Source organism: Eucalyptus grandis, chromosome 2, assembly GCF_016545825.1.
Source record: "Eucalyptus grandis isolate ANBG69807.140 chromosome 2, ASM1654582v1, whole genome shotgun sequence".
NCBI classification, from domain to species: Eukaryota; Viridiplantae; Streptophyta; class Magnoliopsida; order Myrtales; family Myrtaceae; genus Eucalyptus; species Eucalyptus grandis.
Window position 1 is genome coordinate 30,476,773 of NC_052613.1, and position 70,349 is coordinate 30,547,121.

The window sequence follows — 70,349 nt, forward strand, 5'->3', positions numbered from 1 at the left end:
CACATATCACCAACCCAATAATAACAAATAAATGCATCTAAAATTATATGCTATGCATTCTAACATTATTTTTTAATGATAAAATTAATCTATAATTTTTATGTAATAAATAAACAATCGAGTCACCAAAATTTAGGTATCAACACTCTCAAGTACCAACCATGATCTTCCTCCTACAACAACAGCAAATCTACAAACGTTGGTTGTCGGGCCTAAAAAAAACCTTACTCATTCAACATTCAAGATCGGTCACATTCACATTCAGATCCCCATATCGAGAAACAGGGAATGTAAAGATCAGTCACATTCACATCCCTAGATCCCCATTTCTCCCCCGATGTATTTTTCATTAAACTGCATCATAATATTAGTGAGATACCAACTTTATGATCCGATTCATTGTCGTGCTGATGAAAGCAAACAACCGAAAGGAAAAGAGCCAATACTGAAAGATCAGATCGCTATTTTAGTCCATGAAGTAGACTCATACACATTTACACGGACGGGAATAGAAAAACACATCCCGATAGCTCTCGATATGAAAACATTACGGGAGACAGCAACGGAAGGAAGACGGAAAAACAATGAAAAACTGTGTTTTACACATCGAAACCACCACTGGTTCCGGCCTGGTCCATGACGCCCGCCAACGTGTCCCACACATTGCATCCTGCTGAAATCGCCGCGGATTCAGGTAACCCTCCAGCGGAGGACCGTGTCCCTGGGGTGGGGGAGCATATCCTTGGGGCGGGTAGTAGACTTGCGGCGGGTAGTAGACCTGCGGCGAAGGACCGTGTCCTTGGGGGTGGGGAGCATATCCTTGGGGTGGGTAGTAAACCTGCGACGGAGGACCGTGTCCCTGGGGGTGGGGAGCATATACTTGGGGTGGGTAGTAGACCTGCGGCGAAGAAGCATATCCTTGGGGTGGGTAGTAGACCTGCGGCGGAGGACCGTGTCCATGGGGGTGGGGAGCATATCCTTGGGGTGGGGAATAGACCTGCGGCGGAGGACCTTGTCCCAGGGGGTGGGGAGCATATCCTTGGGGTGGGGAGTAGACCTGCGGCGGAGGACCTTGTCCCTGGGGGTGGGAGCATATCCTTGGGGTGGGGAGTAGACCTGCGGCGGAGGGCCGTGTGCCTGGGGGTGGGGAGCATATCCTTGGGGTGGGTAGTAGACCTGCGGCGGAGGACCGTGTCCCTGGGGGTGGGGAGCATATCCTTGGGGTGGGGAATAGACCTGCGGCGGAGGACCTTGTCCCTGGGGGTGGGGAGCATATCCTTGGGGTGGGGAGTAGACCTGCGGCGGAGGGCCGTGTGCCTGGGGGTGGGGAGCATATCCTTGGGGTGGGTAGTAGACCTGCGGCGGAGGACCGTGTCCCTGGGGTGGGGAGCATATCCTTGGGGTGGGAGTAGACCTGCGGCGGAGGGCCGTGTGCCTGGGGGTGGGGAGCATATCCTTGGGGTGGGTAGTAGACCTGCGGCGGAGGGCCGTGTGCCTGGGGGTGGGGAGCATATCCTTGGGGTGGGTAGTAGACCTGCGGCGGAGGACCGTGTCCCTGGGGGTGGGGAGCATATCCTTGGGGTGGGGAGTAGACCTGCGGCGGAGGGCCGTGTGCCTGGGGGTGGGGAGCATATCCTTGGGGTGGGTAGTAAACCTGCGGCGGAGGACCCAGGGGAGCATATCCTTGGGGTGGGTAGGGAGCATATCCTTGGGGTGGGTAGTAGACCTGCGGCGAAGGACCGTGTCCCTTGGGCTGGGTAGCATATCCTTGGGATGGATAGGGAGCATATTCTTGAGGTGGGGAGTAGACCTGCGGTGGAGGACTGTGTCCCTGGGGGTGGGAGCATATTCTTGGGGTGGGTAGTAGACCTGCGGCGAAGGACCGTGTCCCTGGGGCTGGGGAGCATATCCTTGGGGTGGGTAGGGAGCATATTCTTGAGGTGGGGAGTAGACCTGCGGTGGAGGACCGTGTCCCTGGGGCTGGGGAGCACATCCTTGGGGTGGGTAGTAGACCTGCGGCGAAGGACCGTGTCCCTGGGGCTGGGGAGCATATCCTTGGGGTGGATAGTAGCCCTGGGGTGGGAAACCCTGCAGCGGAGAGTACGCCGCCGCCGAGTGCATCGGCAGCGGCGGGCGCTCAGCCTTTAGGTCGCCGAACTTGTAAGAAAACTTCAGGACGCCCTTGATCTCGTCGCCGGACGGCAACCGCACGCGGTAGGCCGCCACCTCCGGCATCCCGTCACCGCCGGGCTGATCGAGCAGCTGCTTCACTGGCACCTTGACGACCACGACCTCCCCGTGGCTCCGGCCAGTCTTCTCGGCCTTGATCTTGAACTTGAGTGTCAGGTGTCCAGCGCGGGCCGCGGCCTCGTCGAAGGTGAAGCAGAAGGGGTGTTCCCACCTGGGATCGGTGCCGCCATCCTTGTGGACGGGGCTATGCTGCTTCTCCTCGTGGCGCTTGACGCCATCACAGAGGGAGACGATGACGTAGGGGTTCATGCTGCGGAGAATGCGGAAGAAGTTGGCGTCCTCGAGGTCCTCGGCCCAGATCGACGTCACCCTCAGGCAGCTCCACGCCATGTCTGCGCTCGAAACCTTGAAGAAGATCTAAAACAAAAACCTTGAAGAAGATCTAAAACAAACTCACGACAGGTGAAGAAGAAGATCAAGATGGAAACTGACGATTTGATCTGAGAGGTGCAGACCGAGGTTTGCAGACGGGTGTATATATAGATCTCGAAAGGATTTTTTATGTATATATATTATTTCTTGAGGGGATTAGAATAAGTGACCGATGACTACGACCTGCAATTCTTTTTTCCCATTGGAACATGCACCGGTCGCGATAACAACCAAAATCCCAACACCTGTACGTTAGGTTTTTCTAATCTCCCATTAGTCGCCTCTGACCTTGACCATACGAAGAGGGGCAGCCGCCGCATGCTTCAGACCAGGAAAAGTCTGAGAAATTTGGTCGATTGCTTCAATGATATCGACACTCACTGGATGCTTTTATTATTAAGTGCCCATATCGTCTTCTCTATCTGAAATCTCAGTGCTTCATGTTGTCGTTCATGATTTTGGTTGATGCTGGTTTCATGGACTACTGTAAGAACCATGAAGCTAATCACTTGATTCTTTTTCATTACCGTGCTGGAATTGTGGCTGGCTGCAGAAAATTGATTATCATTTGCTGTGCCTTGCTCTTCTTTTTTAAGTTTGATAGTCGACAACATTGATTTGTTACTTACCAAAAAAAAAACACATTGACTTGTTCTGTCCGCAGAAAATAAATAATCATGGTTTTCTCTCTGGGTGAACAATTTTCTGGACAGTTCCTCTAGATCCTCGTCGATAGCATTCTGAGAATCACAGCGGAGGCTGCAAACAATTGCTTCAAACCAGGATCTTTTGATTCGCACGTCTAAACTCTTTCATACTTGGGAAAATATAGGATGCTAGCTGCATTAATACTAGCATATCTAAGCTCAATCTGTTTCTTCATGCTAACAGGTATTTGAGGTCATGGGGAAGTACTCTTGCCCTCGCATACAGCCACTCGCGCCCTGAGAAGGTTTTTCCTCTGCATTGCATTTACTCTGTCGAGATTACACTCCCAGGCGATTTCTTCTCGTTGCCCTGATCTTCGTGTCACTTGGAGATTACTGGATTGGTACTTAGTAGATCTTTCTATTGTTGAAGAAAGAGATTGATTGGTTTTACGAAGGTGTTGCCTTTGTCATATACCCAGACCGTACGTCGGAGAAACTTTTTTCATGCCACTATCAATGACTTATGTGTCATAGTTACCTTGAACTTCGACCGGGCAAATGGTAGTTGCTTAAGCAGTGAGCTGTGAATGCAGTTTGCCATAATATGATCATGGCAAATTTGTCAACAGTGGAATTTCAATGAGAAAATAGTCTCATTTAGTTAGCAAAGTGTTATCAGTCTCCTCAAATTTATGATCAAGATAATTTGCTAAATATGTTTAGGATGATCATAGTCTTAAGCCTTATTCCGAAAGCATAAATGTTGGAAATTGCAGAAGCACGTGTGTGCAAGTGTATGTGAAATATGGCTAGGGAATAAACGATGAAAAAGACTTCTATTATGATAGTTGGTAGTATAAAAAGAGGAGACTTTCTAGTTTTCTACATCATAGAACAAACATCCACAACTCCTATTTAATATAAAATTTCAGCTTGCTTCTCTGTCTTCTGCTCGTTGTGGCTAGTCAAAGTCCAAGTTGGACTTTGCCACTTTTGTTGACTTTTGTTTACTTTTCTTTTGCCAACTTGGACAATTGTCGGTGCCAACTACAAAAGAGTACGACTTCTTCTTCTTTTCCTCCTCATTGGACTTTGCTTTCCTTTTCTTCTTTTTCCAATCCGCTCGTTCCTTCTTCCTTATTTCTCTGCGGGTTGTTGGCGCCAACTACAAAAAGAGTACAAAACTTTTTCTTTTCGTCCTCATTTGCCGACTTGAAGCAAGTTGTTGCCCCGACTTTTTCCTTCTCCGTTAAGCATGCGTAATTCTTAAGCATGTGTAGGCTAGTGTGTTCTAGGGCTTTCCAAAAATGGATCACTTTTTAACAATAAATAATAGTCCCGCTACAATCATCACAATTAATAGAGATATCAACGAATTTGTCTCAATCAATAATATCGGTTTCCTCTAATCAACAACGATACCTATGTGCTTTGCTATTGTGGCTTGAAATGTCCTCTACAAACATCAAAGACGAAGAAGAATCAAGGAAGAAGTTATCACGATTGCTCGAAATACAAGATTGGGGAAAGTTGCACTTTTTTTTTGGGTTGATATAGAAATTAGTCAATCGACAAGAAATGTGTCAAAAAATTTTAACCAGAGCAATGTAAAAAAAAAAAAATCATTTTGTTGAGCCATAAGGGGGATGATGTCAATTCATGGCTACTGAAGTCAGAGCCCTCAACGCACTATTGAATGTGTCAAACAAGGCATGACAAAGTTAAAGAAACAAAATCCAACAATTAAGATAATGTTGGTGGTTGCATCGTTGGTTTTTATAGTAACTCTAGGAAACATGTTATTTGATAATTTTGAAGATGAATGATGTAATGAGCTTGTTGAAAAGTGTGTCGGTATAAATTTTGTTATGTAAGCTGCTTTAGTAGATGTTTTGTAATTGTCCACATGGATTATGAATATAAATGAAGTGCAAGTTATACAAATAGCCATCCAAAAAAAGTTCAAATTTGATCAGTATCTTGCACAACAACATTTTCAAGCAATAGACAAAGACTCGTAATAGGCATTAGCACCAAGCCAGTCTAGTCCACATTTACACTAGTCCGATAGACAAACAAATGTAACTAAGCAAGCATAGTACCCAAAGCCTCTGATATCTCGGCAGTGATCAAAACATACAACACAACTCATGTTGGAAGTTTATTTGTGAAACAAACTAAGTGTGTGTTTCCTTATCCGACATGGGAAAAGTGAGAGAAAGTGGGTCAGTTAAGTGTGTTTAAAGAAAATATTAGGTGTGGGTTAGACCTCACCATACATGTGCGTAAATAATTATGCACTTAGCACTAACCCTTTTGTTTTTTATTTTATTTCATACGGTTATGTTATTAATCTTTATTAGTTCAAAGGTTGTTTTTGTTTATACTCGTTCAGTTTCCCACTTTTCCCAAAGAGTTGCATTTGTTCATTATGCAATTTCGTCCGAACGGATACATTTGTTCATTTTACAATTTTTTTTTTTCGAAGAGATACATTTGTTTACTAAACCTTTCGCAAAAAGTTGCATTTGTTCTTTAAGACTGATATATATGTCAGTTTTTTTTTAGATTAATGAGTATGAGATCATTTTTTAGTCTTCTTTCCAAAACTACAGTCTTCTTTTCAATTGTTTTCTAGAGAGACCTTGAGGAAATACTAAAATTGCTACTAGTAATCTCATTTGAGATTTTGTTGTATCATGGAGAAAATATACCTATGATCATTAGCAACTTTATAGGGTAATTAAATTCTTAAAGAAAGTGATATCATGCCTTAAAAGTCCGATTTGATTGCTCTATTGATTCGAAATTATATTTTTCCAACAAGTCATACCTCGTATAGGTGAGTGTTGCGAGTCCCGGCTTCTGAGATTTCTTGCTTTAATTGAAGAGACAACAGCTTCTCCTTGTTGAGCAAAGATTCTAGTTCTTATTTCTCTGCCTTACGGTTGCCAAGAGATTTTCTGCAGTTCCTTCGTTTCTTGATTTCTGTCCAGAACATAAATGAGATACACGAGGAAATACAAAAGGCAGAATACATTGCTTAAGAAACAAACGCAACAAACTGGGCAATCCAAGGGAAAGATAGTGCACATGGTAGGAATTCTCAATGGATCAGAAGGTAGTGGACCTATACATACCTTGAGATACAAATTTCTATCATACATGTATAAGAATTTATCAAGAATACAGATCAAGTGAACAATCAATAACTTAAACGACTTGACAAACTTGGAAATCAAAGGGCCAAAAGGATGCACGTATACGACATCTGAATGCATCATAATGCAGTCAAACTACTCAGCCTTAGAAAGCAAATGCCTCGAGTCACAAAGGACTTTCGATTGCTTTTGCTGGTAATGTCGATTTGTGGCTCGGTTTATGAACATTAACCTGGAAAGCTAATCGCGTTAGAATGAAAGAGGAAAATCCATATCAAACACATAAAACACATAAAATATAACCAACCTCACTGTTGTAACGCCCATTATATCCTCTAAAAGATACGATGAGACCTTCACCATTATAGGAGCTTACAACCAAACTCAAACCCTGCCATCAAAGAGCCAGACAATGATTTCATAATTGCAGTGCTAAAGACTTTTTTTTTTTTTTGGGGGGTTTTTTGCGCTAAAAAAGTGCTACAAACTTGAAAGTGTGTATATCCCCGAGAATTCCATAAGAAAAAAGTACACTCGTCGTCTTCGGTAAGCATACATATGACCACACAGACGAGGAAAAAATGTCGGTAGGGTGAAACGTACCTCACTAGCAACTGAAACGCGCCCTTCAACAGTGGTCACAACAGAGCAAACTAGTGTAGACATGTTCAGGACAATGGTTTCTGACACCCCTGCAAGAAGTTCAAAGAAAGAGGTGAAATTTCAGGCAAGAATAAAGCATACAGACGCAAATAATACCGGCATCGGAAAAACTCTCAAACAAGCAATTACAACTTCTAATGCAACAAAATTGGTAAAAAGAATTAGTATTCCTGTCCTTAAACTATAAGGTTTGTCAATGTACTGTTTTCTGCGGCAAACGAGTTACCTCATGCAGAGTCTGTCATCAACCTTGCTTCACAAAAATGAAAGGTTCTTGTGTCACCTAAAGACATCCATGTAACATTCCATAAGCACTCTGACCCAAAGCATGAGCGTATCTTCAATGAAACTGTCGTACGATGTGATTGGTCACCTAATTCTCTTCATCCCAACATTGCCCAACGTGGAAGAGCACTTTCGAAATTTTCCTAATCTTGAACCGACAAGTCCTAATCTCAATCGCATGGATCACGCCCATTCTCTTCGTTAAAAATTTTGAATGTGTGTGTGGAAGCATGGTTTTGGTATTAATTATAGTTTTTGGTTGGTGATGTGTACAAGTATATGATATAATTTATAGAGGATGAATAAGAGATAAACTAGGATAATTTGAGGATATAGGATATGGGATATGAAAAATGAAACAAACTAGTATGATGGAGGTGTTGGTGCTCACTCTCCATATGGTCATGGTGGAAGTCTAAGACCTCTCACGGTGGAGTGTTTTCCGGTGGAGGGTTCACCTCTCAGACAAGGTAGAGATTTCACCTCACATAGCCAAATGATTAACTTTTATTCTACCGACTTAAGAGTACAAAAATTAATATAAAATTTAAGTTTGCTTCTTTGTCTTCTGCTTGTTGCGGTCAATCAAAGTTCTCGTTAGACTTTGCGTTCCTTTTCATCTTTCTTCCAATCTTCTCATCGCTTCTTCCTTACTCTCCATTTTCTATTCTCTGCGGCTCCTTTTGTTGACTTTAGTTTACTTCTTTAACTTGACTTCTTGCAGCCCACGTAGTCTTGTTGCCCACGTAGTCTTGATCTTTCTTTCTTCATGGTTAAGCAGTCTCTGTTGACTTATTTTCAACATTTCTCTTTTTCACCGCCTCAGCCTCTCTCGGACTTCTTTTTATCTTTCTTCACATGTTTCCCATACACGCAGACTTCTCTAGCTTATTCTAGAATTTTCTTTTTCAACTTGGTTTTAGCTTGCTTGCATCTGTGAATCTTCTAGGTTAGCTAGCAACCTCCATTCTCAACAATTCTAGATAATCTTCAACATGGATGTTGCTACGAAGGTTCTTACCTTCATGATTAAGTTATAATTTCTAGATAGTTTTAAAAAATGAATCACAATTTCCAACACTCTTTTTCTTCGACTCGTGAAAAAAGGAAATCCGCAACACTATTTTACTTGAAATGTCAGTACCAAAAGTTAAGTAATCAACAAGTCTTGCAGATTCTTACCACTCTTATTGTCGTCACCATCACCAACTATAAACCAATTCTCTCCAATAGTTACACCTGCATGTCCAGGCCTCGGAGTAGGCATATCACCTTGCTGTGTGGGTCTTGACCATTCCATCTAGTAAAACCCCTCCGCCTAACGTTATGAGATATATTCTAAAATGAAGCAAGATGCCGTCTAGACAGAGAGAAGTGATCTTACAGTTTGCAAATCGGGGACATGCAGATCATTAAAACAAGTAGCGTGTGAATCCCACCGGGAATGAGGAGATAACGCTCTGCATCACCGCAGCAGCATGATCAGACCTTGGGGAGGGAGGAACACCCCCGTGTCCTCGTCCTTTTCTTATAGAAAAGAAATTCCCGTTACGTGATTTACTTTTGTCTATTCAATGATGTTTTAATAATTTGCGGCGTATATCGGGAAAAAGAAAAATAAAAAGAGCGATGGAAATGAAAAGAGAAGAGGTCGGAAAGCGTGGGGGCGCTGGATGGAGGATGCGCGTACATTCCGCTTTTTCTTCTCCTTGTCGCATAAGAATAAAAGGCGATCGAGACGTGCTATTTATGACGTCACGCCCAAAAGCAATCTCTCTCTTTTTACTTCGGTGCTCCTCTGGAAATTCCCAGAAAAAGTCAATTACTCCTTTCTTTCCCTCTTTTTTAAACTTATCTGTGCTTGGTCATGTATGATAAATTCAACTCCAAATCAATCTTTAATTGAATAGAGAGATAGATATATCATTGCCATTTATCCCAAATTTCAAATATGCTTGTTATGAAACTTTTTGTTAAGAGCATGTCTAGTAACTATCTTGTTTTTGTATTTTTTTTGTTTTTTTATCTTCCGAAATAGCAATATGACAGAAATCCGTTTGGTAACATTAACTAATTTTTCTATTCTTTGAAATAGAAAAATGTTTAGAGAATAGATTGAGTCTATATGAATAGTTTCTTATTTTCTGCGAATTTCATAAAAAAGTAAAGAAAAAAAGATTTTGCTGATTTTTTCTGCCTTCTTCACAAAAATTTTGCGATATAATCCGGCGCTTCCTTGCCCACTTTTTTCAGGAAAGAAATTCCTTTTGTCTATCCAGTGATTATATATCAAATCTTTTTTTTTCTTTTTTCTTATGTCATTCGAGTTAATACGAGTTTGTTCCGGATTGCTTCAAAGGCGCGGGGGAATTGTTCCGATATTCCGTGAAGTTTTTAAGCATTCGATTAGGCTGGGCATCGTCAGTGGGAAGAACCGATTTGTAGACAGATTTATAGCGGTGAGGCAGAAACGACGGCGCATCTTCGGGATTTTATTTATTTATTTTATTGCTTTTGAGGTAACTATTTAGCCGATTTAATTTATTTGCCTTTGGACGCGGAAACGTAGGCGCTGTTTCCTTTTTTCTGAAGGGTTATATACGCGGTCAACGCGTCGTATTAAGTGACTAAAATATAATCTATACGCGTAGAGGACGAAGTTTCCTATTTTCTGCGAATTTCACCCAAAAAAAGGAAGGAAAAAAAAGAGGTTTGCTGATTTTTTCTGCCTTTTTTGCAAACACTTTGCGAGATATAATAATTCTGGCGCTTCCCCTTCTTCTTTTATTTCAAAAAAGAAATCCCTGTTTCTTGATTTCCTTTTATCAATCCAATGATTATATATCAAATCATATATATATATTGTCGATACAAGATTTTAACTTTCACATCAATTGATGGTGATCGCACAAAATTTAACATGGCATCAGAATACAGGTTGGTTCGGATTCTTTCAAAAGTGCATGGGAATTATTTCACACGCCGCGGAGTTTTTCAAGTATTAAATTAGGTATTTATTTTGTGAATTTCCGCGTTTTTAAACACGAGGAGGAATACATCTCGACGTGTGAGTAGAATATTCGATTTTGTCGTTACTTAATATAATAAATGATTTTTTTAATAATTTGCAGCGAATATCGGGGGGGAAAAAAAAAGAGCGATGCAAATGAAAAGATGGGGTCAGAAAGCGTGGAGGGCTGGACGGAGGATCCGCGTACATTCCGCTTCTTCTTCTTCTTCTTTTCTCTCTCCTTATCGCATAATAATAAAGGCCATCGTGACGTCCTATTTATGACGTCACACCCAAAAGCAATCTCTCCCTCTTTTTACTTCGGTGCTCTTCTGGAAATTCCCAGAAAAAGTCAATTACTCCTTTTTCTTTTTTTCTCTTTTCAATGCTTGGTCGCGTATGATAAATTCAACTCCAGTTTAATTTTTTTTTAAATCAGTCTTTAATTGAATAGAGATAGATAAATCAGTGCCACTTATCCCTAATTTCATGTCATCTATTAAACCGTTTGCTCATCAATTAACTAATGAAAATCTACTAAAACATAGCATAACATGTAATGTCTAACTAAATAAATATCAAAGAGCAGAGCCTAGCGATTTGACGGCAAACTTAAAAAGCCACCCACAGACATTGATTTCTTAAATATTAGCTTAAAATGGAAAAAAAAAAAAAAAAAAAACTCTAATTTTCTAGATTCAAGGCTTCCCGCGTTGTGCTTAAGGAAAATTAGGGTTGAATTCCTTTCTTCAAGTCATAGTTAAGTAGTATTTTGGTTTTGAATGATTCTATGTCTCTCTTTGTGAGCCTGGTAGGTTTATTGTACAGATAATGCAGTGGGCAAAAACAATCATAATCCATAAATTACGTGAAAAAAGTTATAATCGGATAACGTATGCTTGGCATGGTTTATTAGATTAAAGCCGCCCCGATAACCCACGCCCGCTTTATTCCGGTGTCCCAATGAAGATTAGTTGCTTTCTGGGAGCTCTTTAGCTGGACATCCGAAGCCTCCTTTATTCTAAAATTCCAACTGATGATCGATACCCGCTGCTACTTCAATTGCTAGCTGACATGTTCTCCAATCAATTCGATGATTAAATGAAATTTGGCTTAGTTGATAAATTTCTACTGAAAATTTAATAATAAATGAGGAAATCAATCAACATATTACATGAAAAGAGATGTCGAACTTTGTTTATCAAGGTATAATTCACTCCTTGTGTAGAATAATTCTACACCAATTGCATCATTGATTATGCTAATATACCTCGATTACTCACCGACCTCTGGTCCATAACACCATGTGCTTAGCGACCTTTTAGCCACGCCTCGAATTCTAAACGAAGAAAGATTGGGACGAAGCAAAGTGCTTGCCCGGCCTTAGCGGCGAAGTAACAGCCGGCCCCAACTTCCAATTTGCTCACTGCATCCTTCCTGAATGTGCATGGGAACTCCTGGACGCCACAGACCTCGGGCAGGTCGTCTCGATGCTAGCCTGAATGGCCAGCTTTCCTCTCGACAAAGAATAAGATTGACGATGTACCGACACCATGCGCACCTTTTCCTTCCCCGGAGGGAGACTTGATCAGCATTCGGCAAGAAACATTCGGTCGGTCGATACGAGAAAGTTCAATCACAATTAAACAGAACCAAATCCAATGCTAAGGAAAAATGCCAGCATAGATTTGTATTATAGTGAAGTCACAAAGATGAATGTCAAAAAGGGAAAAAAAAAAAAGTAATTGACACTGTAGATGCCTGATAGCTATAATATTTTTAACTTAATATACTCAATAATAGCTAAAGAGGCAACGACAAGCTATATTTCTCTCTCTCTCTCTGTTCACATTACATAGCCCCGACTCAACCCAAATTTAGCAAAAAAACTAAATCTACAACAAATTCATGCAAAAATCTTAGGCATCGCCTTTTTATTCTCTTAATATAAAGAACAGGGTTATAAATGGGCGAAAAAGAAGAAAAAAATCTTTGGTAAAACCCGTCGATGCTGTGGACGACTACAAAAGTTTCAGACATCATCGACTTTTGGGCTTGGAGGTGCTCCAGTGATCCAAGTCCACACTCCGCCAGAGTTCTGCCTCTGCTTTGCCATTAGCGCGGCTTGTTCAGAAGCGGCCTTCTGTCGCTGGAGGAGTTCGAGCTCCTTCTGCAATGTCTCCATCATTTGTAGCTTCTGCCTTAATTCTGCCACATCGACCTGCCAGAACATATTGAGCGCTACATAAGTGAATAACATAGTAGCCTTATGAATTTCGACTGTAAATCAAAAGCCTATTTCTCATGCAGCAGCCACAACTCTGATTGGCTTAAGTGCCTATGTCAGTGTCAATGCGGAGTTCAGCCTACAAGGTGAAAACCAAATCCTATTCCACGCCCCCTCTCCTGCAATGCCTGTTCTACATTCAGGGTCAATTTATATCTATAAAGAAGCATAGTTAACACAAGTTGGGGAATTCTTGGGAACCATTGCGATGAACAACGCAAGGTGAAACCGCATTCGGATATTGTAATAAATGTACAGCAGAGGCATCAAATCGCCTGTCAGAACTTTACTATTAGTTCTAAAGCCAAGAAGAACTAATCCCGTGCAGAACAAGGAAAGTGGAGTTTCTAAGAACCAGCAAGCACCTCAAGTTTGAAACACCTCGACTGCTCTGTGGCAAGTTGACCCCGCACGGACTGAAGCTCCTGCATGTGCAGTTGAAATATGTTAAGCCCTGGAGCTCTTCTATTTTCAAGGCAGAGGGCATTCTTAAACATTAAACCTGAAGATTCTCCGAGATGTTCGAGTTGGTAAACAAAGCCTGTGATATCTCAGCCGTGATCAAAACATACAAAGCAAGTCATACCTTGTATAGATCGGTGTTGCGAGTCTCAGCTTCTGAGATTTCCTGCTTTAATTGAAGAGACAACAACTTCTCCTTGTTGAGTGAAGATTCTAATTCTTCTTTCTCCGCCTTGAGGGTTGCCAAAAGATGTTCTGCAGTTCCCCCATTTCTTGATTTCTGTCCAGAATATAAATGAGTAACACAAAGAAATACAAAAGGCAGAATGCATTGCTTAAGAACAAAGCAACAAACTTGGAAATCCAAGGGAAAAACAGTGCACATGGTAGGACTTCTCAATAGATCAGAAGGTAGTGGACCTCTACATATCTCAAGATACAAATTCCTATTGCAGAATTATTTCAAATCAAAATGATATCATACATGTATAAGAACTTATCAAGAATACAGATCAGTTGTACAATCAATAACTTAAACAACTTGACAAGCTTGGAAATCAAAGGGCCAAAAGGATGCACACATAGGACATCCGAATGCATCAGAAGGAAGTCAACCTCTAATGCCTTAGAAAGCAAATTTCTCGAGTCACTTTAAATAACAAGGATTTCCTATATGTATAAGAGCTTGTCAGGCATTTGATCAAATAGGATTGACATCACTAATACATAAAAATAATAGATAGATTAGTATGATGCGCTGTCACATGCTCAGTTTACAACTTATTCCTGCTAGCTTATATGATACTAACAAAAACGCAATATAAAGATGAAATTTCATATAAAAGAGATAGTCAACGTCAATTACCCTGGGATCTTTCTCAATATTGTCCACAACAAATTCTCTTCTTCCATCTTGGACCGCTTCAACCTCTGACTCCAAGTCTCTGGTAGCATTTGTTGCATTGTGCACAGCAGAAACACTATCAGGCAAAGGACTTTCAATTGCTTTTGCTGGTAATGTAGATTTGTGGCTTGGTTTAAGAACATTAACCTGAAAAACTGATCTCGTTAAAATGAAAGAGGAAAATCCACATCAAACACATTAAACACATAAAATATGGCAGACCTCATTGTTGTAACGCCCATTATATCCTCCAAAAGATACAATGACATCTTCACCATTATAGGTGCTCACAACCAAACTCAAACCCTGTTGTCAAAGAGCCAGACAATGATTTCATTATTGAAGTGCTAAAGACTTTTTCTTTTGGTCAAAGAAAGTGCTAAAAACTTAAAAATATGTATATCCCAAGAATTCCAGAAGAAAAAGTACGCTAGTCGTCTTCGGTAAGCGAACATGTAACCGCACAGATGATGAAAAAAAGTCAGGAAAGTGAAATGTACCTCACTAGCAACTGGAATGCGCCCTTCAACAGTGGTCACAACAGACCAAACTAATGTAGACATGTTCAGAACAATGGTTTCTGATACCCCTGCAAAAAGTTTATAGAAAGAGGTAAAATTCCAGACAAGAATGAAGCATACAAAAGCAAATAATACTGGCATTGGGAATGCTCTTAAACAAGCAAATATAATTTATAATGCGACAGATTTAGTAAAAAGAATTACTAATCATGTCCTTAGACTAGAAAGTTTGTTAATGTACTGTTTTCTGCAGCAAACAAGTCACTTCATGGAGGGTGTGTCATCAATCTTTTCTCAAAATTGAAAGGTTCTCATGTCACCTAAACACTTCCATGTAACAATCCATATGCACTCTGACCTAAAGCATAAGCATATCTTCAATGAAATTGTTGCCCGATATGATTGGTCACCTCATTCTCTTCAATCAAACACTGTCCACCGTGGAAGAGCACTTTCTAAATTTTCCTAATCTTGAACCGACAAGTCCTGATCTCAAACGCAATCATCAGGCCTATTCTCTATTCCTTCAACTCATGGAAAAAGGAAATCTGCGGCACTATTTTACTTTCAACATCAGTACCAGAAGTCACATAATCAACAAAAGTGTTGCAGATCCTTACCACTCTTATTGTCACCACCACCAACTATAAACCAATTTTCTCCAATAGTTACACCAGCATGTCCTGCCCTTGGAGTAGGTATATCACCTTGCTGGGTGGGTCTTGACCATTCCATCTAGTGATACCCCAATGCTTAACATTAGAAAATATATTCTAACATGAAGCAAGATGCCATTTAGACTGAAAGAAGTAATCTTACGGTTTGCAGATCAAGGACATGTAGATCATTAAAACAAGTAGCGTGTGAACCCCCACCGAAAATGAGGAGATAACGCTCTGCATGTACCGCAGCAGTATGATCAGACCTTGGAGAAGGAGGAACACCCCTGTGTCCATCATATTCAGTCAAAATTTATGTAAACTTAAAAGCTGCTTCTGAAGCCAATGCTACATGAATACCAGGAAGTTTCAATATTTAAATTATCAGTATGACTACACTAATCTAGTCAGGAAAAAAGAATTGTTTGCAAGGAAGTTTGTACATTTGTAAGCAAAGCTGGTTCATGAAGAGAATCACTGTATCCTTTTACATGACCTTCAGAATATAAGCAACACATGCAAAGAGGCCCACTAGGAGAAGCAGGAAAATTAATCTAAATGTCTGTGGAGGCATGATAGCTAAAATCTCATCGCTCCCACAGACACACTGAAGAGTAAGGTTTCTCAGCAAATCAGCTGAATAAAATAATCAACTTACGCAGCATCAAATTCATCCCAAGTCATTGTTTCAAGGTCAAGTATATGAAGATCATTCAACAGAGATCTTTTTGCATCTTGCCCACCAAATATCACTAAGCTAGTGCCAACCAGAGTTACCGATTGACCTCCCCGGGACACCTGAAAATGATTGTTTCGGATGTGAGACAACACCAGCAATAGGAACAAAAGGGCATGAAACATAACAAAATAGACACAGAAGTAACCTTCATATTGTCACTCGACAATAGAGGAAACATAAGCCAAAAAGATAACTTGTTGCATAATGCTTTTGCGCATGAGATGAGACATTGATAAAAAATAGGATATTCATACCGGTGGTTTCCCATAAGTCTTCAAGAATGACCAAGTATTAGTTTGTAGATCAAATGCTCTCACTGTCAACCAGAGAGTAGGTAATTTATTAAAAAAGAGAGAAAGAACTTAGAAAAGTTAACTGCAAGATTACGTCAGAAAGTAAACACTATCATGCACTGATCATCCCAATGGTCATTAACAGAAAAACATGCAGAGCAGGAGACAATATCCGGTTTACCCAGAAGTGTGGATCAATCTGATATGTAAGGAAAATGAAACTCGGTAATTACCAGTCCCAGCATGATATAAGGTAGGGAAGGCCTCTATGGAATGTATAGAGTTGGAACAAGATATGTTCATTTGGTCATGTTCTCCACAATATGGTCTAATATGCAGATGCTTAGGTCATATGGGTCATATTCCATGCTAAGTAGAAATGCTCTGAGATGTCATCTAATAAAGTAAGAAACACATATTTCGAAAGTATGAGTCTAGTTGCTATAATGGAACATTGTGAACAGTGATTCTTGGGATCCAAATTGCTACGGTACCACAAAACCTAATTTTGTGTTCCAAATCACGCGATGCCGAGGGACTAGTATACTACAAAGTCAGAGATATGTACTTCTTTCCAATTTACCAAAATGAATTAAATTTGATACCTGAAGAAAACTGTGTATGGATGTAAATATATCGCATAATGTCTTTTGGACAGTAAATGTATCTCAAAGTTGTGCTAGGCTGGTACTATCCTTTATGACCATAAAACAAGATACATACAAATCTAGACTCTAATAGGCACAATGTTTCATTCGAGATTCACACGAGAATGATAGTGGCAGTCTGGAAAACACTACAAGTTCCAGTTTATCAGAATTTCAATAATTTCCTTCTTCCTCTCACTCTTTAGAATTTCTTTAACAATTTTGTCAGTGAATAAATCTAGATGCCTGTACCTTGTATGGTCTCGGTAGGATCTTTTGTGTGTCCAGCAACTGAAATAAGCTTATTTTCCCAAGGTATCTACAAGGACAAGGAACAAAAAGTCATCATCAAAAAAGAATCTACAAGGGCCACAAATATTTGGTCCACCCAGATTTATAAAAGAGTTACATTTTTTGGTCCAAAACATTTAAATACTTCAAAATTTCCTTAGTATTCTCCATTTGGGAGTGGATATTGCTATTCACTTACCAGTGAATGACCAGCACATGGAGCTAAAGGTCTGGAAGGTTGCGACTCTGCTGAATCAACCTCGAACCCTGCCTCTACTCTTGACCAAGCCCAGCTCCTCAAATCCAGAACCTGCATTCATTGTGTCATAGGAAACAAGCTGTAAGGGAAGCTGTGGATGTACACATCCATGGTCTTACATTCACACCAGCAGGTTAGCTTGATAAGACAAAAGGAATCTGTAACACTGAAAAATTCAGGATGTACACTGTGAGATGCGCAAAGCATGTATCGTTAATAATCAATGGATACCACTAGTCCAATCAATTGACTATTAAGGTTACCAGTAAACGAAAAGAAAGAATCTATTCATATGTGCATATAATTTGCTTACATGAAGATCATTTAGGTATCGTCCATTGTGGTTTCCACCATATATGTACATCTTGTCTTCAACGATTGCTGCTCCATGCTGCAGATGGCATAATGATCATGTTCACTATAATTTATTTGTACAGAAGAGATCATCACCATGTCTCACAGAGAGAGAGAGAGAGAGAGAGAGATGTCAACACCTCATAGCGTGCTTTCGGACGTTGACCAGATGTTGGAGGTACAATCCATTGATCATAGACAGCAACTGATCCTAGACTATCAGAAACGGCGTCTTTATCCTGAGTTTCACTCAGGATTCCATTTTCAGTGGATGTAATTTTTGGCTCAGTAGTATAGATCCCATTCTCAACCACCGGGTCAACTTTTTCAGTATGCTGCAAGATATACAAAACAAAACAAATGACGGGCCAATGCAGAGTCATTGGTTTAAAACCAACAAATTAAAAAAAGCTAGCCATATCCATATGCCACATAAACTCTGTCATGTGAAAAGTGAATACATACATACGGGGGATCTGACCCTACTATCTCGAGTGGGGATTGTAAATTTAATTGTTGGTAAGATCAGTCCATATGAGGTGGTCAGATGATGTAGAGTTTAATGCTGGCAGTTACGTAAAAGAGAGACACTGTGATGTAAGTAGAAGAGCAAGCGGTCATGCTGAAGGGTCAAAGTTATGCCTCAAATACTCTGCTGAAAGTTGTAAAAAAGAACACATAATGGTGGCAATACCATGGCCTATCTAGTGCAACATCACATTTATCTAGTCACATAGACTCCCAAATGCCAAACTATCTGGTTGTCCAAATCCCATATTAATGATACTTCAGTTAAAAGATGGTAGAAATGTAAGATGTATGGGATGCTATATCTTCTGAGTTCTACATCACTAATAACAGTCTCCATCCTCAAAAAACCAGCCTATTCTTTCTGTTTAAAGTAAAACTCCTTCAATTTTGCTCATCCACATTATGCAACATGTAAGTGAGAAGCTTGTGGATCATGGAAGGACCATTACGTCGGGATATTATAGTGCGAAATTCAGAAAGGAAGAGTATACTGACATTCGTTTCCACATTAACAACAGGTTCCAAAACAGGTTCAGAAACGTAATTAGATGCTCTTGAGTACCAACCAGGATCTTCCTCCTACAACAACAGCAAATCAACAAACGTTGGCTGTCAAGTCTAAAAAACACCTTACTCATTCAACATTAAAGACAACTAATACTTACTAACCTCCAATATTTTCACAAATAGTCGCATTGCCTCTGTAGATGCCATGTTTCCTAGGCCATTCCAACTGCATAAACATATTGCACTCATCAGAAATCATAGTTTAACCAAAACTAAGTCTACACTCTGCAATCACTTATACAATAGAACTATCAATTGTCACAAGTAGTCCTTGTCCTTATCCTTCTGCGCAAAATTGAAAGTGAAATTCTGTTCTAAACATATAGAACAAATATCGGGTCTGAACAACACTACGATGTCATATATGAAATCTTATAGTTCACAGGATAAAATAAGAAAAGCAAGTGAAGTTATTTTCTTTCTGAAACAGAGGAAAAGAGGAATGACATGAACGCACACAAAATGTGGAAAATTGAGCATTCACCCGAGCTACTTGAAGTTGATTCACTAGTTTTGAGTTTTAATAGTTGAGATCCAAATTAATTAATTTCAGTTACAGCTCTCAAGCTTTCAAGTTTGAGAAGCTTTCCAGCACAAATGCATTATAAACCAAAGTGCAAAAGTAGATAGAAGAACATTCTGGCACTATCCATTACCACATGCGCACTACATCCGACTCAACCACAAATATCACTCTCAAGACATGAACTTAATCGCTGCTTGATTCAACTCATCAAATTGAGAGGGATCAGTATCTCATATAATGAGCACAACGTCAATAATAAGTCCAATCAAGCTAAGGTCATGAATTCCAAAAACAAAATAAATAAATAAATAAATAAAAGTGAATCAGATGAGTTTGCATTAATACATGCTACAGCTCTTGCCTTTACAATAACAATCATATGCAACAAGGGGAGTGATCATGCTTGTATGTGTTTTGAAGAGATAGGAAGGCTGGGGTTGCAGCACAATACAAACCTAGTCCATTTACTTTGCTCGACAGGGTTCCACCCTCTGGGTTTTGGTACAGTACAAGGTCCAATGGTTGCCTGTATCAGATGCATAATCAACGAGGTGTCAACTTGACAAGTTAATTCTGGGCAAAGTATTATCAGGATGTACTGGCAGGAAAGAAAAAATCTAGAAAGTACAAGAAAGTACAAACTTGTGGTAAATAAAACAACTTTTAATTGGACAAATACATTACAGAGACCATCAGAATTTCCCACTCTGCTCACCCGAGGTACCAGAGGCTTAACAACAACTACAAGGCACTTCCTCTTTCATAATTCCAACCTCGTACAAATGAAGGAAACATAAAGGACCATTATTTCCAATTTAAGCCTCTATACCGCCGATATCAGGCAAATCCTCACTACTCTGATATTGATTTCAGGACAGATCGATCTTGACTGCACATGCCTCATCACAAGCTAAGCGCAATCAAAGCATGAACCTATCAGCCCACCCCCCTAACAGTTCACTTCCCAGTGAAGCCATTATGCCATTATAACAGACGGATCAAGGGCTTTCGAATTAGCATCAGCTCAGAAGTTCCAACCAGACGATCGAGAACACATCACGACATACAACTCAATTCTATAGTACAACCGACAACCGAACGACGCGCCGCATTACTCGATTTGCAGAGATCAACTCGAACACCGAATCACGCAAGAACCAAATCACCACGAATTCGAATTTCTACTCCCACAAACGAGCAACCGGCGAAGAGCCGCGACGCGATCTCAATCCCGACGAACGCCCGCGGACTCGAAAACGGCTCGCCCGCACGACATTGGATCCGGGAACCGCGATCGAGACGGGACGCGAATCCGAGACCATGCAGAATTCGAGCACGCGCATCGGGCGGGGCCCCGAGAGAATCGCCGGAATCCGCGCGGGGCGCATCGGATCCGGGCGACGGAAACAAGCGGCATTCGCGGAGGGCGCGCACCTGCTGGTAGAGGCCGTAGAGGAGGAGGGCGGAGTCGTTGGAGAACTTGGAGGTGACGCCCTTGGCGGCGGCGGCGGCGTCGGGAGATCCGTCGAGGCCGGCGTAGGAGGCGGCGGCGTAGAAGCGCTCCGGGTACGCGAGCCCCGAGCTCGCTCGAGCCATCGCCGCCATGGAGGAGCGTCGCGTCGCGTCTCGTCTCCCTCTCGATCGCTCGGATCGGAGCTCTGTCGACGGGGTTCGACGAGAGAGATTTTGAAAGCTTCTGAAGAGCTTTCTCTGTCCGCGATGGAGGAATCGGAAATTTTGCGAAACTGCTTATTATTATTGGAAAATGGGGGCCTTCTTTTTATTTTATTTTTTTTTTTTTTTATTTTTTTTACTTTTCATTATCGGGGAAAATATAAAGAAGTTTTAAAGAAAAATAAAATAATAAAAGTAAAAAAAGTCTAGTGTCGACTGTCGGCTAGGATGTTGAAAGAGGTACGAGGTTTGTCTTCGAGGCGTGGAAGACGTGCTTGCCAATAAGCTGAGTGGAATAAATTTAGCCGATTTTGACTTTTACATCATTTTTTTCTTGATAAAATGATACTCGACTCAATAATTATTACGATAATATCATTTTTAGTTTAATTCGTTAAAATTATGGGAATCACCCATAAAAAATGTGATTTTTGATACATTTGGCATTTAATTTGGATTGAACATTGAAATGCATAAATTAAAAGTAAAAAGAAGATATTTTATATCTCAGTTTCACTTATGACTTAATTATTAAGGCATTAAGATGAAATATATTTTTGACAAATAGACCGACAAATTCATGAATGACTTCCAAGTGAAAATAATTTCCACATTTCCTTCCTGCTCCCTAGGAAAAAGAAAAAGGAAGCTCGAATAATTAATTTGCGACCAATTAACCTCTATTTTTAATGTGTCGTTTTGCTCAATAACAGGAACAGCCATTTAATTATATACAACAAATATTGCAAAACTGAAAAAAGAAGAAGTTAAAACACAGTTTGGTTTTTTGCGAGTTTTGTTATTAGCGTCATGGCGAGTTGCAATTTTGCTTGGACCTTGGCCAGGCGTGCCATGAGTTGACTTTTTGAGTTCGAGCTTGCAAGTGACTCAAAGCCCAGGATCGAGAAACCGCATCTTTTCCCTGTTTTTTTGAAAAAATAAATACGCATAAATATATAACATTTTTCTTATATCGACTTTTTAATTCGACTAATCTCCATGAACATACATGAATCATGTCATTCATTGGTATAAGATGATACTCCATCCAAAGTTTTAGGGCGCGACTTTCAAAATTATTTTTGAGTAGGAGGCAACCCGACTCGAACACGAAGTTAAACTCTTCCCCCTTTTTTTTAACGACCCAAATATTTTGATGGTATAATTGATACCTTCGATTAATCAAAATCTCCAATCTTCTCAATTGGGTAAGTCATATGGTTCGAGAGCACTAGAAGTGGTATGAAGACCGTTTTCTTCACCGGTTTTCATACTCAATAACTGGGTTTCTTTTATATAATCTGACATTGACTCTCAACTTGACTTGATCTGCTTAAAGCCAAAGTTCATATTAGGTTCTTTTTTTCTTATATTTTTCAGTTTAAACTACAAGAGTTTTCTAAGTTTTTTGTTAATCTTTTCTCTTTTTATTTTGGAAAAATGATACAAATGATTCTTGAACTTTACTTAAAATACAATGTGATTCATAAATTTTAATCTAATGTGTAATGTTGTCCTTGAATTTTCAATTTTATTCAATATAGTCACTAAACTTTTGATACGTATTCAATCTAATTTTTGAATTATATGAAAATGATTAATAATATCCCTAAACTTGAATTAATGAAATGATGACGCTGAAAATTATCTAATTTGCAAAGAACTCGAACATGTACTAAAAGTTAAGGGACCATATTGTACACTATCTTAAAGTTCAAGGATTATTTGTATTTTTATTCCTTTTATCCTCCATAGATTGGTGTCATTTCTTTATTGTGTAACAATATCCATTTGGGTGTTCCAAAATATATAATTAGGGAGGTAAATATGTATTCTAAAAGTAATGAAATAACTCGAGATTTCCTAATAAGATGTGGGACTTTATGAGACCATTGTCAACTATGTAAAAAATTTAAATTATTAGTTAAAGATAGGGGTGTGCATGGTCCGGGTGGGCGGTTCCTGACCTAGAATCGGGAATCACCCGCTAAGGATTGATTTCAAAAAATTAGAATCGGGATCTACCTATTTGTTGCATGGATCCATCCGGAAACCAATTCGCAAAGTGCAGTATCCCATCCCCTCAAATACACAACTCACCACCTTCAACTTTAGCATTACCCTCTCTCTCCCTCTCTCCTTCTCCCCCATAGATATTGGCAGAGCTTTCAGATTCATCCCCTAAAGCTTGGCAAAAGCTTCTGGTTTTTCAGCTCGGTATTATAGTTTTGACATCCATTCCTGGTCTCTTTCTTCTCTTTTCCTTGTTGCCCAGTCTTCAAGGGAAAGGAAGAAAGAAACCCATCATTTCCCCCCTGCCTATCTCTCTCTCTCTCTCTTTGGTATCTTCTCGTTTCGCATGAATTTAGAGGACCCTGCCCGCGAGGCTCTTTGGCTTTTGCTCTCCGAGCTTTCCCTTTTGCTACAAGTTCGTTCGTGAGTTCGTTGACGTCTGATAGGGCCGCTTTGCATAGTTTTTTGTTGGTTTCGTTTTCGTTTCAGGGTCTCTGCTTCTTGCTTCTTCTTCTTTTGATACGTTGCATTCTTGTTTCTAGTTGCGTTGGGTGGTTTGTTGGGTTTGGATCTCGAGGGTCGTTGCAATTCACGTTGGTGTTTTCGGATCATATTGTGATTTATTGCTTATGTTTTGAGAGGCTTGTATTTGTTATATTGGGATAAAAAGTCGGTTCTTTATGGGATATCTAAGGCTATGGTTGCATAGAGGAAGGAGGGGGGCAGAAGCCAATTCCCCGCAGAGATTGTTGAAGCTCATAGAAAAATTAATTGGTTAGGTTTGGGTGAGCGAGTGGATGGCTTCACCCATGGAACCGAGAACTAGACCGGTACCCATCGGTTCCCATAAATTGGAACAGGAAACCGGACCGGTTCCCTCAAGAACCGCCAGTTTCTGGCGGTTTCGGGCGGATTCCGATTCTTTTGCACACCCCTAATTAAAGACACGGCTTAATATTTAATTATTATCAAATAACATTCCTAACACTTTGGAAATTGTTATGAAATCCCTCACCGTAAAATGATTACATATGAGGTCCTTTTGGCAATATCCTCCATCGAAATTTTACTTTGTTACCGTATGATATTTGTAAAATGATTAAACGTTAGGCCTTTTTTTTTGGCAATATAATCCCTTCGCAATTTTACAAGTAAAAGGGATGACAAGTAAAACTTTGATGAATTAATTTAAGTTTTCTAATTGAAAGTCATGAACTAAGAAACCCATCAATATTATTGATTAACAAACATATTTATGAAAGGGTAAACTTATCACTGCAAAATCTTTGTCTTAAACGAAGTAAATTTCGTGCTGGTATTAATTAAATCGATAGACTTATGGATTTTATTAAATAAAAGGAAGCCAGAATCCCACTTTTTAGGTCATTTATTTCCCTTTAATGCACCTAAAATACCATTGTTTCATGTTTTAGCTTTATAGTTTTTGCGGAAAAGGATGTAAGAATTCTTCGAAAATAAATCAAAATCTGATAATTCACATATGTATGTACAACAATTCTCCAATTGGGTAAAAAAAAAAAAAAACAAATCCTTAGTCTCTTATGGTAATTTATGTTGCATTTATTTTGCAATAAATAAATGATTTGATTTTTTTAAAGAAAATGATCGCTTGTATCACTTAAAAAAATGGACGAAAAATATATTCATCGCTCATATATATATTTAAACATATATTGTTGTAGATAATGAAAATGTTTCTAATTAATTAATTGTTATAATCGATTATTATTAGAAAAATATATTTTAAATTACTTATGTTCTGTGAAACATACATATCCTTGGCTTGTAAATGCAATGTCTACACCAAAAGGGCATGCGCAAATTTTAGGATTCATTATCTACCTCATAGGCGTGTCCATTAATGTCTTAGCTTCAAATAATTAATCCACAAGACTAAGGCCCTATTTATTTCCATAAAAATGTTATCCAATTTTTTTCCGTATTTCGGGGTGAAAACCCCGAGCGGTCCAGTAAATTTTTTTCAATCTGACCAAAAAAAAAAAAAAGAGCGAAATGTTTTCGATCAACAAAAAATAGGAAAATGCTTTCTCTTTATGAGAAAAGGAATTCATTTTCCCCAATCTTTTCTCACACAACTTAGGGCTTTTTTTGTTCTCGTCCCCCTCAGCGCCTCCAGAGCTGCCCCCTCCTCCTCTATTGCATAGTGCTTTTCTTCTGGATAGTAAAGCAAAGAGGGTGACGTTCGCTAGGCCAATCTCGTCGAGTTTCCCCACCCAATGACAAGTGCCGGTGGCTCCTCGTTTCCCCCCTTCTCCATCGCACTCCATCGATTCCGGCATCCAAGGTATCTCTCTTTGTCGGTTTGGATTATGAGTGAACATGTCTCTCTTCGTTTATCATCATTGATTATGAGGATGTATAGATTTATCCATTGATATACTCAGCTCCCCTTCAATTTGATGCAAAGATTAGATGATGTTTTTCCAATAAATATGAGATTCAGGGCCTATAAGTTAATTGTAATGACAGTAACGAAAAGATTCATTGGTAGATATTGGTTGAGTGGAGGTGATTTGGAGCATTTAGATGTGCCTGAATATTGTCGGCCAATATAGCTCCCTTGGCTCATGGACAAAAAGAATTTTGGTGGACCGTGTTTGATACAATAAACAAGAATTGTTTAAAAAGATGTAATAGATTTATGATAGGGTAGTTGTGAAATTGACAAATAAATATATCGACATGAACTCAGTAGCACCGATTGAATTAGAGAATCCTTGCCACGGATAATCAAATCTTAATATTGATATTAATAAAATCGACATAATTATTCAAGAAGAGCATTTGGTCGTCTAAGGATTTCATTAATTAAATTTTATATGACACAAGGCATGTCAAGCCCGATGAAATATATAAAACCTAAAACTCACAACATTTTCTTTTATTTTTTTCTAATCAAATTTTTGAATGGGAAGTTAGATAAAAAAGAAGAAAAGAAGTGAGCGTTATGGGATATTGACTAAACTTTTCTTGCAAAAATCATCAAAATTACATATTCAACACCCTCCGCCGCTAGCCGGTGCTCCGGCGGACGGTGAGCCGCCGGGTCTCGCCGGCCGGAGTTTCTGGTCAACTCAACTTCCCGGACCTCTAGTTTGCACAGGAAAATAATAAAATAAAAAACACAAAATAAAATTCTTAAAAAAAAAGAAATAAAAAAAAGAAATTTTTACACGCCTGGAGCGCTAGTTTGCAGAGCAGAAGGCACGAAAGAGAGAGAGAGAGAGCTGTGAGCTCTGCGAAGAAGACGACTCTCTCTCTCTCTACCCCCCCTCTCTCTCTCTAGAATCTCGTCTCGAGTCTCGAGTAATCCTCCATCGCTGTCCAGGCCGAAGCTCGATCAATCGAAGCAGCGGCAGCGTGCTCGCGCTTCGCTCGGCTCGAGCTGTGTCTCGCACAGTACAGTAGGTCGTCGAGCATTGCCCGTCGCGGCCTGTCCGGAAACCCTAGACCGAGGTCGCCTTCCGCTGTTCCGCCGCCGTCGCCGCCGCCGCCGCCGCGATTTTTGGTGAGAGTTTTGATCTGTTCTGGTTCGATGACTGTGCCCCTTCCTTGTGCTCGCGATCTTTAGGGTGCGACGAATTGAGGATTCGGAGGCTCGAGTGGTGGCGAATCTGGGATTTGTTCCGCTCTCCTCTTTGGCTCCGAGTAGAGAGTTTTGAGTCGAGGCCGCGCGCGAGCAAATTTGTGGCTTTTCCGTCTTGCCCGCGAGTGGAGGGAGGATGAACTGACGAGGTGTGCTGTTTCGAGTGTTCCGTGGTAGTTTAGGGCAGTGTAGAGTGATCGAGGAACATGCTGTGAAGTTGTTGTTGCGTGGATTGTTGCTGGTTTTGCCTTTTTCTGTGTTGGTTATCTTGTGCTGGTTTCGCCTGGTTAATTAGTTACATTTAACATTGTAGTTTAGATATACTTATGTGCTGTGTCTTTCTGTTTTTAATCTGAAGATTGCTTGTCGTAATCTCATTTTCAGATGTCCGAATCGTGTCCCCTCTGTTCCCTCTTGTTCTGGGATTTGCTTGTCCATGATACTCTCCTCCTGAGATGAGTGAAAGGCGAGCTATGCAGCCCTGTGGATTGATCTCATAAGCAGTGGGTTTTTGCAAGTTTATTTGGGGTTTAAGATCATCAGAAAGTTTTAATGGATCATTCACGTTTAGCCTCCGGCAATGCGGAGGACAATGTTGGTATCCCTGATGACATGCGATGCAAGAGGTCTGATGGGAAGCAATGGAGATGCAACGCAATGTGCATGCCAGATAAAACAGTGTGTGAGAAGCATTATTATCAGGCAAAGAAGAGGGCTGCTAATTCCGCTTTAAGAGCTAGTATGAAGAAGGCCAAAAGGAAATCAATAGCTGAAAGTGATATATACTTGGAAAGCAAGAATGATGATTTTGACATGCCATTGATAAACATGAAAACTGCAGATCATCCTCTTCCGACTTCAGGGAAGAAAAGTAAGAATAAGGTGTCTAAGAATCGGGTTCAGCATTCGCCAGAAACAACTCCTCCGCGGAGCTCCTCCCGCAATTTCAGAAGGTCTGTGGATAATTCACAAAGAGAGTTGACAGAATTTGAAGAGAATTGGAGGCCTTATAAGACACCGACAGGGAATTCGTCCAGGAACAGGTCACAAAGGAGCTATGATACTAGTCCTATGACGGTGAGCCTCTGTTGGTAGAGAGTGGGAATTGTTATTTATGTAGTTGTTCACTTTCATTTTTTATAATGTAGAAAACTGTCAGTGGTTTGAGACAATATTGGGAAAGGTTACCTGGAGAGGCACTGGGCATGCAGCTCCCAGGTGGCATAATTATAACTGCAGAGTCAACTTTTCAATGATTGAAACCTTGCAGCCCATTGAGCATGTGTGGACAAATCTGTTTGATTGGATTGAGAGTTGGGTTGCTTGGGAGATGTTGGAGCCACTCTAGATTTATTATTTCTCTTTCTTCTTTACTATCCTAATATTTAGATAATACTTTTGCTTTCAGGAATACTCTGAAAGAAGCACGGATTCCTCTGAAGATACAGGTGGACATATCTGCCATCACTGCCGGAGGAATTCCAGAGACAAAGTTATTTGGTGCCTGAAATGCGATCGGCGGGGTTACTGTGACAGTTGTATATCTCAATGGTAGGATTGCTTTTTGATGTGTGCACCTATCATTCTGTCTTGTCAGCTTTCTAATTTGGATGGCTTAACATTGTAGGTACTCAGACATTTCTTTGGAAGATCTTCAGAAGGCTTGTCCTGCATGTCGTGGTGCTTGTAGTTGCAAGGTGTGCTTGCGTGGAGAGCATCTGATAAAGGTACTTTATTTTGAGGATTGCTGAGATTCGTCTAGGTTTTATTCTATAGTTTTTCCCATCACATTCACTTGCTCTAAGTTGCAGATGAGAATACGGGAGATTCCTGTCCTAGATAAGTTGCAGTATCTTTACTGCCTTTTGTCTGCTGTGCTTCCTGTAATTCGTCAGATCCATTATGAACAGTGCTCTGAGATTGAATTGGAGAAAAGGTTGCGGGGTAAGACAGTTGGATGTTTCAGTGGCATTTCACGCTAGAAAGTTTCTCTTATGACATATTATCCTTAGAGATTGCTCCATTTCTTTTCTACAGGGCCTGACATAGATCTTCCCAGGGTTAAATTGAGTGCAGATGAGCAAATGTGCTGGTAACTTACTACTGTTTGTAAGTTATATCCTTAATTGAGAAATATAATTCACGACATGTCATGACTACCATTCACCATCTTCTGAGATACCAGCCTCTGCGTCCTTGCTTTGCTGATTTTTGATTTATATATTGAATTTCCTCTGTATAGAACTTTGCATTCTTTATTTCCTTATGTACAAAGGCAAGAGTCTTTTGATGTTCAACGGGTCATTTTTGGTTCGATCCATGCAGTGATCAGTGAGAGGAACAAATTTATTCTTCATTTGAAGATTTAGCTGGTGGTTTACTGGATGTGTTTCCCTGCAGCAATATATGTAGGATTCCCATTGTTGATTACCACAGGCACTGCACAAATTGTCCGTTTGATATGTGTCTTCATTGCTGTCAAGATCTTCGTGAAGCATCCAGAGACAGAGTAAGAGAAACATCAGCGGATGATCAGATTGGTGGGAGTACTCAGGACAAAGAATCTGTAGATTATGTAAAAGGACCCAAAGTAAGATTAAAGTTTACAGATAATTTTCCTGATTGGCGAGCTGGCAGTGATGATAGTATTCCATGCCCCCCTAAGAAGTACGGTGGCTGTGGTTATCCTTCTCTAAATCTAACGCGCATTTTCAAGATGAACTGGGTTGCAAAGCTTGTTAAAAATGTGGAAGAATTGGTCAGTGGCTGCAAAGTTAATAATTCTGCCAATCAGCAAAATGATGGGTCGAGCCAGTCCAATTTCGGCCAGGAAGCTTCCATTCCTATAAAGGAGGGTAAAAAGGGTAGCTTGTATTGCCCCACATCTCATGATATTAGAGCACAAGGGATCAGTGAGTTCAGAAAACACTGGTTTAAGGGTGAACCTGTCCTTGTTAAGCAGGTTTGGGACCATTCATGCATTTCAAGCTGGGATCCTGTTCTCATCAGGAGGGGGATCCAGGATATGGCTGATGAGAAAATGAAATATGAGAACAAAAAAGTGAGGGCTGTAGACTGCTTGAAATCTTCAGAGGTAAGCTTGTGATGTCAATACGCATTCATTTTCTTATGCACTAAAATATTTCAGATAATGATATAAAAAACAGAAAATCCACTTGGTGGAAGTGTCGTAAGTATCTATACTGATTGTTGTTCCTGCAATGCAACAGATTGATATTGATCTTGATCAATTTATCAAGGGATACTCGGAGGGACATATTCACGAGAATGGATTGCCAAAAATGTTGAGATTGAAGGATTGGCCTTCTCCTGGTGCTTCTGAAGAATTTTTGTTGTATCAGAGGACAGAATTTATCAGCAAACTGCCTTTGCTTGAATACATTCATTCTAAGTGGGGAATTCTTAACCTGGCAGCGAAAGTGCCTCACTACTCCCTGCAAAATGATGTAGGCCCTAAAATTTATATTTCTTATGGGACTAAAGAGGAACTTGGTAAAGGTGATTCAGTGACCAACCTGCATTTCAACATGCGTGACCTGGTAAATTTCTCTTAATAGCCTCTGGGAGCTATATCGTGTAATATTTAAAACCTTATTGTCTGTTTGGTCCTTTACAATTTGTTTGAATGAGATTCTTTTTCATGATGAATACAATCCAGGCTCCCTTGGCATAAAGCCCAGAGATATGGTTACTGGTTACTATATCAGAATGTCTACCTTTACACTGTATTTAGCAAGTTTGAAGTTTCTTTTAATAGTCCTTGGCATGCTATGTCGTGATGGAGTAACTGAAAAAATTAAAAATAACTTCTACCTGACTATTGAGGTAAATTCAGGTATATCTGCTGGCACATACATGTGAAATGAAGTGTAAGAGTTGGGATAAGACAAAATTAGGGAAGAATCGGAGGTCAACTGGGCAATCTATCCTGAAACAGATGCATGGGAATCTAGATTCAGGTGTGGATGGAAGACATTTACCTGATCAACATGCCGGGAGATACAATATTCTAGAAGATCATGGTGCCCATTTGGCTACAAATGCCGACGGGAGAATTGAGGATCAAGAGATGGGAATGCCCTCTTTGGTGGAAGAGAAAAATGCCAATCTAGAACTCTTGAATAGAGATGATGAAGGTGGCTGTGGTGATAATACTTCTGGTGTCCATTGGGACATATTCCAGAGGCAGGATGTACCCAAATTAATAAACTATATGCAGAAACATTGGAAGGAGTTGGGGATGCCAGGGAGTTTAGATGATATAGTGAGTTTCTCTTAGTACTCCCTTTTCTTCAATATCAGAAGGCAAAAAACAGATAAAAAATGAAATGCCGAAACAAGTGCCAAATTCCGCTCTTGTTCTTTTTTCATCCATTACTTTGTTTCGAATTCTTTTTATCTGCCTGTTCTGCATATAATCGACTGGTTTGGTTTCAGGCGACCTATCCTCTTTTTGACGATGTGATATTCCTTGACATGCAGCACATGAGAAAATTGAGAGAAGAGTTTGGTAAGGGCATATCTGTCCTTCTTCATTTCACGCTCTTTTAAAGTTTAAAACAAAGTGAACTTATTTGTTTATCCAGTTAAATAAAATTTTAAAAAGGAAAATGAATAATGTGAGCTACACTTTTGTTCTGCTTTATGCAGTTCCTAAGCCAATCTGTTAACATATGACTGGTACTGTGGAGAGGATTTTACTAATTTGGTAGATTGTGGTATTTTTAGAATTTGTTATAGTTTTTCAGCAAATTCAACTTTTCAAGCCCGACAAAAATGCTGCAATGTTTTTGAAAGTAATTTTGGGTGTTGCTATGTTGGATGAGCAGCAATACTGTGTGTTGACTGTCCATGGATCCCTATAGTCAATGACTGGTTTAGCCTGATAAGAAGCTTCACATTTGAACCAGCCTCCAGCATATGACTGCTCAAATCATTGTCAACTTTGTATACTTACTGGGTTCTCTGAGTTGCACATCTTAAGTCAAGGAAATCCTTTTCAACCTTTCTCAGGAGTGGAGCCTTGGTCATTTGTACAGCATCTAGGACAAGCTGTTTTTGTCCCAGCTGGATGCCCTTTCCAGTTGAGAAATCTCCAGGCAAGTTTTCTTTGTTGATCTTACTTCTAGTTTTACAGCTCACCTGCGAGCTTTATGAGATTGTGATTTCTTTATAGTAATTATCAGTTTCAATAAATATTTGAACTATGTAATCCAAATATCTTTGATATCTTTTCAGTTGGTAAGTAAGCTATAATTGAGAAAACCATGGTAGTTACAACTGCTATGAATTTGGAGAAGCAATCGTGGCAATCACGGTTTGATGCTTCTCAAGTAAAACTTCATTGCAAGGTTTTTTCCCAATTGAAACAGGCACAGCAATGCCCTTCGATCGACGAAGAACCATGTCTTTTCTAGGGCTCTTTTCAGAAGACGAGGGGACTATAGTAATTTGTTAGTTTATTTTGCTTACATAAAAGATATATGGAGCAAGTACTTATCAACTTAAAGTGTTTATTTTGCTTCATGTTCAGTGTTGGGTTGGCAATTGATCTTCTGCTTATTGTCTCTGCGATCTTGAAAATATTTGTTATGCTTGAAAACATCTGTGTGCTTACTGGTCATCTATGTATCTGATTTGGAGATAACTCCATTATAATATGTTCCGTGATTTGTCTTTAGTCTGCGGATCAATCACATGAAATACATTTTCACCTTTTCAAGCTGAAGATTATTAACTACTCATTAAAAGATCAGATCATTCTTGAGTTTATGTTGTTGTATGCATATCCTAACATCTCATTGGACTTTACTTGCAACAATTTGTAACGACTCTTTTTTGTACCTTTCAGTCTAATGTACAGCTAGGCCTGGATTTCGTGTCTCCTGAAAGCTTGGGAGAAGCTCTCAGACTAGCTGAAGAAATTCGCTGTCTTCCAAATGATCATGAATCAAAACTTCAGATTCTGGAGGTCAGCATGACAGAAATTCTACCTAGAGTAATGATGTTGCATGTGTTATTGTCTCGTATCTTACATGTGATGGAGTTCTATGTGCAGGTTGGAAAAATATCGTTATATGCAGCAAGTTCAGCTATCAAAGAAGTCCAAAAGTTGGTTCTTGATCCAAAGTAAGCGAACTGATCCAATTTTTACTGTGTGACCAGAAAAGAAAAATCCAGATCTTGTCTGCTGGATTGTAGTACTCAGCATAAGCTTCCTTTCCCTTTGAGTCAACTTTTAGGATTGAGTAGCCAATCTTAAAACTGCTGCTTCTGAAGTGATTGGCGTTAACACTTTCCAACAATTCCCTTAAGACTTCTTAAGTAAATATCATTATTTTTGTAACGGCCTCTGTGTACAACTTATATCACTGTCAGGAGTAAATTTCTTATGATTCCTATATTCTCTCACATCAGATTCGGGGCAGAGCTTGGGTTTGAGGATCCTAATCTTACATCAGAGGTGTCAGCAAACTTGGAGAAGATAACTAAGCGAAAGCAGGTTGCGTGTTCTTAAATCTTGTACAGCACTTGTTTGTACAGATAATCATATTTTGGCATTCAAAGGGGAGCTATTTTTGCTTGGTTAAATTGTACCATATGTATTTTATTGGCAATAGGGATTTATTTGCTTGTTGTAGATGCTAAACAAGCTTCATTTCCATGGATTGGATTATATGTCGTCGATTTAAATGCATACCCGTTTGTGTGTTAAGAAAGTGCGTTTTCGTCAGTGACTGCTCTATGTTAAGAGTGTATAAGCAAGCAATTAAGACTTAAAGGGCCATATGTCCCCAAGGTTTTTGGGGCTTTAGAAATGATTGAGTTCAATTACATATTCTACTCCCAGAACTCTCTCTCTCTCTCAAGAAGTCAGTACAAAAGACTCAGCAATGGTATAAAAGTCTGCTTTCAGCTCTGGCCATGCCGATTCCGGTGCTTGAGCATTCAGAGTGTATAATTTACCACTTTGCGTACAGCAGACAGCAATGTTATGCCGTCGGAATGAGGGGCTTTCGACTCTAAACTCGAGTTCGTAATACTTGACCATCTTGGAAGGATCGTTTCTCAAAGTTGACTTGACCAAGCTTCCTTTAACATCGGGACGGCGGCTAGATCCCACGATGGTCTGAACTATGGCCTGTCCAACCTCTTCCGGTCCTCCGAACGACTCAATCCTGGTTAAGAGGGAAACAGTGAGAACTGACCATAATTTCTGACGGGGGATGCTGATGAGAGGAGGCTAACGTACATGTCTCTTGTGGCTAGAGTCATGAAAAGAGGACTCACGAGAAATCAAGCGGAACCTTAGACACGATGACGCTAACATTAAGCTCGCCATTGGTGCTGGGAGGGCCAAATGCAACGACCGGCTCGTTTACGTTCTGGCGTCGCCTATTTAAGGGAGGCGGATCAAGTCCTCTCTCAAGCTCTGCCTTTCCAGCGGCTCTGTACAGCAGTGTCTGATCCCCAACCCAATTTGCTGGGTAAATGAACTCTGTTCATGAATAGAAAAACTGTCTTCAACTGATCAGTGGTCACTTCACCCCTTTCCTCATTTCATTTAACTGAAGATGTTGCTACACTGAATGTCTAGCTAGCTACCATTCATGGCAGTGATGGCTAAAAGATGTCTAAAGGAGGGGTAGGGAGAGAGAGAGAGAGAGAGAGCTTTTTAACCAAGAAACAGGAAGCAAAAAGTTATGCAGCAACCTTGAATCTTAGTTCAGACTAGAGGGAGGTTGGGTGCACACAGCACTTGTACAGGACTACCCTTTCTTAACGAAAAGCTTTACCAGAACAAGAACCAGCTTTAACAAGCCAAGTTGTTTGTACCTGAATTGAAGAGCTTCTCTGAAGTGAACGTATTTCCGCTGGATATATGTCTCGTGGAAAGGTTCAGATGAAGCCGATCGAGAATCTGGTGTACCCACATGGGGTTTCTCAAGAAGGCCAAGGAGCTCTCCGATTCTCTGTGATGGGGACATCGGCTTCTTCATTATCTACCCTCCCCATGGCAAGCTCACGAAAGGTGACCTGCCGGTGCACTGGTTCTCGATCCACTTCATCTGAACCTTCCATGAGCCGTACATTCAACGAAAGAAATTTACTGAAGAAGCTGTTTGATTCAGATACCAACAAATTGGCTTGTTAATGCCGGGTTTCGTTCGGCTAAAGCTTTTTAATGAAGAAGGGGTAATCAACCTCCCCCTGGTCTGAACTAGCTTCAAGGTTGCTGCAGAGGTATTGCTCCTAGTTCTGTGTCAAAGTGAGAATAAATGCTCTCCCCCACCTGTCTCTCCTTGTTTTCGGCTAAAGTGAGAATATCTCTCCACCTTTTACGCATCACGTTCTTTTCTTTTTTCTGGTCCCTGCCATTGACTCTTTCCAAAAGACTATTATGAGGCTAGAGGACGTGTGTTCTGCTTTGTGAGGAGATTAGAGCCTATGACTACCCAAAAATGCTGCAAATGCTGCAAGTTATAGGAACTTACTAACCAAATCCTTCACTGGTCTCGATGCATCGACTATACCCTTTGATAGGATAGAGCACGTCCAACTTCAGACCCCGGCCGGTCTCTGGTGACAACCCGAGAATCAAGCTCGTGATTCCACCAAAATCAGCGCCAAGAGCCACGAGAGAGGCCGAGCCTATGCCGACAAGGATCCTCCTCCTGAACGTTGATGCCAGAGGCGCGAATTGCTCGGCCGGGGATCTCCTGGGCCGCATCGATGCGTCCCTGAAACTCTCTTCTGGGTCGCTGTCGGATCGCGCCATCGTGCGAATCCGAGGGAGAGATTGAAATCTGCATCCCGCGTGGTAATGTGAGCTCAACATCAAGCTCTTCGCCGTCTTGATGGGGTTATAGACAGATACATGTACAATATAGGTTTACGTGATGCCGTGCATGGAGTCTGATCTTCGGAGGAAACCATTCCCTGGGTTCTCCGATATGATAAGGTTATCTAATTTTAGTGGTCCATAATTCTTCAGGGGCTAGAAAAAGATGCACGCTTGTTGCACGTGAATCTAACTACTAGCCTCTAAGAAATGCTTTATATAGTAGGTCCCGAATGAGCAGCGTTTCTTCATTGATGAATCAGCCTCAGGGATTGCTTTTCCTTCAACACCCACTTCAGTACTCACCTCAGTCGACATCTCTGTATATTCCAATAATTTCAGATCGGACGGACAGAGAAGCTCGAGGAAGAGAAGCTGAACCAAAGGACGGCAATTTGGACCGGGTTGCAAAGTGGAGAAAATCCCTCTGTTCTGAGCCATTTGAGGTTGGGGTGTGGTTGGGTCGGAGCCTTTCTAAGACCACGTCTGCCTTAGCCATGGTCTCTATGACCGTCCGCAGGATTCATCAGCTCCGGGTCGCTGGGAATTCTAGTAACGTAAACAGACTGGCTAGAACAAGAGAGCGGAAGGCGAGATTAGAATCAAATGAGATGCTTTAAGGACGATAACCAGGACAGCGGAACGAGGAATAACGAATGCTTGGAGCATTGAAGAAGACAAAGAATGGAAAAGAAGTAGGCCCAGTTTGTACACCGATCGAAAGTGGAAAGTTACACAAACCAAAATCTGAATGAACAAGCCAAATTGGCCTCGATTTGAGTGTGTAGAATCATTCAAATTCCAGCATAGGGTCTGGGCTGCCCTCTCGGCCGAGTCAAGGAGCTAATCCATGAGTCAAGCCAACCTTTTCAATCTTTACAGTTTGCTTTTTCTGGCCCAAGAAAATCTAGAAAACTTTTTAATCTTTATAGGTCAAATATAAATCTTTTAGTAAGTCAGAATTTTACTGCAAAAAGCAACAAAAAGCAGAAGAGCAACTCCTGTTACATGCTCAATGGTCTGTACACAACTCAGGGAGGTCCCATTTAGAACAGTGTCCTACGACTGTCCAAGCATATTCTCCTCCTAATACAAACAAGAATCCTTCCGCTAACATCATTCTTAATCCTTTGTTCAATCAAATCAACATTGATAGTGGACGAGAATTGTTAAATTGTATCTCAAATTTGAATTTTCATGAAATTCAATCTATTGAATATATTTGGATAAATATCCAAAATGTGACCGCACAAATTAATCCAAGTTATGAATTTCTTGGGTGGTGGTTTTTTGGATAATGGTAGGTTGCCATTCCATTAGAGATAAATCTCAAGATTTAGTCAACAAGATTGATTTCTTCTTTTACCAGAGTTTGACCAGTTGACCAAGAAGTGCACGTCTCTCTTTATTTTTGAATATAAAAATCAGATAAGAAAGACAAATAGAAGAGAGCTCTTTTGAAGCCACATAGTGGACTCCAAAGGGTTTCTTGACGGGCGTTGCAAAAGAAAGAAGTTGCACACAATGAGGAGCAAATCGTCGTACGAAGCACAAAAGAAAGAAAACAATTTTTGTTTCATCGTACCTGAATGTTTTGCTTTGGGCTCGAACGTTAGTGATATGTACTGTGAGTTTATATCTAAATTGAATTATTTATTTGTAAATATTTTGGGTTTGGGCTTAATCTAGGTACGGGAAAACTTGAGTGTATGAGTAATTGTAAATCTAATTCTTCGATTATAGTAGATTATTTACTACTTACTTTCCATATGGATCTAGGTATCGATACTCAGATCATACCACGTAAATCTTTGGTGTCTTATTACTCCCTATTTATTTCTTTGGTATTTTCGCATTGACTTAATTTGCAAAATTCTTGTTGTTTCTGTTTTAATATTACAATAGTTTATCAGAGCTTGGGATTTGATTTCTTGATTGTGATTTTGGGTTTTTGCTTGTCTGATTATTATTTGAAAATTCTGTTATTGTAATTATGGCTGAGGCGAAAGTTGAAATTGAGTAGTTGAACGATAGGAACAATTTTGGGTTATGGAGCATTAAGATGCGAGCACTATTGACAACCTAAGATTTGTCCAAGGCATTGGATGATGAGGATGAGTTGTTGGTTACAATGAAAGCCTCTAATAGGATAGAGTTAATGGAGAGAGTAAATAGTACAATCCTGTTGAATTTGTCGAATGAGGTGTTGATAAAGGTGGCTAATGAGAAAAATGCCTCAGCATTATGGGCACTCTATATAACGAAAGGTTTGAACAATTGCTTGTACAAATTGAAGATAATGTTTCAGTTTAGATATACTGAAGATACATCTAACATATCCCACTTACATGAATTTAATACACTCATGATGGATTTGAAAAACGTTGTTAAGATACTTGTTGATGAAGAACGATGCATGATGTTGTTAACTTTTTTACCACAACCATATAAACACTTTATTGATTCACTATTGCAGGGGTGTACCATGATTACCTCAGAAGAGGTAAAGTTCTCTTTGTTCTCTAAGAAGTAACAAAGAAAGTTGTGAGATGACAATTTGGCGTAGGGGGTAGCATAGCAACTAGTGATTTAGGGTAGAGATCAATATTGAGAGCCTAATAGTAGTAGAGGTATAAGCAGGTCAAAATCATGCCATAGAAAGTCCAAGGGACACGTGAAGTGTTTTAAGTATCACGAGGAGGGGCATATTAAGAGAGATTGTCCAAATCAAAGAAATTGAGGTGATAGGCAGAATGTCACAATTATTATGGTGAACGTTGTCGAGGAGAGCACTGGTGATGTAGATGTTATCTTGCATGTAACTACTAGTTCATCAGGAGACGAATGAGTGCTACATTCGAGGTGTTCTTCTCATATGGTGTCTTAAAAGAACTTGTTTACTACTTACCAAACTATAGATGGTGATAGAGTTTTTTTTTTTTTGGTAGCTTACAAGGTTGTGGGGATAGGGACAATTTGTATTCGGATGTACAATGAGATGGTGCCACATTGACAGATGTGAGACATGTATTAAAGTTCAAGAAGAACCTTATTTCTTTGGGGACAGATGATGACATCAAGTGTAGGTATGCAGCTGAAAGTTGAGTATTGAATATCTGTCAAGGTGCCATGACAAAGATGAAGGGAAAAAAAGTGAATACTCTATCATCTACTAAGAGAGACCATGATTGGACTTGCTATAGTTTTATCAGGTTAGTTAGACTTTGACTTAACTTAGTTATGATATATGCGTTTAGGGCACATGAGTAAGGCATGTATGGCGATGCTAAGTGAAAAGAGGTTGTTGAAGAGTCAGAAGACAAAAAAGCTAGGTTTATTTGAGTATTGTATCTTTAGGAAGTAACGCCGAATTAAGTTTACTACAGCTATTCATTCGACTAGGCAACTAGTTGAATATATTTATTCAGATGTTTAAGGCCTGTCTCATGTTCCTTTAAAAGAAGGCGCCTGATATATGCTAACATTTTTCAATGACTATTCGAGGAATGAAGTAGTATACTTTTTGAAGTACAAATATGATGTGTTCGAATGGTTCAAGAAATTTAAAGCATTAATAGAGAAATAGTCAAATAAATAGATCAAGTGCTTGAGAACTGATAATTACATAGAGTTTTGTGGTAAAAATTTTACCAAATTTTGTGAGAGAAAGGGGATTGTGAGACATCGCAGAGTATCTAAGACACCATGATTGAATGGTGTAGTAGAATGAAAGAACAAAACTTTGCTTGAATGAGCTCGATACATGCTTTTGCATGCGAGATTAGGCAATGAATTTCGGGTTGAAGCAGTGGATATGACAGGTTACTTGGTTAATTGATCTCCATCAAGTAGAAGACTCTTGAGGAAGTGTGGTTGGGAAACCTATTGATTACTCTAGATTACATATATTTGGATGTCCTGTCTATACTCATTCAAGTGATGGTTAGCTTGAGCTGAGAGCAAAGAAGTGCATATTTTTAGGTTATGTAAATGGGGTGAAAGGTTATAGGTTGTGGTGCATTGATCTTAGATTACTCGGTTTTGTAATTAGCAAAGATGTGATCTTCAATGAGATTACAATACTTCAATAGAGGAATTCTAAGATACAATCAATAGAGTAGACATATCATGGTGTCATTAGTGAGGTGAAACTTTAAGCAGAGACTTCGGAGATCTTGGAGGTAATAGAGATAGAGGCTATAGATGAGGCTATAGTTCCTAAAGTCGGTGATAGTGAACAACCAACATAGCCATAGCACACGATAGTCACAAATAAATAGAGAAGACAAATTAAATCACTAGTACGTTATGGTTATACATATATTACTTGTGCATTGACTTTAGGTGACAAGGTGGAGACAATTGAGCCTTCGTCTTACTTCGAAGTGATGGCTAGTAGTGAGTTGTCATTGTGGTTAGGGGTTATGAGTGAAGAAATCGAGTCACTCCATCGAAATAAGATATGGGAGATGGTTAAAGTACCTAAAAACTAGAAGACTGTTGAAAGTAAATGGGCCTTTAAAAGGAAGAAGGGCATTCTTGGTGTCGAGATAGTGAGGAAAAGGCCAGACTTGTGGCGAATGAGTGTACACAATGAAAGGGCATTGACTATAACACAATGTTCTCTCTTGTGGTAAAACATACTTTTGTTTGTGTTTTATTTGCCTTAGTTACTACACAAGATCTCTAGCTAGAGTAGCTAGATGTGAAAACGACATTTCTTCATGGTGAGTTGGAGAAGTAGATTTACATGACGCAATCAGAGAAATTTGTTATTCCGGGTAAGGAATATCATATTTGCTTGTTAATTTTTTTTTTTTTGTATGGGCTGAAACAATATCTTAGGCATTAGTATAAGTGTTTTAATGCTTTCATGGCTAGTCGGGATTATTTGAAAAGTCAGATGATAGTTGTTTTACTTTAGGAGATTGGATGATGGTTTTTTGATATTTTTATTACTATACGTTGGTGATATGCTGATGGCAAGTAAGAATATTTATGATTGTAATGTGTTGAAGATGCAGTTGAGTGTTGAATTTGAGATGAAAGATTTAGATGCCGAAAAGAAAATACTAGGTATTGAGATTTTGCCTTACTCGGCTGCTGGAGTTTTACATTTATTTCAAAAGAAATATATAGATAAAATTATGGTATGTTTTAATACACAGTCAGCAAAATCTGTAAGTATACATTTAATGAAATACTTTAAACTTTCACCGCAGATTGAGGAGGAGGATAAGCATATGTCCCATGTTTCCTATTTTAGTACCGTGGGTAGTATGGCATAATATTTCACAAGCTGTGAGCATAATTAGTCGTTATATAAAGTGTCATAGTAAAGCTTTTTAGGAAGCTGTAAAGTGGATAATGTCAGTGGAGTAACTAGTTAAGTAAATTCGGATCATGCCGGTGACTTGGATGATTGCAAGTCATTAAAAGGATATGTGTTTATGCTAACAAGTGGTGCAATTAGTTGGAAAACGTCGTTAAAAGATCATGTTGCCTTGTTTTCGACTGAGAGAGAGTATATGGCACTAACTTTTATAGCAAATGAGGCGATATACTTATGAAGTTTGGTCTTGGACTTTGGGTTAAAATAGAAAACTGTCGATATACACTATGATAATCTAGGTGTGATATATTTGGCGTATAATCCAATTTATCATGAGTGAATGAAATATATCAACATCAAGTACCACTTTATTTGAGATGTCTTAGCGAATGATAATGTTATTGCGAAAAAGATTGCTATAGTAGAGAACTTGGCCGACATGATGACTAAACCCGTTCTTTTGACGAACCTCAAATTTTGCTTGAGTACAATTGACGTCTATGGAGAGAGAGCGCCCATTGAGCAATATGGATGATAAGCACTATGACTTTTTTTTTTGAAGCTCTAAGCACTATAACTTGGCTTCACACGTTTAGCCAATGTGGAGAATTATTAAATTATGTCTTGATTTTGAATTTTACGGAACTTGATCCGTTGGATAAATATCCAAAAGGTGACCACACAAATTAATCCAAGTTATGGATTTCTTAGGCTGTGGGTATTTTGGATAATGGTAAGTTTATTATTTTGTTGGAGATAAATCTCAAGATTTGGTCGACAAGATTGATTCATTCTTTTATTCGAGTTTGACCGGTTGACCAAGAACTAAACGTCTCTCTTTATTTTTGAATATAAAAAGTCAGAGAAGAAAGCCAAATAGAAAAGAGCTCTTCTGAAGCCGCCAAATGGACTCCAAAGGGTTTCTTGATGAGCGCTACACAAGAAAGAAGCCGCACACAGTGGGGAGCAAACCGTCGTACGAAGCATAAAGAACGAATGCAGTTCTTGTTTCACCGTATGTAAACGTTTTGCTTTGAGCTTTAACACTGGTGAAATGTGATGTGAGTTTATCTAAATTGAGTTATTTATTTATAAATACTTTAGATTTAAGCTTAAATTTAGGTGTGGGAAATACTTAAGCATGCGAGCGGTTGTAACTTTATTTCTCCGATTATAGTAGATTATTTATTTCTAACGCTTCTCATAGATGTAGGTACCAATACTTGACCACATAAGTCTATGGTATCCTATTATTTCTCGTTTATTTCTTTGGTATTTTCGCATTGACTTAATTTTTAAGATTCTATTGTTTCCGCATTAATATTACAACAAGGATAGGCACTCCAAGACAATTTGAAGAGTAAACATGGAAAAGATTTTGCCTTGAAGGTTGAGAGAGCACAAGCCAGCTCATTGTTCCAGGCACCAGGATTTTGTTGAACAAGCTGCAATTCTAAAACAGCAGTCCAGACACTGACTGAAACAGGTTTGTCTTCCGTAGCATTATTACGGACGCAACGTAATGGAGAGACCTGTCCGTGCCACTGCAAGATTCTAAGCTTGGTTGCAAAGCCTATTCGGCATTGTTGGGAAACCATAAAGGAGAAATAAGAGAATTTTACTGATTTGAAAAACAGGAGAGAAGGAGAGAGGGAGAGAGAACGACTAATGTCAAGGGCTCAAGATAATTGTCAAAGCTATAATGTTATTTGACTTCGTAAATTGAAAATTAAAGTGATGAAACCCACGTTTATTCGCTTTGCGTCTTGTTTTAGTTTTTCTATTTTTATGCAGGAAAAAAAACACAGAATTAAAATGTAAACTTTAGGCATGTATCTCATGTGTCCTTATTTTAATTTTAAGTGGGTAACGCCATACTTATTGAAGGGACTATATTTTCTTTTTATTTTTTATTTTAAAATTTTTCAATACTTTACATGTCAGCTTTGTTGAAAGGAGAAATCTGCAAGAAACTTAGAGAAATCTCCAAGAAACTTAGTTATTTTCCTCTTCAAGCAAATTTATGGATTACTTATCAAGTAAATTCTTCAGAAATTTTAATAAAAAAACTTTTTAATACAATCAAATGTTTATTAACTTTATTATTGTTGTGCTGATCACCATTAAATAATTTATTATTGCTTTTTTTTTATATACATAAAATGGGATGACCAGGTGGAACAAAAAAGCCCTTCTAACGAATTACAATCACAATGAATTCCTTAATGCTCAAATTTAAATAATCAAATTTAATTAAATCAAATCTTTGTATGAAATGAGATTTTTTTTTTAAATTGACAATTAAATTACACGTATTTTGGGTTGAGAAAAATTAGTATAATTTATGTGTGCTTACAAATAAAAAAAGTAACCATATTGAAGGAAATTGTGCAACGTTGAAAACAGTTAGGGCGATATTGTTTAACTAGCGAAAAGGAGTGGGCTTATCATATAGGGGGTAGAAATAGTCCCACACATTATAATTTTTATATTGTTGAATTCACTATATACATTAAATGACTCACCCAATAAGGAATGCTTCCCATAAATAGTCTCTATTGAATAAGTTGACTAAATTGTCTTAAATTGTCTAAACCGATATTTGAACTTTCCATTTTCACTAGCTCTTTACATACATATAATAAACTCTAATAAGAATTTAGGATGATATCAAAAAAATAAAATAAAATTCAGATACTCCCAAAAAAGGGGTTTTCGGAGGAAATGCAATATATATATGTGTGTGTGTGTGTGTGTGTGTGTGTGTGTGTGTGTATAATTAAGATAAGATAATGTTAATCAGAATACAAGCTATAATCACACTTATGAGCATGTGAAATTTTAAGTTAAGATAGAGTAGAAGTTTCTAATTTTTGCCACTTTCTCTAGCAAACTCTGAATCCCTTTTAAAAACTTCCAAGCTTTGATATAGCTGTTGGACAATCCTCTTCTAGATTAAAGATTCACGAGACAAAAAAATTCTCCTTAGCCAGTCTACAGATTGCATAATCACTACGCAATTGTTAAACCAAAAGGAGGTTACTTGGATTTGTTAAGAGCGAATAGAAAAAGCCCGATATCTTTTGTCTGAGGAGATCGCCAAAAGGGAGTCTAAGTCCAAGCTTGTTAACATATCCGGTTAGATTCGCATTTTCTCAAAAGCTTAAGCTAATGAGTTATGAACCAACAAGAATATATCAAGTACTCTACACAATATCAATTATTTGATGTGACTCTAACACAACTCACATGTGAATGTCTTTCTACATCAAGATATAAAGTTTGCCATCAGGTTTGCATTGTCACACCACAATGTCCACATTCTAGAAATTACTCCTAGCCTCATCCACCAAACATCAAAATAGACCATTAGCTCTGATACCACCTTTCGCTTGGGGAGATTGTTAAGAGGGAGCCTAAGTCCAAGCTTGTTAATATATCAAATTGGACGTATCTTTACTCAAAAGTTTAAGCTAATGAGTTATGAGCCAATTAGGATATATTAAGTGTTCTATATTCTTCAATGTGAGATTTCTCTAACACAACTCACACGTACATTATAACAAAATTAGAGACTTGTGCTTTTGTCTAGTTTTTAACTCTTTGAAGGCTTGTCTAAATGTGGGAATACTACTTCGTTTTTCTCTGGTTACTTTCTGTAGACCCTAGACCTTGAAGTTGGTAATTAACCTCTTATTTGAATTTTAATTCAATTTAAATGAGGTCTAAATCTTTTTATCTAGGTAGTAGAGGCACATCGCACATCCTCTCCCTCCTTCTGATGACCGGCTAGAGGGGAGGGCTGGTCATTGGAATGAGGTGGTCGGCCAAGCCGGATTGAGGCTGAGCTTGCCCCGCCGTATTCAGGTGAGGGTCGCCCAGCCACCGATGAGGTAAGCCCTCGCCATATAGAGCAAGGGTGAGCCCCCTTGTCGAATCCATTGGCAAGGGATTAGCAAGCTCACCCTTGCCCAGATTCAGCAAGGGCTTGCCTCATCGTTGATGGGGTAGCTTGCCCAGTCACTGGCAAGGCGAGCCCTCACCAATCCACTAGTGGTGAGGTGGGACCCGACAAAGCAATCCATATTGCTAGATTATGAGAGCCATCTAGAGCGCCATACATAAAGGCCATCCTTGAGTTTGCTGCTAAATGAAGATGGGAGGCGAGGCCTCAGTGTTTGGCCTGGCCGGGAGGGAGGGAGGGAGGGAGGGAGAGAGTGAAGGAAAAAAAGGGAAAAAGAGAAGATTAAAAAATTAATAAAGTGTTTGGCCTGGTCGGAGAGAGAGAGAGAGAGAGAGAGAGAGAGAGAGAGAGAGAGAAAAAGGGAAAAAGGGAAAAAGAGAAGATTAAAAAATTAATAAAAATTTTGAAAAAGTAAATCGCCGATGTCGCCCGACGTCCACGTCAAAGACCGGCCGGTCAAATTTGGCCGGATGGATTAAATTGATACAATTGCAAAAGGTTTAGGACTTAATTGGCGGAAAAATAAAATAAATTTACTACTGAATTGACATAATTACGATATGTTTATGATTTTTTTGGCAATTTTCCCTTGTTGCGGCAATGGTTGCGGCCCTCGCTAGCTCTGAGTGAGGCTTGCAATCCCTCACCAAACATCAGGCGAGGGTTGCAGCCCTTGTTGGTTGTATGTGAGGGCATTGAGCTCTCATCGGCCATTGGGGAGGGTTGTAGCCTTGCTAGCTATTGTCAAGGGCTTGATTAGTGGTCGTTGGGGGAGGGTCGCAGCCCTTGCCCAATGGTTGGTGGTGGTCATTGGGCCTTGATTAGTGGCCAGCAGCCCTTGCTAGGCTCTAATAATAATAATAATAATAAAGAGTACAAAAGGAAAAAAAAATAAAAAGAAAAATTTAATAATTTCTTTAAAAATATTAAAATATTATTAAAAATTGTTTACATCATAATCGCTCATGTCATGTAGGCAGCTAGTATTCATTTTAGTGATTTTTAGCCAAAGTTGACTGAATTGACTCAATTGACAAAACATGTAAATCTTAAGAATTCAATTAGTAAAATTGAAATGTCTATGATTGAATTGACAAAAGTACAATATATTTAGGAATTTTGTACACTTCTCCAAGATACTACCATCCTGTCCGGGTTCTCGATGCTTGTGCCCAAGATCTTGATGCCTCAACTTGAGGTTATACTGGAGATTTTTGTTTTTTTTTTCAAATGCGTGTTTCATTATTTGTAGTCATGTCATTTGCAAGATATAGCCAAACACAGAAAAAAAAATTATTTTCGTTGGAAATAAGTTCTTTTGGTAATATTTTCCAGCAGAATTCTTTTTTTTTTTATATGAAATAACAAAGCATCGAAAGTCTTGGAATATTCCTGCAATGAAGATATAGATCTTAGAAGAACATGGAGAATTAGGCATATTCTCAGGCCTTCTTCACCAGTATAACCAAGGGACCAATATGAGTGATCATTAAAATAAAATTGTATACTGACCTTTCTTAATAGTAGAAATTCCTCAAAGCTTCACTATTGAGCACGACAACATGAATTTAGGATAAATTATTATATGATGGAGAGGATAAAATTGGGTCAAGGATGGAAATAGGGAAGACAAAAATATCTCTAATTAATTGCATGAACATTGACACAATTGTTCTATTTAAACCTCCCACATTGGTTTCTCCATTGTGCTCTGTGGTTGAAACTGACTCATAAACCCTTTCAGAGGCATCTCCCTCTGACCTTCATGTAAGTTCCCCGCCGATCTCGTCCCTCCGATCCCCAGGAAATCAACCGTCGTGGTCTTACCATGGTCAACCTCCAAACTCTTCAAGAAGTCATGACTATTCTGACCTAACAATCCACTAAAAACTCCCTCTCTATCACTACCATTATTCACATTATTCATGAATTGTTCACTAATCTCTTCTTGTCCCTTCTCCATGAACCGGTCCACAAAGCCTCCATTGTGCTGAGCTTGCTTCGGCAACATTCCCCCGAACGACGACGGTGCCATTGGCGCAGAGACAAAGCTCGTTGCGCTGTTGTTACTCACGGTTGCGCCCATTTGAGCTGCCTTTTGTAATAATGCTGTCGCCGACATGAATGCCGAGCCGCGTTGTGGGCTATTCATCCCATGGATCAAGCTGGGAGATATCGGTGGCGGGGCGACAGTTCTTGCGTTGGTGGTGCCGAAGAGGTTGTTGCCGGAGAACAAGGTTTGAGGCATCGTCATGGGCTTTGATTGGTGAAGGATGAGCCCTTGCGGGAGAGAGAACAACGGGGGTTTCGTGTCGGCATGGTTGGCGAACTCAGGCGCCTCAGTGGAGGGAATGGTGTTGCTTTGAGCTTGGCTTAGAGGGACTGAAGAAGAAGAGAGATTATTAGGTTGCTGGCCCACAGAGGAAGGTAGGTGTGGAGCTAGGGCTTGGTTTAGCTTGGTGTTTTCTTCGGTTAGGGCATCACAGAAGGCTCGGTGGGTGATGAAGCTATCTCTCCTGCAAAATATGAATAAATGGCAGCATGAAGATTAGTTAATTACAAAGTCTCAACAAAAGAGAAGAGATAATTACATGCCGAAAAGCTTAAACCATTTCGATTAAAGAATATCATTATATTATCTAAAAGTCAATTAATGTACGAGAGTGCGCCAGAAACACAACTAATCATAACCTGCAACACAACCTCGTAATTATGCAAAGAATTATGAAGAAAAGCACTATGAATGAGCACACGAGTAAATTCACGCAACGTTATCTCCTCGAGGGAGTATTTCTTTTTGACCATGCAAATATGTCTACCTACCTCTCTGGCCTGTAAATGTGGAAAGAATCAACCTTTCCCTATCTTTTTCGTTCAAAACGTTGAAAAGTTTCATTAGCTGCGAAAATAGCTGCACGTTGACGTTCTTTCTTTTCGTCGCACTTGGGCGGCTAGGACTGAATAAATCCATTCTTTAATCTGTGATGATAGATGTAACCAGGCCCACGAGAGAGAGAGAGAGAGAGAGAGAATATTTTTAATCTAAACGAGTCATGAACTTTGGACGACTTTGACCTTGGACTTTCTTTACACAGTGTTGATGACACCCTCTGTCTCCCTCGGGCTTAGTATCTGTATGGTCCGCTCTCTATCAATATTAAACTCCGAGACATCCAGATTCATTTCAGGGGGAGATGTGGGTTTTGGGATGATCAAGAAGACGTGTCAGAAGCAGCAGCAACATCACCTTTTAGCGTCCTTAATTTATGGCACGGAAAGGCATGATCCTAGATATAATTAAGTTCACAAGGCAGGACTCTCGCTATAGTTCTACATGATATCAAGGTGCAAGGTTTTGGATGTCTCTGCAGGCTGTTCCCCTACAATAGTCCGACCAGTGACTTTTTTAACGAAAGTAAGAAATAGCAAAAAACTCATAATTTACGACTTAGGTACAAACTTATAAGTTCTTATGTGTATACCAAGTCTCTATCACTGCATGGGGGTGTGTAAAATGCCTGAATTTGAAAACATGGTCATAACTACCATTTAAGTTGTTAGGAAAAGTCAATAAGGGGCGGATATATTCTAAACTATATCTAGCAATTTGACTTATCTAGAATTGCCTGACTATGATGCATGCACGTAATAGCATCACATTTTATTGAACCCTCTTGAAACAGACCTCATAAATTTTAATATAAACAAGTATTTATTCTTAGGTAAATTTGCATGTGAATGCATATAATTCAATTTGAAATTATTCTAGTATCTAGCTAGCTTGTGTGAATCAAGAAATATTACATGCTCAGAAAGACCACTTTCGACCTGATATATAATTAACTGGCGCATATGGGAGGGGACAAACCTGGAGAATATAGTGCCGCAGTCACATTTGTATTCTCTAGTCCCACAAGTCTTGGAATGAGCCTTCCAATCCGACTGAACTGCATACTTCTTGGAGCACCTCTCGCACTTCCACTTCTTCTCGCCATGCTTCCTGCAGAAGTGCTTCTTGATCCCAGTCAGGTCACCGAGTGCTCGGGCCGGGTTGTGGTGTACGCAGCTCGGCTCAGGGCACACGTAGACCCGCTTCCGGATCTCGGCGCTCCCTCTCTGCTTGAGCTTCCACGGGAGGTTGTGGCCTCGCCGGTGCAGCTGCAGGTTCTGGTCCCTCTGGAAGCCCTTGTTACATATCTCGCACACGAAACGGTTCGTCGCCATGAGCGTGGTTGGGGATAGAGCAATGACTTCTGCGCTTGGGTCTGCATTCAGTAAAAACAGTATTAAGTCAAGTCCTCTATATTTTTTTAATGTCTATGGGGGTGGGGGGTGTTCAGGGCGATTATTTTGCATGCTAATGTCTTTTGAAATAAGCCATTGCTGCACACGGCTTGATTGCTTCTCATCGCCAAATGATTCAAATATCTTTTGTAGGATTTACTGTTGATTGGACAAGTTTGATCAGGGAAAAGCGAAAAAGGTGTTATGATGCCGATTGTGTTCAAAATCAGTGGTCGTCCACTCACACATTTTATTATTTTAATAAAATCCATTTTTTGCTACAGTTTTGGTAAATTCTTAAAGAGCAGATAAAATATCGTACTTTGAGTCTAATGTTTCATGTGCATGGCTCAAATATAAAACTAGGGACGCAACTACAAACCAAAGTAAGTGGATCTTATAAACTAAAGAACTAATTTCTAGAAACAATATCCTCAATGATACACCAAATTAATTAATTAATTATATAAATATGTCCACAAAGTAGTCTCCAACAAATTATTGTTCCATTGACAGAAAAATGATTCTCTTACCCGAAACAGCTAGAAGCAAAAACAAAGGATTAAAAAAAAAAGGAGATTGATACAAAAATGCAAGCCCAACAGTTTACTACAATGATTGGAATACTCAGCCAATAATGGAGCCTCCTCCTCAACTTTCAGCCACCAATAATTCTTTCATTTCTGGAACCCATTTTAGCTACGGAGGAGCTCGTAAAGTTCTCCTAAAAAAGCAATATTTCTTGATCTACGTCCCCTCGTATTTTATACATTTGTTGGAAGTGACGTGTGAGTACAAAGTAGATTTCTTGTGCAAACTGTTCCTGTAGACTCAAACTCAAATTAGTTTTCCTAAGGTCGAACCCAAAAGCTTGAATACTTACTTCGGATGTTAGATCCAATTGTCACCCAACAACATAATATTGAAGTTCTTGATTAAAGCGTGAGATAAATCATGCAATTTAATCAGCTCAACCCAAGAACAAACATACTCTAATCAACATGAGTTGAATCATATGTAGTTAGCGAGCTTTCTTATTCAAGAAGAAAAGAGCGAGTTCAACAGTACGGGTAGAAAGCAGAAAGAAGATCTGCCCAACAAATCTGAAAATGAATAGTTTCAGCTGCATGAGATGAATCTCTAAATTAATGACAAGAATATCTACTGATGTTACCTGGGTTTCCTGGTAGGCTTCTTTTCTTCTTAGCCTGTGGAGCTTGCTGTTGCGGCTTCTCATCGTGAGTACTCGCAGAGAGACTATCGTTATTAGCTGAAGCAGATGATAATAATGAATTATTAGCACCAAAGAGGTGATTCAGAAGCTCCTGTGGTTGAACTTCGGCTTCTCCAGTATTGCCTGAAGAGAAGCTCCCACCTTCACCTGTGATATTTGACATCTTGAAGAAGACAAAGGTAGAAAGGGATAAAAGGGTGGCCAAGAAAAAGATTAAAATTGCTTATTTCAGTGATTTTGTCTCTCTCTCTCTCTCTCTCTCTCTCTCTCTCTCGCTCTCTCGCTCTACCTTCCAAACTCTCTTGGTTTCTTTCTTTCTTCCTCTCTTTCTCTCGCCTTTCTTTTCTTGGCTTTTGCTTCACTTTGGTTCTATCTTGTTCTCATCTCTCAAAAGAGCGATTCTCAGAAAAGTGATGGAGAGAGGAAAAAGATAAAATGGAGAATAACAACAGAGAAATCCGGGGATTTGTTGTGACTAGAGGAAGACAAGGACCAAGGAATTCTCCCTCATTTCTGATGAGAGATGAGAACGCTCCTTGATTGCTTGGCACCAGAAGAACACAACAAGATGGAGTTTCCTCAACTCAGTTTAATATTCATATATATCATGTCAAGGGGACAGCTGCATCTTTCATTCCCAAATTGCCCCTATGCTTCTGCCATTTTTACTTTGGGTCCTTTTCAAATCTTAAATGAGAGGAGCTGCTGCCCTTTGCATGAAGTCTTGGTGAAATGAAAAGGTTTGTGTGGGGCATAAATTGAAAACTTCATAAGCTGTTTCAAATTTGAATCTTCTGGCTTATTATGGAATTGATTCTCTCTAATGGATTTTGTTCAGCTTGTCTTGTTCTCATTTATACTCAAGAACAAGACACAAACACACAAGTTTGTGGAAAAATGAATGTAGATTATTGTAGACTGTGAAATGTTTAGTTCAAATTTATCAATCTATGAAAGACACGAGGAGGGTATGTTTGTTTTATAATAACCCTTCCAAATTGCCATTTCATCTATTGTTTGGCAATACATGATGATTACATACGAATTGAACATCACTGGAAGTTATTTAGGGTTTGAGGGATGAGACTACATTATTTGAGGAAACTTCCTTTTTCTCCTCTCTTTTACTCGCCCCCCTCCCAAAACCAAAAAAAAAAAAAAAAAAAAAAAAAAAAGGGAGAAAGGACAGAAATTGCCAAGTTCTTGAGCTATTTTGTAGTGTATTCTTGACCACTAATCATATTCGACATATGAAGTACCAAAAATTACATTCAAGAGAAATTAATAAGCACACATCCTTAGGATTTGTCGATTCTAGTAGATAGTATCCAGATTTTATATAAAAAGATAAAAAGAAAGACAACATCGACCTAGAACATTGGACTTCATTATCTTAAGCATAATCAAATCCCCTTGTACTTGTGATTTTTGTCCTAATCTATTCTTCTTGCAATTATATGAATAATCATGTCCGTGACACAGATGATGCATCCTGAAATTTTATTTATGATTTTGGGTGCGCGTGACAAACCCAAGGGCTAATTAGGTAAATCGGATATTTTTTTTCCATGGACACCAATAATTCTCTATTATTTCAAAGGTTGCTGGCGGACGAGGGCTTCCGGTCTGACTTTTGTCCGTTTGTGTCGATATTTTAATCAATGCAGCTTTTGTTCCCATAAAAGCCCCTGTGGCGGACCGAATTTACCAAAAAGCAGCATTCGAGAATCAGCCGCCGTGAAGCGGGAAAGGACCGGAATGGCCCTCGATGGTCACGGGTGGTCACTGGGGCCGAATTGCCTTCCTCGAAAAGGACTAGACAAAGAAATCATATTCTCCTATTCACGTGCACTGCTTGGGGTACACAACATGTACCAAGGAGGGGACAGAAAATCAAGTGAGTGTAAGCGTTGAAAGAAAAATGAGAATCGATAATCCGAACTGAATTGAATCGACCAAACCAAGCAGAACCAGATGATTTGGTCTTGACTTATTTACTTGATGGATTTGTTGGTTTGGTTCAATTTTGATTCATCGGGTGTCATTGGACGATTTGAAATCAATCGAGAACCGTGCCTATCTTTTTTTATGGATAATTTTGCTTGTGAAAATAAAGTCGTGAAGCTCTATCAATTATCTAAAATTTTATTGGGTTTTGCCTAGACTGTCTAGAGTCCAATATCTTTTATTGGCTAAGAGCTGAAGAACATTGTCAGGCCCCGTCACGTTATCCTCTTGTTCTCCGCTTCTGTTCACTTCAAAGAGTCTTCACCGACATCAACACATTGTCTTTTTCTTTGTACACATGTTACGTAGTCAAATATGAATCTATCCATACGAATTTTGATGAAATTTTTGTAGTTGGAAGTTAGGTTTGATTTTTGATGTTCAAGTATTTACCTTAGGACATGGTTTTCTTATGTAATGAGTGTAGGCTTGACATTAACATTAAATTTGTCATGAGGGAAGAGAAACGTTCTACAAATGCAATTGTGTTCGGATGGACGGAAAGAAACCTAGGAAAAGGATTGTGAGGGATTGAGAGGGATTTTAATATGATTGGTCCGCCCACTTTTATGTACATTTTAAATTTCTGAGACAAATTTAGAGTGACTTGAAAAAAGGACTTATATCGTAAATATTTTTTTTCCCTTTTTTCCCTTCTGGCATGCAAACTCTACATGGTATAAAACTCGACAAATATTACTTTTATAAATTACAATACATGATAAATGCATATGATGGGGCTTTTTAGTCTTGGCATTCTCTTTATAATATGTTAATCTGTCTCTCCTTGGTTTTGAAGCCTCCTACATTAGAGCAACGTTCTTTTTTAAAGGACTGAGTTGAATATTCTGGCCTGCAACATGGACACGGCTTGCTGACTGAACTTTTCAAAAAGCATCAGCCAAAAGGAACTCGTTTTCTTTTTCTACACGAGTCCTTTTTCCTTTTTACCATTTTAGTTGAGTCTACCAGTCACGACCAAACAGCCCTAAATTAAGATATATGGAAGAGAAGTTGACTCTGTCATTCATGGTAGAACCAACCAAAAATAAACTGTTTTTTTTCTGCAAAGCTTCACATCAGGGATCATGGTTTTAATTTTTTAATAAATTACTAAACTAATATCACTAACATGTCATCTAAATCACTAGACAGTGTGTTCATATACTTATATATTGTGGTGAAAAAATAAATTTATATGGGGTTCGTTTGATATACTCAATTCCAAGCATTCTCCTTGTTTATTTGTGTAAATCTGATTGGTGTAGGCATCATTTACTTAATTAATTTATGTAACTCACAATGCCCTCAGACATCCATTACATCATGGACCGAATCTCTTTCATCAAAATTGCTTCATTAGTTGCAGCTAATATAGTTTTGGGATAAGTGCAATGAAAATGCTAAAACTTATTACGAAAGTGTAATTGAGTTCGAAAATTTTAAAAGTACAACTAAGTTCTAAAACTTACTAGCATTTTCCATCTGTCGATTCTCCATTTGTCTATTGAATGGAGTTAATGGAAGGATTTGGGTGCATCAACTTTACAAGTTTTATAATTTGATTGCATTTTTTGAAATTTTTAGAACTCAATTACATATTCGTGACAAGTTTTAAGATTTTCAATATATTTATCCCTTTAGTTTTTGTCTTTTGGGAATGATGAATAAACCTTTGCTCAAATTCATGATCATTGCTGCGTCACATGCACTGTCTCTAGCATGAGAGAGAGAACGTTGCAGTAGGGAACAGATGTCTGTTTCTTCATGCTATAAGATTCAATTATCAGGTATTCGTCATTGAAACATGAGTTTCATGTGTTGTCGGGTTCCAAGTTGCTCGTAAGCGAGTGTTGCGGCTGAAAAAGCTTTTGGAAGCATCGTGGTAATTTCTTGATGGAACAGTTCGGTAGATCTGTTCAAGTTTCAAGTACAATCGGGCACTTTCCTGTAGAAAGACAACAAAGCTGTACGTTGCAATTCAAAGAAGCTTTTGAATCCAGGATGCAAGAGCTTGTGGAAGACAAAGTTTTCTTTTTCTTTCTTTTTCTTGGTTTTCCACGAATATTTCTTGCTATTTTACCTAACCTTTTCGGTCTTTTAATTAATCTATATATAAATGAACTACCGCAACAGCTGCTTCAGCTCAAGTTCGACGGCTTGTAAAGGACTGAACGTGCATATACTAAGTTTCGTGGTCGGGCCAGCACATATTTTTCAAGTCATAAACAAAGGGTTTTGTGTACAAGAAGACTTCGTAATGCATGCATTTCATGTCACCAACGACTCCTCATTTTTAAAGCGGCTTCTCTTGTCTCTTTCCCAAGACAAGAGTCAGCAAGTTGAGAGGGATTAATCAACTGGCTCGGCCTTCACCAAAAAAAAAAAAAAATCAACTGGCTCGGCAGATAAGGACGCCATTTGGACTACCCACGGGGAGAGAGAGAGAGAGAGAGAGAGGAGAGAGAGAGAGCCTTCTTGACCCCTGTACTGAAACCCAAATAGTAAATGAGGGAAAAGATGGGGATGAAAGCATGGTGGAGCTGCAATTCGGCCATGAAATATAGTTTAAGTTAAATAAAATAATAAAGAGGAATACTTCGTAGGTCGTTGTCAATCAAGTTCAGAGCACTAGAGATTTAAAAAATAGGGAAAAAAGGACAGACTTCAATGTAATGAATCCATAGCAATCATACACTAGAGGCCGACCAATCAAAATATTCATTTTGGATATTATAGCATATCTGTGGTTTGGCCTTAGGTGCTCCTGGTTGGGTAATTCCATGTAATGTAATAAAGCGATTGGGGGATGAATGGCAAAATGATGATGTGGCATGTTTGAGAGTTTAGCTTAGCTTAGTTTGATTTTTTTTTTTTTTTTTTTTTAAAGTTAGTTGGAGTTGTTGGGTACTCAAAAAGCTTCTACTTTTTCTATCATTTTTAGATATTTAGTAAAAAAAAAAAAAAAAAGCCAATTCCCTCAATCTTTTCTTCGTTTGTGAATTTCAAAAGCAAATCTGAGTACTTTAACCCTGAATATTGTTAAAAAAATCAATTCAAAATTCAAAAAAATTTGACAAAAAGGGGAAATTATCAAAAGATCATTTTCTTCATTTGTGCCGATTAAGATCTAAACATTTTGATAATTTGCCAATTTGCCATTCTAATTAATTTTGACAAGAAATTTGCCAATTTAGCACGGTCGGTGCTAACATATACAATTTTTATAATTTTTGAAAATTTTTATGATTTTTATATTTCTTCTCTTTAATCTTTCATTTGTTCTTCCCCCTTTATGAAATCTAGTGAGGGTTTTTAGTTGACCTTGCTAGTCACAGGTGACGACCAAGAAGCTCTTGGCTAGTGGCTATTTAGGCAAGGGTTGCAACCTCACCTATTGTTGGTGACGGCTTCGTGGCCCACGATGGCCCTCGCTTGGGATCAATGAGGGTTGGCTGCCTTACCTATGGTGACCTTTGCCAAATTTTTAGGGAAAAAAAAGAGTAAAAGAAGCCATTCGCCTACGGTGGCGTCGTTGACTCGGGCTCTTTCCTTCTCACGAAAGGGAGGAGTTTGAATCCTAGAGGTATCGCTAGGGATTCTTAAGCGTGACGTCGGCGTGGTGGGTCATCTGCTAGTGTCACCCTAAGGTTTGCTCACCGGCTGTCGGCTGTACAGAATTCCTTGGTCATCAGAAAAGAAAGAAAGAAAGAAAGAAAAATAACAAAAAATCAAGATTTAAAAAAAAAAAAATTCCATGTCAACGATTCCTTCCCAAAATTGGCAAAAGGGGATTAAATCGGGTAAATTGAAATGTTTAAGATTAAATTGATAGAGATACAATAGATTTAGAACTTTTTTGATAATTTTCTCCTACAAAAAGTACTGAAAATACATCGAGCTTGAGCCTGCAAAGGATTCCTAATCTAAGTAGGTTTCCTCATCTTAAAATGGAGCAAGTCTTTTTAAGAGGAGCTTTCAGTGTTCAAACCAATAAATCTTAAGTTTTGTGAAATTTTTGTGAGATTGAGAAATTATTTCGTGAGTAATTATGAGGGTGAAACACCGCGTGAATTGTTAAGTAAAACCAAAGTTGGGAAATACCGAGAGTGTTTTAGTGATTTGAGTGTGCTTGTATTCTCCATTACAACATTTGATCTATTAGTTGCTTTCTCCATGGAGTTGGTCTCACCAATCAAACCAAGTAAATCCAATATCCAATTTATTTCCTTACTTTATTTATTTCTTGGTGTTTGATCGCCTTTTTTTACAACAAAAAGGTACAATAAATCGGTATTCCACATTTGAAATTGTCATTATCAACATACTACGACAATCCATGAAATAGTCAATCGTTTGGGTTTTAACATTTGTCTCATCAGTAAAACCACACAACCTTTTCTAACTTGCAGCATTCACTAATCTAAAATTCATTCATCAACTTCATAGGTATTACCAACACTGCGTATGGAGATATCCAGGACTAATACGATCCAAGCTTTTTGCCATCACACTTTTTGGACAAGTTAACTTATGTTTAGTAGTATAAAATTATGTTACTAGATCTTTACATCTTCAATCCTCAGTTATTATATATGAATAGCAAAATCGCTTCATTGGAAATTTGCTAATTTATTAGAAAGAAGTAGGATTCGAGCACGTCTCCCAAGGGAGAATGTTCCTTGTGCGACTTATAATCTTGATTCCACGGCTCTAAAAATTAGTCTTTCTGAAATAACATTGTTGATTGGTGTTTTGTTAGTTGGTCAAAAAGTTAAAAAGGAGGTTTATTCATGACGAGAAAGTTTCAACCGGCAGTTCAATTGGCACCACATGTGAATCATACCATCTATCCGGACCAATCTCGTCTATCTATTTTTTTAAATACAGATGAAATATTCTAAATTTGGGCCTATTCCTTATGGGACACATCAACGTGCCAAAACAAATCGGAACCTGTTTGATTTTTTTGGCCAGAAAACAAATTAGAAGTTGGGGTGACTTAGGGACTACTTAAGAAGAATGAGGCCAATACGTTAACTCCAAGATAGATGCAGACACTTGGAATCATCAAACACGAAGTAACCTAAAAAAACCAGTCAGAGTAATAACTAAAAAAGAGAGCTACCTATACAATTTGTAATCTTATTGTCCCTACCTATCCCTTGTCCTCACATCTTCAATCTTTCTTAACGAAGAAACCCTAGCTATCATCGAACATATTTGACCAATACAACGAAGTAAATATTGTGCCAAATTAACGGAAAATTAGAAAAAAAAAAAAAAACCAATCTTCAATGCTACCCATATGCACTAATTCAACTCACAAGAAACCCTAAGCAACAGCAGAATTTCTAAGGGGGGATGGTAATGAAGCGAGAAAAGGAATATTTCTAAATTCAATGAAGCCAAAATGCATGGTGACACGGAGGGAAAGATTTTGCTTTCGGCACGTAACCATCAAGCACAGCAATGCACAGTGCAATATTCTCAGAAATTGGAAATTTGCGTGTGGATTGCTTTCTTGTCTTTTCTGGGCTGAGCGTATGTGCACAGATTGTTGCACCTTTTCTGATTGCTGTGATTGTGGTGACTGCATTTCCTTTTCGATTCCACATCAATCCCTCATATAGAATAAGGCTCTTTTTCTTAGTTAATGATGTAGAAAGCTTGAACACAAAATATAATTTTATTCGGTGATCTTACCAAAAAAATATATTAAATTAAAGTGTGATTGCTCTCTCTCACCAACATTACAAAAGCATATCATGAGATAAATGCGACAACAAAGACATAGATTTTTCATAATTTCATTAATTTAAATGTAAAGTGGCGTACCGTAAACACTTTGCAAGTATGCTCAAAATTTGAGAAAATTAGTTGAAAGATTTGCATTTTGTATGTTTTTTCAGTCATAGTAACACCCATTTATCAACAATCGAAACGGATCGAAGTTACTAATTTTTGCGAAATTATTTTTATTGCGATTTGTGTTCAAATATAGTGCCAAAAAAGAAAACTCTACATCGCTTTTAATCAACAGTAAGGTGATATGATAAATAGTACAATAATAGCAACTTGAACGCTTGGAGTGGCCCATCGAGGAGACTTTGAAAATGAAGTTGCTTTTAGAGAAATAATCAACATCTTTCCAGCATTTACATCACCGACCCTCTCCTTGTGGACCTCTTTCCGTCACATCTAGTCTAATTCAAATTATCGTCATCTTCTTTTTCTAATGAAACATATCATCCATAAAAAAATCATCAAATAATAGATATTGAAAGATTTAATTTTTTTTTCTATTCAAAAGAAAGAAATTGAACATTAGTTAATGATTGATACTCATGACAAATTGAATTTCTGCAATGGTCGGTAGAAATATTATTTCTTAGGAATAAAAAAACAAAGCACATCAATATGCGGGTGACACTTAATTTAAGAATTGAATCAGTAAATAAGCTTAAATAGACTAGAAAAAGTGAGCCTATATTTTGAAAGATTAAGTTTAGAGACTCGACCCTCTAATGGTAGACTTAAAAGGGAGGTCGCTATCGCTAGTCGGTCCTCCCAATTGTTTCTTATTAATAATTAAAAGGAAACCCTAATGCTAGGTTAGACGTGAGAAAAAGAGTATATTTTTAGATTCAAAAACCCTTAAATAAGTGAACTCAAATAAAATTATGAATTGTCATAGCTTGCATTCCTAATTAAACTCCTTTTTTTTTTTTTTTGTGAGCCTTCCCATTACAATTTATTTTTTGTCATTAATCCAAATCACATTGAAATCTCTTCCTGACTACTGCTTCCACTTCAGGATCATTTACTTGAAATTTAATAGCTTTCCCTTTCCCAAGTAGAAAATGTTTGCCTTTGGGACTCATTTTCCATTGCCAAAAGAAAGCTACTTTCGAGCAGATCCCGAGATTTTCTTGTCTCTTAATAGGGAGACTTAGGCAGTGGCTGTCCTTAAAAGCTTTAAGAGAGCTAAGTGAAATCAAACAATAATTTGAAATAAAGCTGATGATGATAGTCGTCATCCTCCACCTTGTGATTGTTGGTTTGAGGTGAGCGAAAGCTCATGATCCCTATAATTTGCCATCACCAAATTCATTTTTTATTGCGAAATGAAAAAGACAATTACCATTTTTTCCACGATGTTGTGATCACAACAATTATCACTCGGGATCAGGATTCTCCAATTGGAGCTGCTTGAGTACCCATCGAGCTGTAAATTGTACGGAGCTTCCCGAGGGGGCATGATTTGAAAGGGTGATGCGCAGCTCGATTTAGCTTTTTGACCTTTTCTTCTTTGAAATTTCCTCCAAATTTTTGCAAATTCTGAAATAAGAAAAGAGTGAGGAAAGTGGAGGAAAAGATTTCAACGCGAATTGATGTTTTGATGGGAAAATCTAAACGTGTCTGGAAAGTACATTATATGATTCCGCAACATGATCTCTATCCCGAGCCTATCCAGACCAAGGGGTGACAGTTCAACACAATGATCATAGTATCAAGAAAGAGGAGGAACCCACCCTTTTGTGTGGTCACGAAACGTTGTCCTCGGCTTGGACATTTGGTTGTAAAATTATGTGATGTTCCACGTAGCTTAATCGTTCATTAAGAGTACAACGTCTGGCCATACATCTCTTGGTTAGCTCTATTGATCCTGAGACGAATCCGTGAGCTAAATGAACAGTCTTAATGTGAATGCGCTCAATTGCTAGATTGATGTTTGGCATTAGAGATTTTTCCACTCGTGTCTCTAGAAAACTTGCTATAACAACATGATACTAAATACGAATGAAATGTAAGAAACCACTCATTGTTTAAGAGGTGTACATAAAACTGCAAAGTCATCGATTTGGAGCACTTCAAAAATTACGTTTTGCGTCAGGATAGGAAGATTACAGCGTTGTGAGGATTCGTTGAGAATTCGAATAGTTTTAGACACTTCGTATGAAGATCAAAAGATACAAAGTTAATTATATGTTGAAGGCTTGAAGCCAGCCCAAACAATAGCCAAGAAATGCTATCGAATTTTTTTTAGTGGTTTCTTCCCAACAAGTCATTATCCTATGTGACATGCATTTTTTTGCTCTTATCCAATTATCACTTGATACATATATTCTAATGTGAAATCAAATTAAACTTATTTCGGTCGATGGGTTCAAGTTGAAAATGTCATATGTAAGAGAATTGTTGTTTCAATGGATAAGTTGTTAATCTCGTGGTTATCAATTGACTTCCGAATGATTGATTACAAGTTTATTATCGACGTCGAGACAATTGACTACCTAATGACTGGAGATTGTTCTCATCAATTTCTATCGCTATTTGATGACCTTCTACATGACTGTTTGGTTTTCAAGACTAATGCATGAATTTAGAGGGTTGTTTCAATGCATTTGATGCTAGTTAAATGCATTTAATTCCAGTTATTGAATCTTTTAATTCACAGATTTTTGTGAGTTTTTATTATGGTGTTGATTTCAAGAGTAATAATTAGGTGAACACCCAAGAGTCTATTCAGTTTCTGAGACTCAGAGAGTGTTATATTTTGTTTAGCTATATCTCAATAAATTGAGATGTAATCTCATTTGTAAAGACAAAATGTGAATATTGAGAATATATGAGATTTGCTTCCATGTGAGCAAATATTTATCTCCGATTTCTTTACTTGGAAGGTGATTCTTTCTTGGTGGTGAGTCAATAAGCCTTTTATCCTTGGTTGATGATTCATCCTTTAAGCCTTGGTGGTGAGTTTGTCCTATCTGAAGTCCTTTGTTCTTACTAGGTGGTTCATCCTTTAAGTTTTGGGGTTGAATTTCTTTACTCCTAATCTTTATCTTTGACTGGTGATGCGTCCTTTATGCCTTAGTGATGGCCATAATTCATCTTGCACTTATATTTATTAATAGACATCCATTCCATACATTATGATCTATACATACTTCCCTCAATCACTCAAAACAACACTCAACCAACCTGTAACTGCAGTAGAATGATATTGGAGCTCTAGGTTGAACTCCTTTTGAATGATTCTTTATATTACCTATATTGCATTCCATCTCATACTCTATTCAAAGAACAAAAAATGGCCGATCAAGTCGAAAAAGAGGCTTTATTTTAGAGTAAGCACACAATAGAGGTGTGACCATGTCATAGAGAATCTCCAATGACAAATAGAGTCTTCATCCTCTTAGAGAAATAACTAAAAGGTGGCGCGAGATTTTCAGCAAAGCATTCTACTAAAAGTATGTCCTTTTTTTAGGGTACTTATTCTAACCAAGCTAATAATACTTCCAACCAGGACAACGATATTGATAAGCCCCCTAAGTTCCTTAAAGAGCTTAAAAAATAATCGAATGGTGAAGATAGCAAGTGCTTCAAGTGCCATGAGTATGGACATCTACAGGTGGATTGTCCTAACAAAGGGATATCATCATTCAAGAAATTGAGAAGATTGACTTGGGACTTCAAGATACTCAATAAGATCCATATCATGTAGAGTCTGAATCCAAGGAGCAAGACGTGATCATAGATCAAATTGAAGGAGAGATGCTACTCATCTAGATGCCATTAAGTTACCATGGTATTATGGATGTTTAATCTCCAAATAAATTTGTTGAGGCAAATGTTGAGGCTATAGATGGAGAGAGAATGATTATAAAGGCTGAGGCGATTACTTGCCACTTTCATTTCGTATAACCCGAAGCATTTTCCCTCATTGTGTTAATCAATTATCAAAATATATTTGACATATTTTCATCTTTTCTTGCAAGATATTTATTTCTATGAAGTTGATATATCATCTAGTTCATTGGAGAGGCCACTGGAAATTTGTTATAATTGTAACAACCTGAGCCCCACTATGTAATATTGTCCGCTTTGGACGCTGATTCCTCATGGATTTAAAACGTGTCATGCAGGGGTAGAGGGTCATCCGCGGGCCTTCCCTCTCCCAAGCCATAATATTGTCCACTTTGGAGGCATGGCCCATCGGCCCACCCTCCCTCACGACTTTGTTTTCAACGTAGCGGAAGCTTAACGTGAAACGCATTTTAAAGCCGTGAGAACTCAGTGTTCAAAGCGGACAATATTACACAATAAGACTTAGGATGTCAGAAATGGTATTAGAGCCGACTCCCAACTGCATGTGGGGGCCATAGCAAGGACGATGTGCCCTTAAGGGGTGGAGAGCGTGACAACCTAAGGAAGGAGAAGAGGTCTCTCCAGTCCCACATCGCTTAGGGGGGAGTCCTAGGCTAGTTTATAAGACTTGGGTCCTTTAATCTCTGCAACGCGTTTTAAAGCTGTGAGGACTTAGTGTCCAAAGCGGACAATATTACATAGTGGGACCTGGGATGTCAGAAAAATCAAGTTCCTTCGGTAAGAATAGTTGCAGCAAATCCCTTACCAAATAATAATAATAATAATAATTGCAGCAAATTGACTCCTTTCAATCTTGGAGATGCAACCATGACAAATTTGAGGACAAATCTTCAGCAACCTAGGGAGTTTGATGAGGGAGCATCGAGCTTTATTGATCAATTCCCAAGCTCAACTTCGAACTTTTTGATCAGTCATTATTTGAACAAGCAAAGACTGATTTCAGCTACACTTTGACTTGACGGGTTCAAGTTGAACATGTTGATTCTGCAAAAGAATAGTCGATTTAGTGGACAAAATGTCGATCAACTACGGAGATATCAATATCCGAGCTTATTATTGACTTCGACACTACCGGTTGACTACCTAATGACTTCTATGCCGTTTGATGACCTTCTACGATTCATCGACTTCTAAGACAGGAGCATGAATTTAGATGGTCTTAACAAGTGTCAGTGCATCTAATGCAAGTTAAATGCATTTAGTCTTTTAATTGACAACATTTTGTGAGTCTGGTGCTGCTTTTAATAGTTATAAACGGGTGAATTTCCCAAGAGTCTATTAATGTTCAAGAATTCCAAGAGTCTTCCCTTTAGTTTAGCAATATCTCAATAACTAGAGGTAGATTTAATTTGTAAAGTAGCTAAGACTTGAATATTGAGAGTATACGAGACTTTCCTTTGTATGAGATAATATTTATTCCGATTCCTTGTCCTTGGAAGGTGGATTATTCTTTAGTAGTGAGCCGAGATACCTTTTATGCTTGGCCAATCATTTTTCATCTCTGGTGGTGAAGCTTCTCCTATCCTGAAGTCTTTTATCGTTAGTAGGTGGTTTGTCCTTTAAGCCTTGGTGGTGAATTTCGTCAATCACAATCTTTTATCTTTGGTGGGTAGCACCTCCCTTTTGCTTTGGTGGTGATCATAATCTATCCCGCATTTACATATATCCATTGACATTCATTCCATACATTCTGGTCTACCCGTACTTCCTTCAACGTCACTTAAAACATCACTAGCCCGCCCTAACAAGTGCATCCGAAACAAATCAAAAGAAAATTCTCTCTTCCTCCTCCATCATAGTGACGATTTGGCTGCTCATATCAATTACACTCACTACTTCGCTGCAACCTCCATCCATGAGCCCTTCACCCTGCCGTGGTTGTCGTGTCAGATGTGAGTTCCTTCCCTCCATCGACAGTCATAGCTGGGATCTTGACCTTGCCTGTCGCGGCCATGCACGAGGCTTTGCTAGAGATTTGAAAGTTTGCCGTCTGGATCTCGAGCCTTCAGCTCTAGGAGTTCGCAATGAAAGCTTCTACTCACATCTTGTGCTTTCACTTAGGATAACTGTTGCATTCCTTGACGGTCAAAGTGTGTTGCTGTTGATTTAAGAAAGCTTCTTGCTTTGGAAGACAAAGCTGAATACGAAGCCACGAAGATGAAGAGATGCACAGAGCGAAAGATAAACAGACACCGGAGACGAAGCATAGAGGAATAAAAGAAATTTAAGTAGTGTGAGGATTTCTCAGTAGAACCCTTTCGTTTTTTGTCTCTTTAATCGATTTAAGTTGCTAAATGCTTCGGTGAAGCTTTAGTAGTGAATTTTTTCAGTTCATTGCTGGGCATTGTATGAATATCCTTTTGGTGGTAGTCACAAGGTTATGTTCTTGATTTCTTTGAAGATGGAAATATTGTCTCTGTAGCTTTCAGTTTGGTGAAATTTGAGTATCCTTATTTGTTATTAGTGACATAGAAACTTCAATTCGAGCTCTAGCCACTGTTTGTTGAGGTTGTTTCTTGGAAGTGTTGATGGCGGCCATGGAGCACGGCCAAGAAAACTGGGTCGAGAAGGAAGAAGAGAAATCAGACTCTTACATTTTTTTAAAAATTTATTCCAACTCAGCAAAGCACATATGGTTGACCAATTGTTACACATGAGTAAAAAATACACGCCACAAGCAATTGACGGTTGTAGGCACATGCGAAGAAATGATTAAAAGGGCTATGTATTTGCCAGAAAATGGGAGTTTCTATTGTAATGCATGACCACTTAATAGAAGAACACAAGCATTAGCTCTCTCTAAATAGGAGGTGATCCAGCCGCATTTTCCAATACGGTTACCTTGTTATGACTTTACTCGAGTCACTAGCCCTACCTATGAAACCCCTTATTAAAAAAAAAATATCTGAAAAAGGGAACCTTGAACCATTTCGTCACTTATCACACCCTCTCATCATATTGCAACAAGTACTTTAGGCATATTAGCAGGCCTATTTCATCTTAGTGTTCGTTCACTCTTGATGTCTATATAAAATCTAGTAATCATTAAATATTTTCCTATAGATTTTCCTAGCATAATAGTTTTTAGGTTACTGTGAGAATAATAACTAGTTGTGAGCTATAAACTTTTGAATAATTGACCCCATAACAATTTATAATTATTTGTTATTTGATTTTTTGTGACCCCAAATAGATTGTTAATTAAAAACTCTCACCCAATCAAATTTTTTTTTACTCACGTCATTTTTGCCATCATTTGGGAAATTATTTGGGCTTTGAAGGCCTAGTTTACCTAGTTCAAAAGGATGGACTTTTCCCATCACTATTTCTATGTAGAATTGGCCGTAGCATTGACACTTCGAGAGGGATAAAAAGTCAATTAGCGTGCATACTCAAGAAAATTAAAAATAAAAATACTAAGGTACACCTAACATTTATTATCACCCTTAATGAAAAATGAGAACCAAGTTGTCATCTTATCCTCTTGGTATTTATCAACTTAGTCTAATATAGCTCATACCCTGTTCAACTATTAGAATGTCCTTGTGGCCACTCTTTGAACCTCACTTTCTCGAGGGGTTATCAACTTTAATTTCAAGTATGAGTTTCAATTCCCATCGAGGATGGCAAAAAGAAAAAGTTTTGAATAAAAATGGACAAAAAAAAAAAAAACTCTTGGAATGTCCCAACGAGGATTAAAAAAAATAAAATGAAATGGAACATTTATGTTTGTGTGACTATGATCTCTAACGATGCGATTTACATTTTGATTTTATGTGGATCGGTTTTATACTTCTTACATAGCCCAACCAGGTCATCATGTAACTCAGCCATGTTCAAAGAATGAGAATCATTTATAATACTACACAAAAGCATGAAGTACATAATGTGCCATAGATCAAAAGTGTCACATAAATACAAATTTGGAGTACCAAATTTTAAAGCTATTAAAAGTTTAGGATTGTGGAGCACGTGGGACACCCCAGGCTTCCTGGGGTGGCTGTGGCCGTGGTGGTGGAGCTGCAGGTTTTGGGCCCTCTTGAAGCCCTTGTCGCATATCCCGCATGTAAAACGGTTTGTTGCCGTGAGCACGTTTTTTGGGTAGAACAATGAATCCCGCGCTTGGATATGCATTCAAGGATACAGTCGAGTTCTTTATATTTTTCCAATGTTGATGGGGGTTCAGGGAGATTATTTTTCACGCTAATGTCATCTGGAAGTAGCCACTGTTGAAGAGGGCTTCGATTGCTTTTCATTGCCGAATGATTTAAATCTCTTTCCGCAGGATTTACTGTTGATTGGACAAGTTTGATCAGGGAAAAAGGGGAAAAGGTGTTATGATGCCAATTATGTCCAAAATCAGTGGTCGTCCACTCCAGTGACAGAAAAATTGATTCCCTCACGTGATACTGCTAGAAACAAAACGAAGATAAACCTCTCCCTCCACAACTTTCGCTCATTAATAATTCTCTCATTTCTGAACCCATTTTAGTTACGGAGGAGCTAATAAAGTCATCCTAGCTCTGTTTGTTTCGTAGATTTTTCTAAAAATAATTACTTAAAATAATTAATAACTTAAAAATATTTTTATTATCGATAATAATTTAAATATAAATTTTTTTGTAGACGAGGAAATTATTTTTGTCCATTTAATATTTGTATGTGGCACAAGTATTGTTTTTAGAAAAATATTTTTCAGATAATTCATTTTCCATGAAGCAAATGGAGCCTAAAAAAATATTTTATGATTTAAGTGCCTCTAGTTTTATTTTGGATTGCCTTTAGTTTTTTCCCTCTTGTGAGCTCAATTGGATTGCTTGCATGTACTATTTAAACTCAATTTAGGGTACACTTATTTGAAGGAAAACAGTTTTCAAGAAATTGTTTTTCCGATTGTTCAATATTTACATGACAGAAAACTAATCGATATGTAGAAAACATTTTCTACGGAAAACAACAAGTCTGGAATGGGGGAAAATGACTTTCCCTTCTAAGAAGAAGGAAATCGCTTTCCTTAAACTATTAGACAAGTGAACACTAATCATTTTCCTCGAAAAAGATTTTCCTTTATTATGAAGTTTTCAATAAAATATACGTTCTTTTAGGCTCTACTTGTTTTTTTTTTTTTTTTTTTTGGTAAAGAGGCTATGCTTGTTTTGTAGAAAACTATTTCCAAGAAAAATTTTCCTTGATTTTCGGCGTTCATTTTATGGAAACTAAACTAGTAGAGGAAAATATTTTCCATCATAAGAAAAAAGGTCTTTGAAATAGGAGAAGATGTTTTTGACCAAAAAAATAAAAATAAATAGGAGAAGAATTTTTCAAAGATGAAGAAAACATTTTCCTCACTCATTTTGTCTTATCTCACACCCATGGTAAACTTTCCATCTTTAAAAAAAAAAAAAATCAAACTAATAATTATTTTTATACCTCTCTCTCTCTCTCTCTCTCTCTCTCTCTCTCTCTCTCTCTCTCTCTCTCTCTCTCTCTCTCTCTCTCTCTCTCTCTTTCTCTCTTTCTATTTTCCTTTTTTTTTTTTCACTTTTGTCTTGGTGGCTGGTGTCATGGCCAGCGACCGACCACAAGTGAGCCTCAAGCTCTCTAGCCTCGGGCAAGCTTGAGGCTCACGACCTTGGTGATCTTGCTATTCACTCAATTGGCGGCAAGTTAGGTGAGTGGACTTTTGGCCGGTCACCAATCGTCATCATGGCCAGCAATTGGTCGCAAAAGAAGAAGATAAAAAAAGAAAAAGAAAAAAAAAGAAAAATTTAAATTTAAAAATAAAATAAAAATAAAAAATGATTCTAAGAGATAAAATATCAAAAAATTATTGAAAAAGATTGCATGGAAAAAATATTTTCCTTACTAAATAGTAGAAAATATTTTTTGCATGTTTCCCGAATACTGAAAAATAATTATATTGTCCTGAAAAATGACTTCGTGGAAAACATTTTTTGAAACGTCATATTTTCTGCGAGACGAATGGAATCTTAATAGATATTAGATCCGATTTTCACCCAACAACACAAAGTTGAAGTTCCTGATTTAAGCATGGGATGTAACATGCAATTTAAACAGCTGAACCCACAGATAATTTATTTCTAGTTAGCTACAAAGCTATTCACTATTCTTCTTCAAGAAGAAAAGAGCAAGTTAAACATCAATGGTCCAAGGGAAAAGATCTATCTAACAAATCTGAAAATGAATAATTTCAACTCCATGAGAAAAAACATTGATTTAATAACAAAAATATCTATTTGGCATTACCCGGATATCCTGGTTAGCTTCTTTTCGCCTTGGCTTGTGGAGATTGCTGTTGTTGCCTCTCTTCATGTATAATGAAATATTAACACCAAAGAAATGATTCAGAAGCTCCGGTGGTTGAACTTCTGCTTCACCAGGATTGCCTGAAGAGAAGCTCCTCCTTCACCTGTGATATTTGACATCTTGAAGAAAACAAAGGATGAAAAAAGGGATCAAAAGGTTGGCCAAGGAAAAGATACAAATTTGCCTCTTTCATTGATTTTATTTTCTCTCTCTCTTCTCTTTACCTCCAGCTGTCTTGGTTTGTTTCTCTCTTTCTTGCCTTTCTTTTCCATTTTTCTTTTTTTGCTGCACTTGGTTCTATCTTGTTCTTATCTCTCAAAGGAGTGATCCTCATAAAAGTTAAAGAAAGAGAGGAAAAAAATAAAATGGAGAATAAAAACAGAGAAATCCGGGGATTTGTCGCGGCTACAGGGAGACAAAGACCATGAAATTCACCTTCATTTCTGGTGGAGGAGATGGGAGCCGTTTAATTGCTTGGCACAAGAAGAACGCAACTAGATAGAGTTCCCTTAACTCAACTGTAACATGTATATTTATCATGTCAATGGATTGCTGAATGTTGTATCCCCAAACTGCCCCTCTGCTTATTCATATATATTTAAATCTTCTAGCTTATTGTTGAATTGATTCTCTCATTTCTCCTAGCAAACAAGGGCACACAAAAGCGTGTGGGGATTTTTTTTTTTTTAAGAAAAATTTAAAAGTGGAGAAACTGTGATCTTGAGTTATTTATTTATTTATTTATTGAAGAAATGACCGTAGGTTATTACATAATGTGAAATATTTAGTTTGAATTTATAATCTATGACAAATAGAAGGAGTGCATGGTCGTTATGTTAACCCTTCCAAATTTCCCTTTAATCTATTGTTCAGCTATTTATGAATGGGAGAATTACCAAAAAAGTCATAAACCATTGTTATGGTACTTGCCCCTAAACTTTTTTTGTTCTTCGGTCTAAACCTTTTACTTTTGTTAACCCTTAGCCGGCCGGCGCCGACGTGGCAGTCGGCCGGTGCCGGCTGAAGCTTTTTTTTTTTAATAATATTTGATTTAAAAAAAAATTATTAATTTTTATTACTTTTTTCTTTTTTTTTTTTTTTTTCCTCCCTCCTCCCTCCTCCTTCCTTGGGCTCAGCGACCGGCCGCCCGGCTGGCGGTCGCCGGACCGAGGCGATCCGGGGGGGATCGACGAGGAGGCCTCGCCGACGTGACGGCGAGCCCCCTCGCCGTCGGCGGGCGCTAGCTCGCCGCAGTCGCCGGGCGAGGCGAGCCTCGCGACGCGACGGCGAGCCCCCTCGCCGGATCGGCGAGGGCTCGCCTCACCCGGCGACCGCGAGGCGAGCTCTCGCTGTCGCGCTCGCGAGGCCTCCTCCCGCCGGATCGCCTCGGTCCGGCGGCCGGCCACTGGCCGGTCGCTGAGCCCAAGGAAGGAGGAGGGAGGAAAAAAAAAGGAAAAAAAAAAAAATTAATAAAAAAATTAATAAAAATTTTAAAAATCAAATATTATTAAAAAAGCTTGCCGGCACCGGCCGGGCTGCCACGTCGCGCGGCCGGCTAATTTTGGCCGAAGGACTGAACTGGAACAAAAGTAAAAGGTTTAGGACTTAATTGGCCAGAAAAAAAGTTTAGGACTGAATTGGCACAATTGCAATAGGTTTAGGACTTTTTGGTAAGCTCCCATTTATGAATATTATTCACAAAGTTGAACATTATTAGAGTTGTTTAGGTTTTGAGGGATTGGAGTTAGGAGTAAGTGGTTCTAGGTTTTATATAGGTTCTATTTGAAACTTGAAACTTAGCTATTGGAATAGGAAACTTGAAATTTACCCTACATGCCCTACATGCCCTAAAACTTGAAACTTGGAATTTACCCCGTTATAAGTTTCGGGGTCTACCTAAATTCCATTTTTTTATTA

General features: G+C 38.7%; 5 protein-coding genes and 1 long non-coding RNA gene across 8 annotated transcripts; 1 reads left to right on the forward strand and 5 right to left on the reverse strand.

Annotated features, from left to right (window-relative positions):
• Window positions 1–690: 690 nt before the first annotated feature.
• On the reverse strand, window positions 691–2,580 carry LOC104435115 (extensin-2). Its single transcript, XM_010047925.2, has one exon. It carries the CDS (start codon window positions 2,578–2,580, stop codon window positions 691–693), a length of 1,890 nt encoding a protein of 629 aa, XP_010046227.2.
• A 9,556-nt stretch (window positions 2,581–12,136) lies between these two features.
• Window positions 12,137–21,166, reverse strand: LOC104432295 (acyl-CoA-binding domain-containing protein 4). Its single transcript, XM_010044764.3, has 18 exons — window positions 20,866–21,166; window positions 19,887–19,957; window positions 19,008–19,071; window positions 18,834–18,917; window positions 17,948–18,142; window positions 17,767–17,844; window positions 17,394–17,504; window positions 17,156–17,222; window positions 16,218–16,279; window positions 15,883–16,022; window positions 15,385–15,511; window positions 15,186–15,300; window positions 14,545–14,633; window positions 14,267–14,350; window positions 14,006–14,191; window positions 13,265–13,420; window positions 13,044–13,103; window positions 12,137–12,612 (listed from the first exon to the last, which is right to left on the reverse strand). The coding sequence occupies exons 1-18, from the start codon at window positions 21,034–21,036 to the stop codon at window positions 12,424–12,426; spliced, it is 2,049 nt and encodes a 682-aa protein (XP_010043066.2). The 5' UTR covers window positions 21,037–21,166; the 3' UTR covers window positions 12,137–12,423.
• Window positions 21,167–26,351: 5,185 nt separating this feature from the next.
• LOC104432297 (lysine-specific demethylase JMJ25) lies at window positions 26,352–33,464 on the forward strand. 2 transcript variants are annotated; one of them, XM_010044765.3, is made up of 14 exons: window positions 26,352–26,668; window positions 27,131–27,823; window positions 28,155–28,297; window positions 28,374–28,473; window positions 28,558–28,690; window positions 28,784–28,838; window positions 29,147–29,840; window positions 29,977–30,306; window positions 30,603–31,031; window positions 31,205–31,277; window positions 31,781–31,866; window positions 32,619–32,738; window positions 32,826–32,896; window positions 33,185–33,464. In XM_010044765.3, exons 2-14 carry the CDS (start codon window positions 27,299–27,301, stop codon window positions 33,282–33,284), a joined length of 2,859 nt encoding a protein of 952 aa, XP_010043067.2. In that variant the 5' UTR covers window positions 26,352–26,668; window positions 27,131–27,298; the 3' UTR covers window positions 33,285–33,464. The 2 variants fall into 2 exon arrangements, with proteins under 2 accessions (XP_010043067.2, XP_018724045.2); XM_018868500.2 differs by lacking the exon at window positions 26,352–26,668 and adding an exon at window positions 26,743–26,895.
• Window positions 33,465–33,536: 72 nt separating this feature from the next.
• Window positions 33,537–36,205, reverse strand: LOC104432298 (psbP domain-containing protein 7, chloroplastic). 2 transcript variants are annotated; one of them, XM_018868502.2, is made up of 4 exons: window positions 35,263–35,396; window positions 34,604–35,151; window positions 34,058–34,265; window positions 33,537–33,945 (listed from the first exon to the last, which is right to left on the reverse strand). In XM_018868502.2, exons 2-4 carry the CDS (start codon window positions 34,701–34,703, stop codon window positions 33,633–33,635), a joined length of 621 nt encoding a protein of 206 aa, XP_018724047.2. In that variant the 5' UTR covers window positions 34,704–35,151; window positions 35,263–35,396; the 3' UTR covers window positions 33,537–33,632. The 2 variants fall into 2 exon arrangements, with proteins under 2 accessions (XP_018724047.2, XP_010043068.1); XM_010044766.3 differs by lacking the exon at window positions 34,604–35,151 and having other exon boundaries at window positions 35,267–36,205.
• Window positions 36,206–46,453: 10,248 nt separating this feature from the next.
• On the reverse strand, window positions 46,454–51,006 carry LOC104432299 (zinc finger protein GAI-ASSOCIATED FACTOR 1). Its single transcript, XM_010044767.3, has 3 exons — window positions 50,364–51,006; window positions 48,774–49,170; window positions 46,454–47,421 (listed from the first exon to the last, which is right to left on the reverse strand). Exons 1-3 carry the CDS (start codon window positions 50,584–50,586, stop codon window positions 46,584–46,586), a joined length of 1,458 nt encoding a protein of 485 aa, XP_010043069.1. The 5' UTR covers window positions 50,587–51,006; the 3' UTR covers window positions 46,454–46,583.
• A 17,166-nt stretch (window positions 51,007–68,172) lies between these two features.
• On the reverse strand, window positions 68,173–68,933 carry LOC120290208. Its single transcript, XR_005548055.1, has 2 exons — window positions 68,868–68,933; window positions 68,173–68,551 (listed from the first exon to the last, which is right to left on the reverse strand). It is a non-coding gene; the product is annotated as an uncharacterized LOC120290208 (long non-coding RNA).
• Between the last annotated feature and the right edge of the window lie 1,416 nt (window positions 68,934–70,349).

What these genes read in the sequence shown, in the direction of transcription:
- LOC104435115 (XM_010047925.2), bottom strand. Translation starts at nt 2,580, where the DNA reads ATGGCGTGGAGCTGCCTGAGGGTGACGTCGATCTGGGCCGAGGACCTC.
- LOC104432295 (XM_010044764.3), bottom strand. Translation starts at nt 21,036, where the DNA reads ATGGCGGCGATGGCTCGAGCGAGCTCGGGGCTCGCGTACCCGGAGCGC. An exon ending in TCCTACCGAGACCATACAAG is followed by an intron (nt 16,280 to 17,155) that starts GTACAGGCATCT and finishes TCTGGTTGACAG; the next exon opens with TGAGAGCATTTGATCTACAA. An exon ending in GCAACACCGATCTATACAAG is followed by an intron (nt 13,104 to 13,264) that starts GTATGACTTGCT and finishes CTGCACATGCAG; the next exon opens with GAGCTTCAGTCCGTGCGGGG.
- LOC104432297 (XM_010044765.3), top strand. Translation starts at nt 27,299, where the DNA reads ATGGATCATTCACGTTTAGCCTCCGGCAATGCGGAGGACAATGTTGGT. An exon ending in ATGATACTAGTCCTATGACG is followed by an intron (nt 27,824 to 28,154) that starts GTGAGCCTCTGT and finishes TTTTGCTTTCAG; the next exon opens with GAATACTCTGAAAGAAGCAC. An exon ending in TCCAGTTGAGAAATCTCCAG is followed by an intron (nt 31,867 to 32,618) that starts GCAAGTTTTCTT and finishes TGTACCTTTCAG; the next exon opens with TCTAATGTACAGCTAGGCCT.
- LOC104432298 (XM_010044766.3), bottom strand. Translation starts at nt 35,606, where the DNA reads ATGTTGAGCTCACATTACCACGCGGGATGCAGATTTCAATCTCTCCCT. An exon ending in CGAGACCAGTGAAGGATTTG is followed by an intron (nt 34,266 to 35,266) that starts GTTAGTAAGTTC and finishes ATTCATGAACAG; the next exon opens with AGTTCATTTACCCAGCAAAT. An exon ending in AAGGTTCCGCTTGATTTCTC is followed by an intron (nt 33,946 to 34,057) that starts GTGAGTCCTCTT and finishes CCTCTTAACCAG; the next exon opens with GATTGAGTCGTTCGGAGGAC.
- LOC104432299 (XM_010044767.3), bottom strand. Translation starts at nt 50,586, where the DNA reads ATGTCAAATATCACAGGTGAAGGTGGGAGCTTCTCTTCAGGCAATACT. An exon ending in AAGCCTACCAGGAAACCCAG is followed by an intron (nt 49,171 to 50,363) that starts GTAACATCAGTA and finishes TACTGAATGCAG; the next exon opens with ACCCAAGCGCAGAAGTCATT. An exon ending in TGCGGCACTATATTCTCCAG is followed by an intron (nt 47,422 to 48,773) that starts GTTTGTCCCCTC and finishes CATATTTTGCAG; the next exon opens with GAGAGATAGCTTCATCACCC.